The sequence below is a fragment of the Cicer arietinum genome, chromosome 7, assembly GCF_000331145.2.
Source record: "Cicer arietinum cultivar CDC Frontier isolate Library 1 chromosome 7, Cicar.CDCFrontier_v2.0, whole genome shotgun sequence".
In the NCBI taxonomy this organism is placed as follows: Eukaryota; Viridiplantae; Streptophyta; class Magnoliopsida; order Fabales; family Fabaceae; genus Cicer; species Cicer arietinum.
Window position 1 is genome coordinate 52,865,966 of NC_021166.2, and position 72,089 is coordinate 52,938,054.

Genomic DNA, 72,089 nt, shown 5'->3' on the forward strand with positions numbered 1-72,089 from the left:
ATAACTAGTTTTGCAAAGGGAACTTTTACATACATGGATCCTGAATTCTTTGGTACAGGTGAAGTTACTTCAAAGTCAGATGTTTATTCATTTGGAATTGTATTGTTAAGGTTGTTAACTGGGAGATAAGCCTTAGGAATAAGGAATGAAGTGTTGTGTGCTTTAAATGATGGAGAGATGGAATATTTGTTGGATCCTTTGGGTGGAGATTGGCCTATTGTGAAAGGTGAAAAATTGATTTGGTTGGCTTTGAGGTGTTGTGATATGAATAGAAAAAAGAGGCCAGAGCTTTCTTTAGATGTTTGGAGAGTGTTGGAAACAATGAGGGATTCTTGGTAGTGTAAATTTCAAATATTTCTATGTAAAAATTTCAACCAAATTATAAATCATATATGAACAAATATTGTTCCCATGTTAATTAGTTAGAACACAGTATTTTACTAATAACTAGTAAAAAACAAATATACACTACGCGAAAAAACGCATATTACAGCGCTTTTTTTAAGCCATTTACAGCGCTTTTTCAAAAAAATAAGCGATGTGGAAACGAGCGCTGTAAATGATACAACAGCGCTTTTAAAAAAGCGCTATAAAACATGTAAACACAACGCGCGCTTGTTATGCACATTTTACAGCGCTTCTTCACACAAAGCGCTGTAATATGCACCCCATTATATGAGTTATGGGTGTGCATTTTACAGCGCTTTCTCAAAAAAGCGCTCTAAAATGCCCAACCATAATTTCATATATGGGTGGACATATTACAGCGCTTTCTCAAACAAGCGCTGTAATATGTCCAACGATAATTTCATATATGGGTGGGTATTTTACAGCGCTTTTTTGAGAAAGCGCTGTAAAATGCACACCCATAATTTCATATATGGGTGTGCATATTACAGCGCTTTCTCAAAAAAGCGCTGTAAAATGCCCACCCATAATTTCATATTATGGGTCTGCATTTTACAGCGCTTTTCTTGTACATTTTACAGCGCTTTCTCACGAAAGCGCTGTAAAAGGTGCACCATTAAAGCGCTTTAGAACAACATTTTACAGCGCTTTGTAAAAAAAGCGCTGTAAAATGTGTGTTTTTTTTTTTTTTAATTATTTGAAATGAAAAGCGCTTTTTACCTTTTTATGGCATTTTTTTTAAAAAGCGCTGTCTTCTATCTTTGTATCCAAAATTATTTTGATCCAAAATCACTTCACAATCAGTGCACACAACAACAAAACATATTCAAGTACCATAGGCAGTTCACACAATCAGTAGAACAGAAATCAGAACTCTGTAACTTTATTAACATATATGTAACTCTGTAATTTACAACCTAAGTAACTACATTCAGATACATATATACAACCTAATTTACAACCTAATTACCTACATTCAGATACGTATATATATATAACTTAATTTACAACCTAAACTACATTCAGATCCATATGCATGTTCATATATTGTGTCCTATGATCATTTACATATAATAACTAACAGAATATACATTATATGCACTAGCTACCATATAATATTCAGATCCCTTGCCCAGCAGCAAGCTATTTCCCAGAAAATCAAATAATTTTCATGTCAAGCACGTACTGACACCATTCTTCCTTTAATTCCATCAGATCTTCCTCAGAATATGATGGACTGGAATTGGCAAAGTACTGCAATATAAAAATTGAACATATTATATTAAGTTAGTATCAAATATATAGATAATTTATATATGAAAATCATATAATGCAAATACCGTACCGTTTCTGGGATAATAGTTTTATTCTTCTCAACAATCTCCTTCATGAATCTCAATATGTAGTACCCACAGTCAATGTTATTTGTTTGACGAGGGCACTTTATTGAGATCCATGTAATGTTATTAGACTTCTGCTTCGACACTTTAGCACCTCTTTGAGCTCGATAAACTTTTAAGGCACTATCGAATGAATAAATGTGATTATTAGAGCATGAATATTTAAATATATATATATGTAAGAAATAAATGAATATTACTTACGTGTCGAGCATAGTCTTTATTCCGGGGTGATTGGTGTAATCGCCGTGCACGGGATCCAAATAGTATATCACTTCAGAGACCGCATTGATTGCAAATAGCACCCAATGTGCCCTACAACAACAAAAAATTGGTTAAGCAATTTTGTTTATAGACAACTAATAAATTAAATTCTCATCAATTAAAAAAGATAAAATTACGTACCCTGAATTATATGGTGCCAAGAACAATTTATCACTTTCTTTATTTCTTAAAAACATATCTACAATGTAGTGTTTTACATTGTCTGGATCGAGTTTGAACATCGACATCTTATGCGGAGACAAGAATGAGTATTTATTTGACAGTTTCCTCGTGCACACGACCTTCTCGTACAAAAACCTTCAATGAAAATTTTAAACTAGATTAATTACCAATACATTTAATTAATTACAAATAAATGCAATTAAAAGTATTTTTTACCTTATGTACAAGCTGATTACAGTAACACTCAGCTCCTTATGTTCGAGAAGATCGTACATTTGCTCCTTTTCGAGGTATTCAATATACTCATCTCCAAAGATGTCTTGATTCATTTGTACAATGGGCGAATCGTTGCTGCTGCCCATGTTCCTTTTTATTTGGATGTCAAGACACGCCCCGTATTTACCAAGGCGTGGCTGACTTTTATTAGGAGCAGCAGCAGCAGCGACCGATTTTCCCCGATCCAGATTTTTTGTTGCTGCAAGTTTTGCAGCTTTATTACCCTCCAGCCTTTGTAGTTTGGCAGCCCTATTAACCTCCAATTTTTGAGGTCTGCTGCCTTTTTTTGGCTGTAGGGGTGGTTTATTTATTTGGACCTACAAAAATGAGGTAAAATGTTAGTTTATTGAATCTGAAAAAATAAAAAACCTTAGGCAATAAATGTGACAAACCTTTTCGGGAGATGTAACTGATTTGTCCTTGGGAATCTTTTTTTCGAGGGCAACAAGGTGTGTGGGCCATGCCACGTAACTGCCAATAGCGTCGCTTAAGAACTTCATATCTCCATCGTTGTCCGGTATGGGCAACGGTGCAGTTGGTTCGAAAGCAACCGTAGGCGATACTTTGACATGGCCCGCGGGGATCGGAATATTGTGCAATACTTCTCCCGAAGTATTGTGCAATATTCCTTTTCCCACCTTCCGTTGAGTCGGCGAGGACAAGTATAGGACACATGTAGTGACACCCTACATCAATAGTTAAAACATAAGTACAGTTAATATATAAGTTTGTTTAATACATAAGTAATTACATAAGCAAGTAAGTAGTAAGTAATTAATTACCTCGGGAATACTCTTCAAACCGACGTTGCAACTCCCGGTTTCACTCTCCATTTGTATTTCAGGTTGGAGCTGAACCGGAAGTTGCTTGTCTTTATTCGTATTCACCAAGAGTGCCACTTGCTCCGATAAGATTCTGAGCTTCTCTAATACTTCCTCGTTGGAAGGTTTTTGGCGCTTCTCTTGAGGAAAAAAGCTTTTGGGAGTTACGCCAAATCCTTTCCCCCTCACTCGACCGGAATACTCAGGGACATTAAACACTTTCCCAAGAATGTCCCTGCACGTATCCTTGTTGCCCTCTTGAGTTTCAGAACTTTGTTCAATAGTTTCCTAAAATACATGTAACATTAAAAAGATAAGTTCAATAGCATTTTTAAAATACAATATTAAAAAATATTAAAGTGATAATATACTTACACAAAGTTCTACAACTTTCTTGACATTTTCATTATCAACCACTCCTTCTTTGTTAACACGCGCTTCCTTCCATAAGATATGACGACCCAAGGGTTGATCGGCTTGGGTGTCTTTTCTCTATTCGTTAAAATCATAAACAAAATAATACAAATTAGTTACACACTATAGTTTATAATACAAATTACAAGTGATGTTTAATTACTTACAATTTTTTGTTCAAGGCGTGCATATCCCATACGTGATTTCTTGTATGGGTGTTTTGGGTTGCTTGCCCGTTCGCGATTTGCCTTACTAATATTCTATATAAAAAAAAAATAGCAATTGTGTAAAAATTTAAAATACGCTACGAATATGAATAATAAAACACAAATGCTAATAAATTAATCACTTACGACAAACGCCGGGTCAGAACGTTTGGAAACAAATGCACTCCATTCATCCTTTGATATATAATGTTGATATATCTTTGGAGGTTCAGCATTTGTGTTTCCTTCTCTATCTTTTAGATAGAAATTTGAGAGATGGGATCTAAATCCACGATGGATTTTCCCAGCAACTCTCAAAACATATGACTTTCGTTCCTCATCAAGAACAAAAGTGGTCTGCAATGAAAACAATTATAAGTAATGTATTTTACAGAAAAAAAATTATAAATGACAAAAGAGTAGATCAAAATATTTACTTGAATGTCATTCCAGATGATATCTTTGGCATCCTTCAACGCCTTATCTCTCCAGTTGTCTATTGTTATTGGGACATTTTGACGAACAACAGCCCCAATGTAGCTTACAAACATGGAGCTGTTGGGGTCAACTGGCTGACCACTCTCGTTCCAGCCAACCTAATAAACTCATATAGTAAGTACATGCCCTAAACCCTAAAAAAAGATAAAAAAACACACAGCAAACAGAGTATATATAGTATACCTCAAATTTAATGCCACTGCTCCGTGCTTTAATCACCCTTTGCATGATAGTTGCACCACGTTTGACTTCTTTTTCGTAAGTCTTAGAGGTGCCAACTTCTTCATTTTGAACTTCTAAATCTTTGTTTGTATCCATTTAACTACAACAAGTTCAACATGCACTTTAGTATAACATCAACAAGCTCAACATGGATCATGCATTATTATAAACAAACTCAACATGTATCAGTATATCTTAAAAAAGCTCAACATGCATTCTAATGATTACAAAAATTTAATAACATCAATACCTGAATAATGATGGTTCGAAGAAAGACGAAATGCAAAGAAAAGAGGGTTTGCAGAAAGTTCACAGAAATATGGTTCACAGAAATACGGTTTGAAGAAATACGTAATGAGGGTTACGTATTTCAATGAAAATATATTGTGTGAAATGGGAGAGATGATCTTGGATGGAAATAAGGTTCGAAATGAAGGAGATGATCGTGGAAATAAGGTTCGTAAAGGACGGGATGATAGGGTTTGCAAAAGAAGAGAAGAAATGAAGGTTGAGATGAAGGTTACGTAATGAAGAGGAAACTGAAGAGGTAACTGTTATATATACGTAACACTTTTACAGCGCTTTTTATAAGCCTTTTACAGCGCTTATTTTGTAAAGCGCTCTAAAAGGCTTCTTTAGTTAAATTTTTAAAAGGCTCTTTTACAGCGCTTTTTTCAAATAAGCGCTGTAAAAGACCTCCGTGTGTTATTATGTTATTTGAATGCCTTTTACAGCGCTTTTTTCAAATAAGCGCTGTAAAAGACCTCCGTGTGTTATTATGTTATTTGAATGCCTTTTACAGCGCTTTTTTCAAATAAGCGCTGTAAAAGACCTCCGTGTGTTATTATGTTATATGAATGCCTTTTACAGCGCTTTCACACATAAGCGCTCTAAAAGGCTTCTTTAGTTAAATTTTTAAAAGGCTCTTTTACAGCGCTTTTTTCAAATAAGCGCTGTAAAAGACCTCCGTGTGTTATTATGTTATATGAATGCCTTTTACAGCGCTTTCACACATAAGCGCTCTAAAAGGCTTCTTTAGTTAAATTTTTAAAAGGCTCTTTTACAGCGCTTTTTTCAAATAAGCGCTGTAAAAGACCTCCGTGTGTTATTATGTTATTTGAATGCCTTTTACAGCGCTTTTACACATAAGCGCTCTAAAATGTCTCTTTATGTTAATTTTAAGAGGCTCTTTTACAGCGCTTTTCCCAAATAAGCGCTGTAAAAGACCTCCGTGTGTTATTATGTTATATGAATGTTTTTTAAAGCCTTTTACAGCGCTTTTCCACATAAGCGCTCTAAAATGTCTCTTTATGTTAATTTTAAAAGGCTCTTTTACAGCGCTTTTTCCAAATAAGCGCTGTAAAAGGCCTTATTGTTTTTGTGTTTTGTTATGTTATGTTATTTTTTAAACAAGCTCAACATGCATGCAAAACCCACATAGTAGTAACTGGTCACCACAAAAATCCCTTCCTCTTCACCAAACTCTTCTCCTTTTATGCATCTTCTTCACAAACATCAAAGCTTACTCTTTCACAATTCAATCTCCACCTCAACACCCTTTTTATCTCTTTACATTCTCTTTCCTTCTTAAATCGAAACTTAATTGGTATTCAGGATCATTGCCATGTTGCGAAAAATGGGTTTGTGTCTGGTGTTTTTGGGGATTCCCATGATGCGTACAAGGTGTTTGAAGAAATGGGTTTGTGTCTGATGTTTTTTGGATTCCCATGATGCGTACAAGGTGTTTGAAGAAATGGGTTTGTGTCTGATGTTTTTTGGATTCCCATGATGCGTACAAGGTGTTTGAAGAAATTAGGTGTCTGATGAATATTATTTTTAAAGCTTTTTTACAGCGCTTTGTCAAATAAGCGCTGTAAAATGTCTTTTTTACTCACTTTCAAAAGAGTCGTTTACAGCGCTTTGTGTGAAAAGCGCTGTAAAAGGTATAAAACACTCATTATTTTATTTTTAAAAGGATCTTTTACAGCGCTTTTTAAGATAAGCGCTGTAAAATGTCTCTTTATTTTATTTTTGTGTTTGGTTTATTTGGGTTGGGATGACATTAAAAACATTTTTATCATTGTTTATTGGATTAAAAATATTGTTATCATTGTCTTTATCACAATACTTTAGGAGATGATGAATTATTAGAAATGAGTATTCTGAAGAATCTATATATATATATGCACTGAGCAAAAGAGAATCTCTCTATTCAGTTCAGTTCAGTTCATGTAAATTACTAATTTATATTCAGTTCAGTTCATGTAAATCAAGCTAAATATAAAACACTCATTGTTACATGAACTTGGTATAAAACACTCAAATCAAGCTAAATATAAGCAGAAAATAAATTAATCAGAAAATAAATTAATCAGAACTTAGTATAAAACACTCAATTCAGATTACATGCATATTTACAATAACACAGTTCAGATTACATGCATAGCTTATATAAAACAATTAAACATATATATACATTAAGATGCCCTTCTTCTTTTCCTGGTGACATTCACATTTGTTTGTCCATTTACAATACGAAACGATGGATTAATCCAAATTCCCTCATCATGATCATCTCTAAGATATAAACCATCATCAGTTGAATCAATTTCATGTGGTTGTTGTGATGTTGCAAATAAAAGATCATTACCAACATCTTCATCATTATTGTTATCATCACTTATTTTATTGGTCGATAGGACAACAGACCATTTATCATTAGAAGGATCAGTGACATAAAACACTTGTTGAGCTTGCGACGCTAAAATAAAAGGCTCGTCTTTGTATCCCACCCTATTAAAATCGACAAGCAAGAATCCTGACTCATCAATCCGAACGCCATTATTATTATCGACCCACTTGCAACCAAATATGGGAACACGAAACATTGTGTAGTCTAACTCCCATATGCGCTCGATAACCCCAAAATATGATAGATTTGCATATATTGGGTTTTTGTCTTTTGCACTTGAGACATGCATCGCTTCAGCTACGAGAGTGACTCCACTATTTTGCATAGTGGTCTGATCATCTTGTTCTTTGGTATAAAATGTGTAGCCGTTAATAACATAACCAGTGTAAGAAAAGACATGTAAGCTCGGACCATTTGCTAGCCACCTCAATCTATTTGAAATTGATCCGGGGTCTATATCAAATTTTGACATTATGTGATTTTTTAACCATGTTACAAAACTTCGATTGTGCTCTCGAGTTATCCAATTTTGATTCCTATTCATGTTCAAACGAGATAACTGATCAATGTGTATTGTAACATACGGTTGAACCTCATCATCATTGTGCAGAACATACAATTGTGCCTGCTCCCATTCTGTCCTTGATATAGTCAGTAGTCTCCTTCCAGTTATCCCTTCTCCTGATAGTCTTCCCGAATGACGAGACATGGGAAGCCCTATGGATTCAACATTGGACAGATATTCAGTACAAAATTCAGCAGCCTCTTCAACAATGTATCGTTCAGCAATACAACCTTCTGGTCGACTTCTACTTTTTACGTACCCTTTTAATATTTTCATATATCGTTCTATCGGATACATCCATCTCATATAAGCTGGCCCACAAAGTTGTGTCTCCTTAACCAGATGAACAGTAAGGTGAACCATTATATCAAAAAACGATGGTGGGAAATACATTTCAAGCTCACACAAAGTAACAACAATTTCCCTCTGCAATGTCGGTAATTTCTGAGGGTCGATCACTTTACTACAAATTTCCCTGAAGAAGAAACATAATCTAGTTAAGGCTAGTCGAACTTTTTCAGGTAAAATGGAACGTATACCTATTGGTAGCAAATGCTCCATTATAATATGACAATCATGGGTCTTCAAACCTTTTAACTTGAGGTCTTTCATACAAACCAAATTTTTAATGTTCGAAGAGTATCCTTCTGGAACTTTAACTTCGTGTAGAAATTTACATAAAACAATTTTTTCCTTTCTAGATAGAGTATGAGCGGCTGGAGGTAGATATGTGCGATTTCCTTTCTTTACTGGAGCCAGTTCATTTCTTATTCCCATATCGACCAAGTCCAATCTTGCATTGACGCCATCTTTAGACTTTCCTGGAACATTGAGTAACGTACCAATAACACTTTCAAATACATTTTTTTCAATATGCATCACATCGAGGAAATGTCTTACATACAATGACTTCCAATATGGCAATTCAAAGAAAATTGACTTTTTCTTCCACCCAGTTTTCACCAGCTCTCCCGCAAAAGGTTTGCCAAATTTATTGGTCAAACCTTGTACTTTTTCAAGTATTTGATATCCAGTCGGTGCTAAAGGAGCTTTACCTTCCTCTGATTTTCCATTGAATGCATTTCTCCACCCACGATACTGATGACTATAAGGTAAAAATCTACGATGTCCAAGAAACACATTCTTCTTACAATGTTTCAACCGCATCCAATTTGTACTCTCTTCACATATAGGACATGCACACTGACCTTTAATGCTATATCCTGATAAATTACCATATGCTGGAAAATCATTAATTATGCCGAACAACATAACCCTTAAATTGAAACATTCTTTCTTATACCCATCATAAACTTCCACACCTGTCTCCCACATACTTTTTAAATTTTCGATTAGAGGAGTCAAGTATACGTCGATATCATTCCCCGGTTGTTTGGGTCCAGAAATTAACAGAGACAACATCATAAACTTACGCTTCATACATAACCATGGAGGTAGGTTATATATTACCAAAATCACAGGCCACGTGCTATGTGAGATGCTTTGAAGACCATGTGGATTCATTCCATCAGTAGAAAGTGCAAGTCTTAGATTTCTTGACTCTATCCCGAATTCAGGATACTCGTGATCAATTTTTGCCCATTGTGGGGAATCTGCAGGGTGTCGAAACATTCCATCTCTAATTCTTTCATCTGCATGCCATGTCAAGTGTTTTGAATCTTCTTCACTGCGATACATGCGCCTAAATCTTGGTATTATAGGAAAATACCACACGACTTTTGCTGGAGTAGATTCTTTCTTCTTATATCGAGAGACATTGCATTTCGGACACGCCTTAAGTAGTTCATATTCGTTTCGAAATAAAATGCAATCGTTAGGACACGCATGAATCCTTTCGTAACTCATTCCAATAGAACACAAAATCCGTTTAGCCTCGTAGGTTCGACTGGGAAGTTCATTATCATCTGGCAACATATCTTTTATGAGTGTTAATAATTCCGTAAAGCTTTTATCAGACCATCCATTACTCGCTTTTAAGTTGTACAACTTTAATATCGCTGACAGTCTTGTGAATTTAGTACAACCATTATATAATTCTTTCTCTGCATCACTCAACAAACTTTCAAACATTTTAGGACAATCTCGAAGATCTTCTTCAACTGCTTTTGCAATCTCATCAACTCGGTCCGGCTCATATGTATCTGTATCGAAGTCAGTTGAAGCATATGTCGAACTATTCTCAAAATTAATGTTTCCTTTTTTTTTCTCACCATGTCTTATCCAACATGTGTAGCTTTGATCAATTCCATTACATACTAGATGTCCTTCTAATTCATCTTCTCTAACACGTTTTCCAAAACAACATTTTAAACAAGGACAAACTACTCTATTTGGATCTTTTGCATTCTTCACTGCAAACTCAACAAACTCCTTCACTCCAATTTCATACTCTTTTGACAATCGATTGGCTGAAATCCATTTCCTATCCATATTATACCACCTATATAAATGCAGTAACAAAAATAATAAGCTTTCAAAACATATCAACAAGTTTCAAAAAGAAACCAATATCAACTAACAATTTCAAAACAGAACAGATCATGTGGTATGAGTTTTTGACAATTTTTGACAATTTCAAAACATAACAGATCATGTGTAAAAAATACCTTAGACAACGTAGATGGCCGCACAGTACGTAGAGGATATTAGGGTTCCCAACGTATATAATTATTTGAAAGATGTAGAGGATATGAGGGTTTCCAACGTATATAATTATTTGAAAGATGTATTTTACAGCGCTTGTGAAAAACGCGCTGTAATAGGTAGTTAAATTCAATGAAAGCGCATGTGTTTTACAGCGCTTGTGAAAAAAGCGCTGTAATAGGTAGTTAAATTCAATGAAAGCGCATGTGTTTTACAGCGCTTGTGAAAAAAGCGCTGTAATAGGTAGTTAAATTCAATGAAAGCGCATGTGTTTTACAGCGCTTGTGAAAAAAGCGTTGTAATAGGTAGTTAAATTCAATGAAATCGCATGTGTTTTACAGCGCTTGTGAAAAAAGCGTTGTAATAGGTAGTTAAATTCAATGAAAGCGCATGTGTTTTACAGCGCTTGTGAAAAAAGCGTTGTAACTGATACGCGAAAGCGCTTCCTTTTACAGCGCTTTTTTGACAAGCGCTGTAAAAGCCTTATAACGTGATGCGCAAACGTTATATGACCTACTACAGCGCTTGTTTTACAGTGTTTTGAATCAAAAGCGCTTGTTTTACAGCGCTTTGAATCAAAAGCGCTGTAATAGGTTCCGTTATTTTTAAAATATAATTACAACAGCGATTGTGTTTAGCAAGCGCTGTAAAATGGGCGCTGTTAAATGTCATTTTTGGCGTAGTGATATATTTTACTAGTATTGAATATTTCAGCTATTATTTTTTAAATTATTTTTTAATAGTTAATTAGTTTGAATATGATCTTTCATTAATCAGTCAATTCAAGACCTCAAGAAACTATCTTCAATTTTTTTGAGTTTTAATTTCTTTTGATAATTTTTTTAATTAACATCAACGTTGGTTACCGACATTGAAACCACATAAATTTTTTGCCAATTAGGCTCAAATCGGTGGGGAATTATGAAATTATAAAGTACAAAATGTTGATGGTCAAATCACTTTAAAGAAAAGAATACCCTAAATTTAGATAAAAAGGCTACCTTAAAAAGAAGGGTACCCTCAAATCACACTAAATTTAGACCGGTCTAAATTTGTATAACTAAGAAAGTTAAACTTAATTACAAAAAGCTCACAAGATTTGAGGAAGTTGTGTTTTACTAACCAAACATAGGCAAAGTGGTAAGTAATATAGACGTGGTTAAGGGGTTAAAAAAATCACTATAAATTAATTGAAGGGTCATTCTTGATTTTCACGTGCCTTACATCCATGACAAACAATATATGTCTTTTCTGAACACAATATTCTTGATTACTCGTGATTAGGGATGAGAATAGATCAGATCGATTAATAAGAGTCTACAGCTTAACCTTATGTTAAGTTAGACTTTTTTCTTCTGAAATATATAAGACTAAGACTTTAAAAAAAGTCTATTTAGTTAAAAAAGACATGCTACATAATAAGTCTTTTAAGTCTATTAGGTCGTCCTATTTAAATAAATATAAATAATATTCTTTTACTATATTAATTATTATATTAAATTTTGATCTTTTTGTTATATATTTAATTTTTAGTAATTTACGCATATTAAACTCATTTAATTTTAGACATATTTAAATATATTATTATAAAATATAATTTAAGTATAATGTATATAAAGTCATATTATTCAAAATGTGATGTTAAATATCAAAATAAAACTTAATTTTATTGACATATTAACTCGTTAATCTATTTAAAGATATGTTTGATTAGTTATTCAAAAATATTAAAATGAAATAGAATTTTAAATAAGCTAACATATCATATCAAACTTCTATCAAAGTTAGACTCAATCATAAAAAATAAGTCTATGATAAGCTACAAGTCAAACTTATTCATTGAATTTTTTGACTGATCAGACTTAACAAAGTCTAGTTCGATCCAATCTATTCTCACCCCTACTCCTAACTATTAAAAAATTGTTATCCACGGACAATGCAACTAGCATACACTCCAAAACTAAATTTTATTTGCATTATTGCTAATTATTTGTGAGATGTTTGTAAAAAAATAAAAAAAATATTTGTGAGATGCTCAACCAAATCTAAAACATGCAATAGCACACACACCACAAAAACCAAATACTATTTCTCAGTATAGGTTTGTGTTTTATGTTTCAAGGAAAGTAAATCCATTCATCACTTATTCTTATCTTGCTCTTTTATTTCAAAGGTATGGAAATTGGTTTTTGCTTAGTTGGGTCATTTTAAATTACGATTATGATTCCGTTATAAATTTTTATATTATAAAAAAATAACAACAAATATAATTAATATTGTCAAAATTGCAATTACAACAATATTATATATACTTTAAAATCAATAATATTACGGTTACAATTACGATTATATGTAGTACTTTAAAACTGTGGTGAAAAATGCCGGCGGAAGTGATGTTACACACCATTTCCTAGCTGCATGCGGGGGAAAAGTATATGCTTGAATAAAAGGGTTTGGTTGGCTACAACATAGTGTACGTGGAATACTAGAAATGCTATTCTCTTTAAGGTTGAAGTTGGTGACTTTTCTAAGATACTAGACAGAGCTAAAACTCTATCTAGGTGTTGCGACATAGGCTATGCTCATTCAATTCGGCACTATAATCCTATGCTATGGCAGCAACATAGGTTATGCTCATTCAATGTGGGACTAATATTAATCCTGTATGTAGGATGGACATATGTTAGATTTAATAGGGGTATATGGTTCATCTTATTTTATTAAAAGCCTAGATTGGTTTGGTTTAGTTGTTTCAATAAAAATGTTATGTTTAATTTATTAAAAGTTTCGTTTGATTTGGATGTTATGATTGTACGAGTTCAACATAATTCATATTTTTTATTGATTTATTAATTTTTTTAAAAAAATTGTGTTTAAAATTCAACATTTAAAATGTCATTTTTATAAGTCTTAACACAAAGTAGATTTTTTAATAGGTTAATAGGTCAAGTTATATTTTTAAAAACGTCATATCAAGGTGTAAAATAAAATCTTTCATAAGTAATAAATAAGACTCAAACTTTAATTTTTTTAAGTAGGTTTAGTCTATTTGAGCAAAGTTCAGTTTGAACGGTTCTATTCCCACCTCTAATGGCATGCTTGTAATATGGACAATTGTTACCAAGTATTGAGATTGCCTATTAAATTAGAAGATTGAATTAACCAACTCATGTTCCAAAGGCATAGGATGGAATTGAATTATCATTAAATTTCTCATTGATAAAAGATTATCATCATGAAACAAGTTTTTACTGATATAAATTTAAAAATTACTATCATATATGTGACAAATTGTCATTTATAAGATTAAACTATTGTACATAAAGACAAGTTCTCGTTGATAAAAATTTTAAAGTAACTATTATATATGCAATATATTATTACTGATAACATTAAACTATCGTACACAAGACAACAAAATAATTTGCAGTGATCAACATTCCAAAATAACTATAATGCAGAGGATAGTTACCTTTTAGATCCATCGACATACTTTTTAGAATTAACTCTAAAATTGCTCAATTTACTTCCTTAATTTATGTATGTTAATTTGCAAATTGTTTATTTTTCGTCCAAAACTGATAACCATCATATATGAATGACATAACAGGGTTACCTATACGTGTCAAAGTCCCATTGGCGAAAAAAAACAAAAATAAGGAAATGAGTAGCCTCAACCACAAAAATAATAAAATATCACCATATTGCAAGTTTCCATCTTTGTCATTTTCTCATCTCTCTCTTCCTGTAACTCACTCACATCACATCCATTCACCTAAATTTTTCATAAAAAATTAAAAGCAAGTTAACAATATGTTATGTTTACGAGGAAGTGAAGTAAGTCAACAATACAACCAAATTCTTCATAAAAAAATTAAAAGCAAGTGAGCGTCCAAAAAATTTCGGTCTAAGGTATTTTCCTTTCAAATCTTGCATCTCTCTCATCTTTGCAATTTTTCATTTCATTTTCACAAAACATGCCAACAATAATATGGGTGAGAGGAAGATGCTTAACAAAAATATTATGTTTCTGAAAGTTGCAAAGAACAAAATATTTATCGAAATCCTAAATTTTGGAGAAGAGGTAAAATAGAGTTGGAGATAACACATGATTCTGCAAAGTTCTATATTTTGGGAAGAAAATTATTGAAATTGGAGAAGATGATGCAACAATTCTTTTACGATAAAAATACATTAGATGTCACGTCACTAATTATTAGGGTCATTTAGCATTTTGCTAACATAAAGGACCAACTTGCGTTAATAACATCAATTTTAAAGTTACCTAATCAAAAAATTGAATAAACTATTATTTTGATTTTCGAAAATGTAGAATATTATTATTTTAGTTTTTAACTTAGTTATAAATTTAAGTTAATCACTAAATAATTAAAATAATTATTAAAAAATACAATTTATTAATATAAAAATATATAAATTGTATAATTTAAAATAATATATGATAATTATGACGTTAGAAATGAAATTGACTGATATTTTATTTGTTAAAAGAATAATTTAAATTTTTATTGAGTAAAAGACTATAAAGATAGTGTCTTGTATTTTCAAAAATTAAAATGATAATTAAAAAAATAATTAAAAAGAAAAAAAAAATAATTAAGCCAATAAATTTGCTCACTGTAGTGACTAGTTAGTGGTGGTGGAATGAAAAGTGGTCCACATGGCTTCCTTCCCTTTATGAACAAAAATGCCAAAGCAAGTGGGCAAGTTTAAGAACCACCGTACGACACGACAGCATCATAATTAAGCCTTGATACCCTTGTTTTTTCCTGTCGATTATGCTCATTAATTCTATCTAATCTCTGGTCATTTTTTAATTAAAAAATACATTACATATTTTATTTGTCCAAAATTATACACCTATGATGATAGATTGATAGTGATACTGGTTAATTAGTGCAAATTTACTGTTCATTCACTAATAACAATAAACACCAAGATTTTAAGACTTCAACATATATAGCAACATATATACTAGTAGTTGTTCAAACAAGAGTGATGATATTTAGTCCAAAACAAATTTTCTTTTTTGAAATATAAGGATGATGATTTGTCGATGTATTAAAGGTTAGTTAAAGTATTATTCTCACACTTAGTGAAAAACATGGAAATATGAGTAAAAAAATTTTTTTTTTTTGAACTTTGTATTTTTTCTTTATTTATACTTCTTACCATTTATCAATTTCGTAAAAATAAAGATGTCTTTTTTGAAAAATAAAAATATAATTTTGCTTTTAAAAATTTATTCACAATTCATGTTTTCTAAAGAAATAATTATGTGATCATGTTTAGGGATGTCTTTATGTGAAAATCTTTGTAAAAATTATTTTATTTGAGGTTCTATAAATGGGGAAATTTTCTCAAGAGGGACTTAATTAGCTGATGAAAAAATCTTTTAAAGTGTATTTTGAGATGGAATAAGGATTAATATCATATCTTTCACTAAGGTGTAGAAATAGAACGGGTTTCACTTACTTTAAAAATGTTAAATGTAACTTTGACTTGTTTTACGTCATAGACTCATTTTTAAAGGATTAATATGACTTTTTTTGAAAGTCTAAAACAACATGAAAATTTGTTTAAAAGTTTAATATGTTTTCGTACGTGTAATGACAAACTAATATGACAATAATATTATTTTATTTTGAGATCTAACAAAACATTTGAGATTATACATAATATAAGATTAAAGTTCAATTTGATTATTATTAGTGGATAGTTGGTATGCTAGTTATCAATTGTTGAGTTTATAGTGAATATCAGATGAATTAGCTGATAGCAAATAAGTTAATTGGAGTTTTTTTTATAAAATTAGCGGTTTAGTATTTGGTAAAATGACATAAAAGAACATTATTAATTAATAAATAAATTTATATCAATTAATGTTTAAAAATTTAAAATTTAGTGATATGATTTTTTTATAATTTAAAAATTATTAATCTGGTTTTTATTTATTTAATATTATTAGACTATTTTTATTTATTAAAATTTTATTTTAAAACATATTCAACAATGTATGTCAATCCGGTAATAGTGAAAGTTAACAACAAACATACAATAATAACATTTTAATTAAAATAAAAAATTACAATAAAATATAATAACTAAAAAAAATTAAGAATCTTTAGCTACAATGATCGAACATGGTGCATATTTCCAACATAGTGCTACAATTATAATAAATAAATTATAAAAGATAAAAATACTATAAATTAGTGGAAAATAATAAGTTATAATAATAAAAGTAAAATTGATAAAAGATGATAAGTTATAAGTTTAAAAACTATTTGAAGTAAACTTATAAAAATGCTATAAATCAGTGAAAACAAACTAGAAATTTATAACGAAATAGTTGTTATAAAATAGTAATTTTTTTTTTTTTGTCATGAACTTATTATAAGCTAGTTTAATGACATTTCTGAAAAGACTCTACATCTTTAGTTGTTTTTAGTCTAACATTTTTTGTTTAATACACTTTTAAAAATTATTGGTTTTATCTATTTAAAATAAATTTAGTTCAACTTGAAAATATGAGGTATGTTAGACCATAGATCCAAATTTAACACAAAAAAGAAACAAATGACGTGGCCGTCTTAAATCTCAAATATTATTTTTAGACTTCAAACTAATATTATTAATTTTTTTAATAAAACATATTTTAGTCTTCATAGTATAAACTTCACACTCTAATTTGGTATTGATTAATTCAATAAAAAAGTTACTCAATGATGTGAGTCTATTTAATATTTATTTATATGTTGTTTAACATTGTATTTTTTGGAAAAAATTATTTAATATTGCAAAAATAATTTAGTTTAAAATGCATCCAATACTAAATTGTTAATTTTTAAAGGCCTCATTTTAGGTTTTACTTTAGACATCTAGTTTTATTGGATTTATTTTGCATAAACTCTTGGTGTGACCTATTGGTCCCCTATTGTCACGTGATGAGGTCACTTTTCCAAAAATATTATAATAATACCCTTAGTGCATATATTTTATTGTAATACTACGCCCATTTTATGTATTATTAGTTTTCCTATCTTTTTTACTTTTTAAACTAATAAAATTCAAAAGAAAATTACGGTGGCTTTAAAAAAATTATATATCAAGTTTTGTGTTTATTGGCTGATTTGTCATGTATATTAAATAATACATTTCAAATAATATATGTAAAAAAAAATAGTTTGAGAAATTACTTATGATGTGTATGTATCAAAGTGTTATTATTAAGCTAATTAATTGCTCTACTAATGTAGATTAAAAAATTATTTAATTGATGTGTATTGTATTAAAATATCATTAGGTCTTGTCTCGAATTCGAAATCTTATAATTGTTTGAGTTAATCTCTATATTAATAACGACCACTACTCTGAAATCATATTTGGTGGCATGCTTTAATTATTGCTAACTAATTGTAACTATAATACTCTTTAAAAAAAAAAAGAGTACAATGACATTTCATGATTAAACTTATGTCTCAACTATGTTGGTAGCATCGGTCAATCAAATATCATTTGCAACACTCTAAAATTATTATTAAGCATAAAAAGGAAATAAATAAGATGATTGGGAGTACTATACCAAAACTCACTAATACAATCGAAAAAAATACAAACCATTGTCTTGTTAAAAATTTTATAGAAAAAAAAAAAGTGCAATAAATAATTAAAAACATCAACAAAATTTATATTCACATAAATTAATTTTGTTTCTATTTAAAACATCTGAAATATAAGGAGGAAAATGAATCTCACTAACGACTGTTAAAAATGTGAAATTTCAAATTAGCAATCATGTTAGTTTATTGATTATTTTCTCTAAAAATATGATATAATAAATCTCGTCATTTTAATCATCTCAAGAAAATTAAACCATCTATTTCTATGATATCAAAGAACAATATATGATTCTTGAAAGCCAAATTTGTCAATTGAGAATTAGATTCAATCTATAGAGAATGTCACCCACTCTTTTAGGTTATTTGAATAGCATTCATAACTCGAATAAACTTAATATGCAATGCAATTGACTCGAGTAATCTCGACATACAACGAGTTGTAATCTACAAATTAATGGCAAAAGAACCTAGAATAACAGTACAATTGTCCTCTAATATACCCCAGTTCCAAGCAGCAAAGTAGAACAATAAAAAATAAATTTATCAGTATTACATTTAATCTAATAAATTTTGAAAAGAAATCAAATCATTTCCTTAATAATAGAAATCTTAGGAAGATAAATATTAGACTTGAGAATTTCAAATTTTCTAAAAAAAATTAATTTGTAATATATAAAGATATAATTGGAAAGAAAAAAAATATATATCTTGAGTTTCTAAAAACCTAAAATCTTGAGTTTCTATTCATATTTTTCGGTTACTATTATAAAGAAAAAGTTACTTTCATGTGTATTAAAAATATAAGACAATATATTAATTTAGACGTCTTATTTTTAATACAAACATAATTTCTTTTAATTATTTGTGAATCTATGGTCGATTGGTCGTATATCCATCTCTTTTACATAAAAAAAAAAAAAAAGTAATTTCCATTCATCCAATCTATGATGTAAGATAATAAATAAATAAACTAATAAGAATTACTATGATGCAAGACAACACAAAAGAACACGTGGCGGTTTCATCCTTAAATTTAGGAGTTATAATATAAAGATAGAAATACAAAAGTAGTCAAATAACATAAAATTTTCCGTACATTGTCATTAAAAAATAATAATTAGTAATTTGTCAAAGACTAAAAGCAAAGTAGGAATCACAAATTCACACTACAGACAAAACACGTGGCCGACACAATTAAGTGTGCATTATCAGCATTACATTACACCACTGTGTCCAAATTCTACATTTTTAAGCTCAATATACAAAATAAATTGAACTATTTAGGATATAGAATTGATCAACAAAGAAAAGTAGATTGATTACATTGAATATGAGAATAAATTTTCTCTATTCTCTCGATTTTTTTAGTAACTATATTTCAACCATTAAATATAAGAGAGATTAAATTATAAAAAATTAAATCTAATAATTAAGATGCAACAATTTAAAAAAACAGATATATTTCAATTGAGATAAACTATTTTTATTAAATATGGTTTCGATTTTCTTAGAGCACGTTCATGCAGTTTTTGGTGGTAATACTAATTATAGATATCAGATATAAATCCACGATTCATTTGTTTTAATAAAAAGATATTGATTTCGATAGTTTACCAAATAATAAATTTTAACTGTACGTTTCATTTTAGACAATCCAAATTAATTATTGTATCTATATAATAACTTCATAAAATCTAATCCTTATTAATATATTATACACTTTATATAATAAATTAATGATTATAAAGTCTTAATAATTTTAAACCAAATTAGGACTACCTATGAATTATGATGGACTCCTAAGAATATCTAACAAAAAAAACAGAACAAAATAATAACTTAGGAAACAAAATAATAATAATAATAATAATATTAATAATAATAATATTAATAATAATAATAAATAATAAATAATAAATTCTGCTAACCTTTTCCACTCTCTCTCTCTTCACCGCCACTCCCTTCTCCCTACTTCTGTACCTTCCTTATTTTCTCTCCAAACAAATAAAAAAAAATTATTTTTTTGCTTTCTTTGAAGAATCTGAGTTTTTAGCAATGGTTTCATTGGGAGCTATATATACTATAGCCTATGTGTTTCTGTTTACTATCTCTTTGGTTTTGGGTGGTGATATAGTTCACCATGATGATGTTGCCCCCACAAGACCTGGTTGTGAGAACAACTTTGTTCTGGTACCAAATTCTTTTTTCTTTCTTCATATCAATTGCATAACTAGTAGTTCAAGTAAAAATGTCTTTTTTTTTGTTGCTATTTTGATCTTGGCTTAGATTCTTGCTTGCTGACAAACTGTGAAAAAATTGAGGGGATGTGGAAAACATTTGAATTTTTTTTTTAGGAAAGAAAAATTGGAGAGTTGGGTTGGATTATTATTTTTTTATATTTTTTTTGGTATTTTATTTGTGCTTTTAGTTTTGTAGTAAGATGATTTGCATCTTATGTGATGTATGCTCAATTAAATTCTCTTTTGTTATTGAAAATGATATAGTTGCTTAAGAAAAAGGAGTTTGACTTTTATAACTTAAGTGACTGAATTTAAATTCTCTTTTTTTTTTTTTGCAATAAGGTGATCTTCTTTGGTTATGCAGTCCTACTAGTATGCTAAATCGGTAAAATATTTTTTATATGATGATGTTTTTTTTATTTCACTATCACTTTTCTTTCTCATTTGCCTATGATTGTTACTATCTCTGTACTTATTGTAAGCTCCTCATTTTAAGCTACTTTTGCAATTTGCACGCATATTAAGAAAAGAAAAATATTTAATGTATCTATTTTATGTGTATATATATTTTGAAAATACCCTTTTGTATATGAATGCGTTGAACTCTGATTTTCCATCTCTTCTTAAGACACTTATAGTATTATTAATTATGGATATATTTGAGAAGAAATTATGAATATATCTAGTAATTTAAAAATGAGAATTATATTTACCGATTTCGAAAGAGGACTCATATTTAGGGAGAGATGTAGAATCACTTAAACTTGCATCTTTGGCACTTGAGGTTTAAACTTGTGGAGTTGTTCTCTAGATAATACTAAATAACCATATTTTGTTTATATTTCATGTATTGACTCTGATAAGCAACCTTGTTTCAGTAAACAACTTAACTAAGCGTTTATCATATAAGTGGTTATCGATAACCTATTTCTATAACAAAAGATAAAGTCAAACTATTTTCATGTAAGCTATAAGCTATTATGGAGAGCTTATGAAAATATGCTGAAAACAACTTATTGACATGGTATAAGTTGTTTTCATAAACTCTTCCAAATAGTCTCACAAATGTTTATGCTAGTAGATAAGTTCAAATGAGGCAATTCAAACAGACCAATGTATTGGATTATGGTTTCTTGATTATGAAGTAAACTTCCATACAATATGGTCTGTTGTTGTTTCCTTAAATTGCATATAGCCAAATATACAAATCTATTGGTGTTTTTCCTTTACAGATTTGAATGAATTATTCTCTTGTGTTAGGTCAAAGTCCCGACTTGGATCGATGGTGTGGAAAATGATGAATATGTTGGTGTTGGTGCAAGATTCGGCCCTACATTGGAATCAAAAGAAAAACATGCCAATCATACTAGAGTTGTCATGGCTGATCCTCCTGATTGTTGTAGCAAGCCTAAGAATAAGGTATCTGAGTTCATTTTTAAACTATAGATAGAACTAACCGAATGCAACTAACTTTATCTGATCGTGAAGCAAATAATTGTCAAGATCGAAAGGTTTATTGTTTAAAAGTATTTATTTGCTTCCTTTTTCACTATTGTTAGCTTACCAGTGAGATCATTTTGGTGCATCGAGGAAAATGTAGTTTCACAACCAAGGCAAATATAGCTGATGAAGCCGGTGCTTCAGCCATCATCATTATAAACTATCGTACAGGTGTTTTATGCACTTTTGTTCTGTTCTGTTATTTTTTAATGCTTTTTTATATCTCATATTCTATTTTGTTTCTCATTTGTCAATTAGTGATCTTGAGGATCATTATTTGTTTTAAGCAACTATTGTATGTTGTTACTGTACAGAACTTTTCAAGATGGTTTGTGAGGAAAATGAAACTGATGTTGATATTGGAATACCTGCTGTTATGCTTCCACAAGATGCTGGATTAAATTTGGAAAGACATATAAAAAATAACTCCATAGGTATGTTACCATTTTCTCTGAAGTGTCTGTTATGTGTGTAATTAGTTGTGGCTTTTCTTTAGCATAGGACAATTTAGGCCTGTTTGTTATGGATTAAAAAAGTTATTTTGACTTTCAATAAACAGAAGCTATGTTGTATTTGTTTATCATTACGAAAATCATTTTTTGTAAAACTCTCATTTTGTGAACATACTGTAACTAACGGACGATCAACTCCTTAAAGTATTTTTTTCAAAAAAAGTGATTTTCTGTAAAAAAGTTGTAACAAATGGACTCTTAATTATTGAAATTACTACTTTATGTTTTGATACATGACTTGTTCTTTGTCTTACATGATATCCTTTGTTCTAATGCATGTGCAATTCTTGCTCTTAAGTGTCCATACAGTTATACTCTCCGCTGCGTCCGTTAGTTGATGTTGCAGAAGTGTTTTTGTGGCTTATGGCTGTCGGTACGATTTTATGTGCTTCGTATTGGTCTGCTTGGACTGCCAGAGAAGCTGCTATTGAGCAAGAAAAGCTTCTAAAGGTTACTACCTAGTTTCTTTTCATGCCAATTTTGTTAACTCTCTTTTGGATAAAAGGAGAAATACTAAAAGATAGAGTGAAGAAAGAATGAATACAATAATTGGGAGGATAAGATATTTTCTTTAGCCAAATAGAGACAAACAAATAAAAATGTTGAAAAGACACTCCGGATGACGGATTGACGTATTTGAGTTTATCTACTGGCATTAGCACCTGCGAGACTGTTTGAGAGAGCATATAAAAACAACTTATAACATATTCGTTAGTTGTTTTCAACTTATTTCCATACACTCTCCATAATATCGTATGAAAACAGTTTGATTTTAGTTTATCTTTTGTTATAGAAATAGTTTCATATATAAGCACTTTATGATAATCCAAAGAGGGCAAAAAGTCATTAAAATGACAAGGCTTTTATGTCTTTTGCTGCATGTTGAGGTTTTTTAGAAGCAAGAGTTTATTCTCTTTTATTGTCTGCAAGTTTTTTCTTTATGTAGAGAAATATTTCTGCTCATATTTAAAAAATCATTAAATCGATTACTGATATACGGATAACTTTTATGCTTGCAGGATGCTCCAGATGAATATGTTGCAGAAAGTGTTGGTTCTCGAGGTTATGTGGAAATCAGTACTACAGCAGCAATATTATTTGTTGTGCTTGCTTCTTGTTTCTTGGTTATGCTGTACAAATTAATGTCATATTGGTTTGTTGAAGTTCTGGTGGTTCTATTTTGCATTGGTGGGATAGAGGTGAGTTATTCTTGTTTTACGTTTTGTTCATGTTGATTAGAGTTTGTTCCTCCCTCTAATCTAAATTATAATATATTCAATAAGTTCTCTTTAATTGCTTGACATTATTTTTGTTACATTGGTTAGCTCATAAATATCTTTTCACTCGTGATTATTCAGTAAGCTTTGCATTCTTAATTACTTGAATGAAGTCATTAGGAGTTTAATTGCTTGACATTATTTTTGTTGCATGGTTAGCGCATAAATATCTTTTCACTCGTGATTATTTAGTAAGCTTTGCATTCTTAATTACTTGAATGAAGTCATTAGGAGTGCAGCATGATTTTGTTGTCATTCAGAAGCTGAATCTTTATATTTTCATATGATTTCAGGGCCTGCAAACTTGTTTGGTGGCTTTATTATCATGGTAAATCTTCCATCCTTGAAATTTGTTGTTCTAGTCTTGTAGATTACATGGTTTGTTCTATAATATTCCTTTGCATCCATATGGAATTAACACAAAACTTCTTATAGTTTCAGATGGTTTCGACAACCTGCACAGACATTTGTGAAAATACCCTTCTTTGGAGCTGTTCCATATCTGACACTTGCTGTTACTCCCTTCTGCATAGTGTTTGCAGTGGTTTGGGCGGTTAAACGCCATGCATCATGTGCGTGGATCGGTCAAGACATTCTTGTAAGAATAGTTTTATCAATGTCACTTTATCTTTTGGTTAGAAAACCTCATAGACTGTTAATACTTCTCTCTTATATAGTACTATAAAAGTTCATTAGTGAAGGGAAACCTTTTAAACTTCCAATGATTTAGGATGTGGGTAAGTAGTTAATAACATATTTACATCTCTTTCTACCTCCTATTGCTCAGGGTATTGCATTGATAATTACAGTTCTTCAGATTGTCCGCATACCAAATCTCAAGGTATGATTCCAAAGTCATCCGTAGAACAATATCTCCTCATTTACTTGTTTGTGATACTTCAGGATTTAAGCACGGGAAATTTATAAACAGTTAGACCTACAAAATGTTGAGGAGATAACTTTGCCGAATACTAATAGATTTTTACTATGAAAGACACTTATATGTACTTGTTTCTCTGTATCAGGTTGGGACTGTTCTTCTCAGTTGTTCTTTCCTATATGACATCTTATGGGTGTTCGTCTCGAAATGGTGGTTCCATGAGAGTGTGATGATAGTGGTGAGTGTTCTCAACAAAGCTCTCATTTCTCCTGTTCTCTACAATGCTTGTTTTGACCTCATAAACATGATGATGTCTTCCCTTTATTCTTTTCCTAAAGAAGCAAAGACTTTTATTAAAATGGAAATACAAACAGTGTTGTTAAATAGAGGCTATGGCACCGTCATGGTGAAATGGCGTGGAGGATTCTTTTACAACTGCCATAGGCAAACTGTGAAGGGATGTTCGCCATGGCGGTGCCATAGGCTGCAATGGTGTGTTCATATGGTGGGCGTTTGGCCTTCATCCATTCCGTCATCTGCCATCAACAACACTAATTACAAGTGGTATTCTAACCCGAATATATGGTTTTGGCCTCAAAAGCATGATGCTTCCTTCCCCTTAAAATTAGTGTTACATTTTCTCTTCACAGGTAGCTCGAGGTGATAAAAGTGGAGAAGATGGTATCCCCATGCTTCTCAAGATACCGCGAATGTTTGATCCTTGGGGCGGTTACAGCATCATCGGTTTTGGGGACATAATCTTACCTGGACTGCTAGTAGCATTTTCACTAAGGTTGGCCATCTATTGATCATACAATATATCACCCTCCTATCCACCTTCCTTGTGTTACTAATGTTTTTTGTGATAGAGAGGATATTTGTTAAGTGCTTATCATATATAAGAGCTTATATATAAGTTTTTACTACAATCGAAGAGGAAACAAGCTTAAACACGACATAAGCTCTGTAAAAGCTGTTTTTATGAGCTATTTGGCGAGCTTATGAAAATAAGTTGAAAGTAACTCGTGGGCATGTATTAAGCTATTTTAATAAGCTCTTCCAAGCAATATGTTAATGGGAAAAGTAAACTCAAATAAGATAGTTGTGTTGTCCACATAAGATTTCCATGTAAAAATGTTTTAGGTACATGAAGAAAATAGTTGTGTTGTATCATGTTAACAGTTTACAAACTTAATTATTCTATTGACATATCTTTACAGGTATGATTGGTTGGCGAAGAAGAACCTTCGGTCCGGATACTTCGTGTGGGCAATGACTGCTTATGGTTTAGGTATGATATGTCTGAGTTTGATCTGGGGATAGCTTTCATGACAAAATGTGAAAGTCTTTGCGCCTATCAACTTTTAGATGAAATACCTCGAATATTTAATACTAGGCCATTCCGTAAATTATTCTATCTACCAGCTTATTATATCTATTAAAATTCATTATAATGCATTTATCTAATATGCTTACACTTTACAGTTTGGCATTAATAAAGAAGCAATACTGAACTCTTAAATTTAACAACATTAAGAACTTCACTACAAATCTATTTTTTTCCTTATATTTTTATTTTCACTTACGGATATGTCTATTTGCTTTCTCTTAAGTGTTATTCCTTGAAATTGAATCTGCAGGTCTCCTCATCACATATGTGGCTTTGAACTTGATGGATGGACATGGCCAGCCAGCTTTGCTTTATATAGTCCCATTTACACTTGGTAAGTATAACCATCATGATTCATACTTGTTTAGAGACATATGCATAAACTGTGTTTCAACTGCATCACATAAGTGTTATTATATAGACTGAAAACAAATCACTGTACAATCTACTGCATTATTTACAATGCAATATTTTAGAGATATGTTATTTATATATATATACATACATAATATATATTATTTACGTTCAATATCAACAATACTCATATAAATTTGAAAGTCTAAACACCTATGGTTGCATAATAGTTTCCAATTTTTAGACTTTACACTTCCCCTTTCATACATGCTAAAAAACACTCTAGCGTATTATTTGATTGTGTAATATTGGCTGATGAAACATGCAAAGCTTAAACCGTTAATATCAGTTCACATGTTGTGGTCCTAAGCCTGTTAAAGAGTTGTTTTGGACAGATAACAGCCAACATTAAATTTTGTCAGATCATTATGCAAGATGGACCGATATAATGTTGTGCTAATTATAGGTCCTTGCTCATTTACTACAAAATAACACGCTGCAACCTGCATGCCCCGAGGGTTGAATGAGCTAGAGTTAATATTTTCGTAGATGGTTTTACTGAATTTAGTTTCCAATAGCTGGCGATAATGTAGAAACGGTCCATGTGAACCTAAAAAAACTGTATTTTGGTCCATGCAGCTGACATCTCTTGGATAAAACTTGATTCTTGTTGTGCTATCATCCCAAGTGACCATGACATTGGACATTTAATTATTGCCAGTTTCTGAAACATTGTATAAATTGCAGGCACCTTTTTGTCGTTGGGAAAGAAGAGAGGCGACCTCAAGATTTTATGGACAAGAGGAGAACCAGAAAGGCCTTGTCCTCATAATCAAGAAGTTAACCAATCAAATTAACCACCATTGATCTCCAACAAACTTGTATCTTAGCTATTAGTATATAAGATAGTGATGTAGAAACTCTTAGGAGATTGTTAACATATGTAACATTATTGTAACTAAATTCCAGCCAAATGATTTCATAACATGGACTTAAAAATCAGCAGCTGAGAGTTGAAACAGATACCACCCTTTTGTGTGTTGTAACATTATTTTTTCTGATATAGCAGATTGGAGAGGTGAGAATCCATATTCTGGTTGATGTCTTTGCAGATTCCACGAGTCTTCTCAGAAACCAAGTCTGGCAAAGCAAATGTCAAGAAGCAAAATGATCTCACTGAAGACGCCATTCAAAAAAGGTTTGGATTTGGTTCAGTAACTGTGTGACTAAGTTATTGATCTCAACCTTTCGATCACAAATCAACAATCAAGATTGTTTAAAGCAAATTTTATTATTGTGTAACCTGAACCGTCTGATCTCAAATTAATGGTTGAGATCGCTGTTTACCGTGTGAAACTGTAAGGAAGTTCATCTGCAGACAATTTGGATCCATTCAGAAGAGGGAAGACTAATAAAATGCGGAAAGACTAATAAAAGGCTGGCTTACACTGAGAGGCTGTTGTTTACTATTGAGTCACAATAACTCGTATTGTATTATTATTATGAGTATTTAATTCCATTCGTGTTGTTGTGGTTGTGTAACATAGATTTCAATTTGAATCTAGTTAAATTATAATTTTTACAAGCTTTTTGTCTTATGTGTTTTGAATTAATAGTATAGATATGATGTGTGGATCAGGATATAGTATCCAGCTATGCGGTTGGTGTTTTTTTTATCGTTTAATTAAAATCAAACGATCTACATTTAAGTTCAGATTATTAAAATAATAAATCTGCTTTAAATTTAGATGTATAATTGGTTATATCACGTGTACTTGTTATTATGTAAAAGCATACTTTTCTTTATTTTCTCCAAAAATTTCATTTTCAGCTTAGAAGCTGATGAGCATTGTCACCTGACTTGTAACTTAGATATTTTTTATAAGAATTAAACAGAATTTAAAGATTAAAATGATATTAACCCAATAGACCTGATTTGAACCAACTAATTCTTGACTGGGTTGGATTGATTCCAATTACACATCATAAAGGACAGAACAATACTTTTTTCGCGCTCACTACTAAAAAACCTCATGTTTTCAAAAGTGTACTTTCGAAAGCAAAAAATTGTTTGAAAGTATTCTTTTGAATGACACGCAATTAATGATTTGTTTTTTAGATGTATACGTCTGAATTAATGTAGAGTGGAGAAAGGATATAAGAATCCGACCCAACAAAATTGAAAGCTTTTGATTGATTAAGGTAAAAGATTAAACAAAATCTTATCCAATGAGGTCCCCAGTGGTCTTGCCAAAAAAAAAAATGCAATTTCATACAAATAGATGCCAAATAAAAGGGAAGTTACAGTAAAACAAAATTCATGCCGAATCTTAAATCCATGATCACATATTCACACAATAACAACTCCAACGATTACATTAAAACTCCTAATTATTGTGCAAATAAATGCAAATGCAGAAAAGAAATGATAAGTAAAAATCCATATACATGATAGAAGCACATAAAAATGAACTACAAAAAACAAAACAATAGAAACTTGCCAAGGACACTTGTTAATGAATAACAAAATTAAATATTTCACAATATCCAAAAAGAAAACTTGAGGAGCTTTATTTTTCTTGTAATATACTTTATTTTGAATCCTTAACAAGCGTCCTAAGGTTAATAATTCCTTAAAACAAAACAAATAAAAAAAGAAAAAGAACTGACATACAACACTTCTCTTGTGCTTGCCAGCATCTCAAAATTTTCAAGCCAATGGCCATCTGAGGATTCATTTCCATTCTGAAAGTCCAGTCCTGAACATGAAAAAGAGATGTTTAATAAGCTGTTGTTAGAATATAACATGATGGGTGGTAAAATACTGATGGAAGAAGCATACAAGCATGTCGACTTAGAAAACCATCCCCGTTGGTGGTAAAAAGCATTGTCTTCCTTTCTTGCGCTGACTTCAAAAAGTCTTGCATTCTCTCCGGCCAGTCAGAATTTAATCTGCGGGCAAAATCTTCCACTTCCCTGCATCACAAAGTAACACAAATTTTTAGCATGAATCATCTTAGAAGCACTTAGTGTAACCAACCTGCAACACGAACTTGTCTTTATATCAAAGAGAAATCTTTTATTACCTAAATGAACCGGTGAAAAACAAGATGCAAGGTAAATAGATAATGTCATGAACATTGACACTAGGGCTTTAGCTCAAGATTGCAGAAGTCATGTGTTCAACTTCTTGAAAACCAGAAGAAAAATAAGATAAGGATAGAGTTTTTTCATTCTGATGCCTTGTCCTTTGCATATGTAAGGCCCTATTTAGATAAACAACTTAGGTGCTTATGCAAAAGCTATCTCTATAACAAAAGATACAATAAACTCATTATTTTCATATAAGCTATAAGTTGTTTTCGGAAGCTATCCTGGAGAGCTTATGAAAAGACTTTCTCAAACAGCCGCACGAGTGGTTTTTTTTTTTTTTGTAGCTAAAAATTTATTAAAAAAAAAGGAAAACAACCGAGGGACATAAACCTAACTCACGAGTGGTGTATGTAGAGGGAAAATAAGATTTTTTCACTAATGGGGAAAAAAATCGTACCAGCGAATACAATTATGCTAAAGACGATAACCAGCTACGATAAAAATACAAAATAGATTAAAAAATCAATACATTGTAAAGCACTGAATCAGAAAACAGCCCCACCTGTCGATTTTTGCTTTTAATGCCGGATCAATCTCATCGTCTATATCACCATCATCAAACTCATCCATAGGACTATCGTCTGTATGGTGTAAATTTGAGGACTCACAGGGTCTATCAGCTTCTGAACTTTGGTGTCTAATGTTAAGACCGTTTACCTCCTGCTACGAGAGGGAAAAAGACAATATACAATCAATATTTCAGTGATAGACCATAACTATGTTCATTCATCATTGACATGGTGACCAATGATTTACAGAGTATAAATGAAACAACAGAACAGAATATTTACTACAACCTTATCAAGTGGAACAGATGTTTCCTGCAAAGAAGAATTCTTTTGTTGGTCTTTTTTCCTTCGGTTCTTCTTTTTATTCTTGGAAGTTTTAATCTCCTTTGGATCTGTGACAAAATTCTTCACCTCCAGTTAGGAAGTCAAAAGGGAAGCTGGAGAAAAATGTGACCCTATAGCTTTCAAACAATTCTGACACCAAAGAATCTCAATATTTTCAAAATGCAATTAGTAATGCTATGAACATCCGAAAAATCATACCAAATTTCTTATCCCAAATGATGTGACCATAAAAAATCATATTTATAAATAATTAAGTGTAATTGAGTTTGTGAATAATTTTCTTTATTTACTTTTCTAATTTCTAATTATAATGATCTTAAAAACATTTACTTATTATAATAGCTCACAAATACGTAACAACAATTTATTGATCTTAACCTTCCGGTTTTGGCCCTAATAGAAACATGAAGTAGACAAAGATGAGAGCTGAAATGCTCAAAATACCTCCATCATTTCCATTAATAAAAGACAAAAGGTCATCAACTGAACGCTCATCTACATGCTCTTCTTCAACTTCAACATTCTGAAACATGAAAGGGATCAACTTCAAAACTTATCTATAATTTAGAGCATGTAAAATGATGCAAGCTTACATGTGTTGTCAATGGTTCAAGTGGTGCATCTATGAGTAGCAAAAGTATTGTAAAATGACAAACAATTACCCATCTTTGCTTATTTTAAATCACTGAGCTTGAAATTTTTAAGGGGCAATCAGGTCTTTTCATTTAGCTAGTTGCCGAAAAATATCAATTAGATCAGAAAATCTTATCTCATTTTGTCTAATATAATGCACAGAGGCTGCAAAGTTGACCGTTTCAGCTCCATGAACTTGACATGGAGAGAGCTTTGGGCTGTCCTTTTTTAGATGTTATTGTCCAGCTGATTTGTCCAACTCAATTTCACAATAAAAATCTCCACGAGTTTTTTGTATCTCAGTTCCGGATATAAAAGCTCAGGCCCTCATATCTCAGTTTCCAACATAGTATGTCCTACATAAACATTTTGAAGCCATTGTTGTGATGGTTCAACACGGTGACACCATGCCATCTGCCATAAAACTATGGAGGTTGATGCCATACACCATTGACAACACTGATCTTCAAAATTCTCATTGACAATAATTGAAACAGAGATACTACCTCCGTCCCTATATATAAAGACCCCTTTGACTAAATCACGGAAATTAAGAAAGTTGATTATAGCATTAAATTTGTTGGTAATGTGAATTATTTTTGTTCGAGAATCAAGGGAAATCAGATTTGATTCTCTTTTATTTTATATTATTTTGTTTATTTTTATTTTATGATTTTGTCATTATTACTTTCTTTTCCTATATAAACAACTTAGGACTGTAGTAATAAGACATGAAAGTATTTTGTCTTTTACTTTATTGATGGTATCTAGAGCTTTTGGTTAGGGTTATGTAAAGCCTTCCACAGTCTAGTGGGGTTCAGGGGTCCAAACATAAAGGGGCTTTAATTTTTATACGACCCGTTTTTATGTCTACCTAATGGCACACAATACCCCATGGAAGGCGGTCATAATGGCCTATGGGTAGCGACGGCGACAGCAGCAGCGATGGTTTTGGTGAAAAACCAGTAGTCAACAATATCGGCAGTGTTGGTTCAGGCAGCGGCGACCTTGGTGGTGGTGGCCCAGGCGGTCCAGGCAGTGGCGGTTGGAATGGTTTCTCCAACAATGGTTTTTCCAATTTTTTTGGCCATAACGGAACTTCTAATGCCCTAAAGATTGAGTCTCAAAATCCTTCTTGCTCTATAGTTCAGAGAGGTAATTTTTCAAATGCTGCTCTACTCAGTGTCAATCCCAATCATACTTGGATTATCGATTCTAGTGCTACTGATCACATGACTGGAGAGTCAAGTTTGTTTTCTTCTTATAGTCCTTGTGCAGATAAGCACAAAATTAAAATTGTAGATGACTCTTTCAGCCATTGCAGGGAAAAATTATGTTATTCTATCACCTTTGTTAACATTAAAAAATGTCTTACATGTAATCTGTTATCCATTACTAAATTAACAAAGGATATAACTTGTCAAGCTAACTTCTTTCATTCTCATTGCACTTTTAAGGATTTGAACACGAGAAAAATGATTGGCAACGCTAAGGAGAGCGGAGGACTATCATGACAATGGACTCGACTTCAAAGACGAACCTCAAATAAGTACCTTTTTTAATCTACTTTTGTTTCTTCTAATAATGATAATATTATGTTATGACATTTACGGTTAGGACATCCTAGTTTTTCGTATTTGAAACATTTGTTTCCTAAATTATTTTCTAAGAAGGATTCGTCTTTATTTCATTGTGAAACTTGCGAATTTACTAAACATCATCGTTATTCTTTTTCTACACAACCATATAAACAATCAAAACTATTTGTAGTTATTCACAATGATGTTTGGGGTCTTAATAGAATAAATGTTTTTTCTAATAAAAAATGATTGATAACTTTTATCGATGATCATACTAGAATTTGTAGAATTTATTTATTAAAAGAAAAATCAAAAGTTGGACAGGTTGTGAAAAATTTCTTTAAAATGGTGAAAACTCAATACCAAACAAATATTTAAGTCTTTAGATGTGACAATAGTAAAGAATATTTTAATATGCTTTTGTTAGATTTTGTTTTTGAAAATGAAGTTGCTCATCAAAGTTCTAGTGTTAATACACCTCAACAAAATAGAATTGCAAAGCGAAAGAATAAAATCTTCTTGAGATTGCTAGAGCTTTACTCTTTGCAAAAAAGGTTCCAAAATATTGGTGGTGTGAAGCTGTTTTAACTGCATCATATTTAATTAATTGTATGTCATCTAAAGTTTTAGATTTTTAGACCATTTCTAATTTTTTTTCGAAATTGTTTTCCTTTGACTTGTGTCTGCTGATTTGCCACTACTTTTGTTCATGAACATAAACAACTTGACAAACTTGAGCCATGAGCAATAAAATGTGTTTTTACTAATTACTCTCCAACTTAGAAGGGGTTTAAGTGTTTTGAACCAAAATCAAAAAGAATTTTTGTAACCATGTATGTTAATTTTGTTGAAAATCAACCATTTTTTACTGTCATTCATCTTCAAGGGAAAAATTTTAAGGAAGATTCATCTTTTTGATTTTGAAAACATCATTGTTTTAGGTGATATAGTGTTCTCACAAAATTATGAGACTTATATTGATGCACCAAAAGAAAATGCCCAAGAATTCATATTGGAACTCAATCCATTTATGAATGAGGATTCTGACAGATTCGGAGACGACAACTTCAAGTAAAAATCACAATGAACAAATTCTTGATCTCAATAATAATGAAGGACCACCTGAAATGCCACAACATAATGACTCATATAAAAAGATACAAAACAGGTGTACTACCATTGACCCTTACTTGGAAGAGAAATGTCTTTGAAACAAGAAACCATAAACAACGATATGAAGGACCCATTCTCCGACCCTTCCAAGATTTTGAACCAATAGATAATCTACCACATCATCCTAACACAGGTAAGTCTTCTTTTGTTCTTAAGAGTTTTTTGAGTATCTTAATATAGACTTTCCTATTGTAATTAGCCTGTTAGATCATGCACTAAACATCATTTTTCTAATTGTGTCATACTCAAAATTGTCTTCTTCATTTGTTGCGTTTACCTCTTAGTTGTTTGTTGGAGAAATGCCAAAAAATGTAAAAGAGCCTCTAAAAATTCAAAAATGGAAGGAAACTGTTCTTGAGGAGATGAGAGATCTTGAGAAGGATCAAAGTTGGAGAGTCCTGATTTTACCTATAGGAATATTGTCAAATGTAAATGGGTATTTCCTGTGAAATATAATTCTAATAACACAGTTGAAAGATACACGACACGCTTGGTTGTTAAAGGGTTTACTTAAACATATGACATTGATTACTCATAGACTTTTGCTGCTGTTGCCAAATTAAACACTATTAGAGTTCTCTTGTCCTTGACGGTAAATTTAGATTGGCCTCTTAACCAACTTGATGTAAAAAATACTTTTCTAAATGGTGATTTGGGGGAGGAAGTATACATGGATAGTCCTCCTAGCTTTGAAGACAAGTTTGGTTCAAATGTGTGCAAACTACAAATATCCCTTTATGGTCTCAAACAATCCCCAATGGCTTGGTTTGAAAAATTCATTCGGTCAGTTAAAAGGGGGCAATTAGACCATACTTTGTTCATCAAAGTTCTTTAATGTTGGTAAGATTGCAATTCTAATTGTATATGCAGATGATATTATTCTCACAGGAGATGACATTGTTGAGATGGAAAGATTGAAGAAAATTTTGGCAAAAGAATTAAAATCAAAGATTTAGGTGCGCTTGAATATTTTCTTGGTATAGAAGTTGCTCGCTCAAAGAAGGGAATCGTTTCTCAAAGAAAATACATCCTAGATCTTTTGGAGGAAACTGGGATGAGTGAGTGTAGACCAGCAGATACTCCTATGAAATTAAATGCTAAACTTTGGGAGAAAGGCAGTGTTCCTATTGATATTAGAAGATACTAGAGGTTGGTTGGCAAACTTATTTATCTAACCCACACTAGACGTGACATCGCTTTATCTGTGAGTGCTGTAAGCCAATTCATGCACTCTCTCTATGAAGAACATTTGGAGGCCGTTTATCGGTTAAGGTACTTGAAATCTAATCCTGGAAAGGGTTTGTACTTCAAGGAAACCAATGACATAGAAACCTCTTTATTTACAGTTGTTGATTGAGCAGGATCAGTTACTGATAGAAAATAAACTATTGGATATTGTGCCTATATTTAGGGAAATTTGGTCACTTGGAAAAGTAAGAAACAAGGTGTTGTTGCTCGAAGCAGTGCAGAAGCCAAATTTATAGCAATGGCTCAAGGAATCTGTGAACTTTTGTGGATTGGTAAACTCTTGGAAGAACTGAAAATGAAAATTGACTCATCCTTAAAATTGTTGTGTAGTAGCAAAACAACAATAAGTATAGCTCACAACCCTGTGCAACATGATAGAACCAAACACATATGAGATTGACTGCCACTTCATAAAAGAAAAAATTGATGTTGGAAATATATCCTGCTATTTGTGATTTCTAATTAGGAAATTGTTGATATCTTGACAAAAAGTTTGCCAAGATCCAATTTTGAGCAACTTATAGCCAAATTGGGCATGACACATATCTACGCACCAACTTGAGGAGGGTGTTGAAGAATTAAGGGAAATCAGATTTGATTCTTTTTTACTTTATATTATTCTATTTATTTTTCTTTTATGATTCTATCATTTTTACTATTGTAATTTCTTTTCCTATATAAACAGCTTAGGATGGAGGTAGAATCTTCAAGGACAGTTGAAAAATTGAAAGCAATCTTATAAAAAGGGACAAAGAAAAATCTCAAAAGAGTCCTATATTTAAGGATGGAGGTAGTATATATTTAAGTAATGAGGATTATACTTGACAGAACAATATATAAAATGAGCTGAAAAAAATCCAGTAGCACCTTTATCCTTTCACGTTCTTTAAGTTCTTTCCTCTTCTTGGCATACAAGCGGTTCAAAAGCCTGATCCTTGGGTCGTCAGTTATGTTTCGCAAAGGCTCCAATTTCTCTTCCTGTAACATAAGAATGTGTAAGAAACGAAAATTGAAAATCCAAGAAAACATAATCGGCATGCAGAGTTCTCACAAGCACCAGACACCTCTGTAAGATCATCAGGCAAATGAAATATGTCACGTATCTCCTCCGGTGATTTTCCTTCAATTATTCGAGCTAGTGCACGACTAGTAAGATCAACCAATGGCTTTAACTGAAGGCTGTCTGCAGCAGACGTCAACTCACAGAGCTTCCCTGTGTCTATCCTAACAAATTTCTCATCATAAGACTTCCGTTCCTATATAAACAAATAATCACCAAGTCAAATAATCTGTGAAATATTCATTGTTCAGACTTGGGTCATCTTGATTACATCAAGAAAATTAAATGAAGGTAACCACTATCCTTAATTCGCGTGTAGTCAGTTACTTTTGCTTATAAATGATTCCGGAGGGAGTAACCCACAACATAAGAGCTTTGACAAAGACGAACCTTGTTTGAGCGGCCTGGTACTTGATGAAATCGACAATAATCAAGAATTAAGCTCAACATTGCAGGACTGACTTGTTGAGGAAGACATATTGCACAATTCTTGGAAGATCCCGTTCCTTTTTGTATTATTTCTTGACATATAAATGGGCAAAACATCGCAATCTCTTGTTCCACTTGTTGGATTGAATCACCGGATGTTTGAAGCCACACATAAGGCTTCATCATCTAAAAATACAAACAAATACCAATGTAGCATCAATTTCATTGCCCAAAAATAACCAAAGCAAGGTATTCAGTGATACGTAAGTTTAAAAGATTAAAAATTTACAGTCAAGAATCCAGACAAAACAAGTACACAACCATATACAGCACAGTCAGATAAAATGGAAACCAAAATCTATTAAAGAGACTTAACCAAGTAAACTCAGGGATTCAAACTTCGAAGATAATATACTGTAATGACTTGTATGAACCACAAGGCAAGATGGCTTAGCATGTATAATATTTTTATATTTTTAAAGTTGAAAATGTGTGCACGTGCAAGAGGGGGGTTTGCCGCTAAAACTCCATGTTATTTAATTTACGGATCATGCATGGATAACTGTGAATTTTGAATCCATGATTCCTCCCTACAATCACCGCCCTTAAATAGATTAAGGTGAAAACTAGACCAGAGTCATTTCAGCACTAAATCAATTCCTTTAAAACAAAACACAGCAACAATCTGTATTCACATAGTAATAGTAATATCTAATAAACACAAGTTTCAAATGTCAACAACAAACACGTAAGACATAGAATACAAACTTATTCATCCACAGTTTCAAAATCTATGTGATTTTTGAAAGGGGGATTGGAATTCAATTTTGTAGGAGAAAAAAAATGACACTGAACCTCTAAACATGCACAAATGCATTCTGATTCATGGCAAAACGAAACTATTGAAATTATTGTATATATAGAGTAAATCCAATTATGTATCAAATATTACTGGAAACGAATCATATGAAATGGAATAATTTCTTTTTAGTTAAAAGATAAAGGAATAAGTTATCATACCTCAGGTTTAATAATTGCCATGTCAGTTTCTGACATCAGAGAACAATTTGACTAGCAAAATATGCAGATATCGGAAGTTTCTTTATGAGACAAGGAATATAGCCTCGGTTCAAAATCTAAACTTCCAGACAACCACTTATAATGTCCACCCGTCAAAGGACTTCTGCGATCAGGATTATGTTACTCAAGCAACATTACTCAAATACACAATGTCCCTGAGAGAATTCAGTGTCACATGAAACTGTGTCATAATATATCATACGGCAAGTAAATATGTATGAACTTGCCATATATAAGAATGAAGAATTATTTGGTACCTGGCTAAGAAGTCAATAAGCACAATGAATGCAATAGAGAAATGAAGAGCATGCTAATATATACTGCTGCTCTTAAATTATGGCCACAACAAAGTGGTACAATAAGGCAACATGCCAACATTGCATAATTATTCCTAAGTAAATCCTACATTGTTGTTTGATAGGCATTGGGATTTGGGACAGAACTCGTCATGTTTCCTCCACAATTCTAACTTTTCCACCATACACTGCCATATTATATCAGGTGGTTTCTTTCTTTGTGTGTTTTATTTTCTGATGGCAAAAAATTGATTTAAAATAGTTTGATTGTGTGAAATTGATTTTAGTTAAAACTTAAAAATGAGTTGAATATAAAATGAAATATGTTTAGATATATTCATGTAAAAGTGAGATGAACAATAAATTTCATGCTATAAATCACGATTGGAGAAGGAAAAAAAACTATAAATCACAACTTCAAATCCATCTGCAGAAGCAATTCGACTTGAGAAAAGAACACTCAAGCATGTCAAAATCAATTTTGTACTTCTACAATCACTTTTGCCTCTCACAAAAGTGAAACCAAACGTGCAGTAAAAATGGTATAGTTTCTTACTCCCTCTGGAATGAAATATAAGCAAAAAATAGTAGTTGAAAATTTGATGTATCTGATTAAAAATTAAGACTAGATACATCAACTTTTCAGTTACCCTTTTTGCTTATATTTCATCCAAGAGTAGTATCTCTCTTACATTTACCTAAATTATTTATTTACAATTTAATAAACCATACCAAGCATATAGCCACACACAATTGCTAAACCTACAAATTAATATTGCTCTAATTTGAGGTGAAGAATCTCCCATAATGCAACTCGCTACCATAATACTGGTAATAACAGCCATATCTTTTTATCAAAATAATTCTGAAAAACCAACCAAATATTAAATCAAAAACTGTATATCTTCAATTCTTCATAATCAGAACTTTGACTCTTTGAACAGCATTAACTAACATACTAGCAACTAGCAAGGTTCAATGCAGCATCTCAAATAAGGTTTTCAATTTGTTCAGAAAAAACCCTATCAAAATTGTTAAAATTAAATTCCTATTACTTCTTGCTTTAACAATCAAGCAAATACATCATATTAACAATACAAAACTTATTTTCCCCTGTCAATAATCTTACTTCACTTCTACTCACAAGTATCAAATTACATTTATTTAAAAATCATCCCAAAAACAAAAAGTTAACCATCAAAATATACAAATCAACTTGTATTTTAATCACAATTCCAAAATCAAATTAAAAAAAAAAAATAAAAATAAAACATTACAAAACTAAAAATCAAGTCTTTAAATCATTCTATTAAAATCAGAAAATAAACATTTCAAATCAGATTTTTTTTTTCTTTCAAGTGGATAATAATAATAATTAAACTGTATGATTTCTTAGCCTCGTAATTATCAGACAGATTACCATCTAGCTAAACAAAACAAAATACAGAAAATTTAAAAAGAGGGAAAAAAATAGGAAACAAAAAAATAATCCCATTTTGAAAAGAAAAAATACCCACAATTCTTCAACACGAACATAGGTAAATTAAATTAAAGAGAGAGAGAGAGAGAGTAACAAAACATAACATTAGAAATGAAGAATTAAAATCAAATGCAAGAATAAATCGGAGTGTGTTGATGTACACGTGTACCTTGAAGTGAAGAGAAATGGATTTGTAGAGTGAGAAAACTGAGGAGAGAGAAAATGAGAGTTGGCAATTTTTTGTGACCGAAGAAAAAAAAAATATCATTGTATTGGTTTGTATTGTATAGCTGCAATCATTTTCAATGACAACAATTGTGAAGGGGATGATGAAATGAGGTGCGTTAAACGACGCCGTATAGAATGAACCCAATTAGGTTGTTTGGTTAGGCCCGAAAGATTGGGTAAGCCTTTGGGTTGAGATGGGCTATTGTCTGAAATTAACAACGAGGTATAAATAATTTGAACATGCGAATGGTTTTTAAATTATTACTCTATATAAATAGTAAAAATATAATAAATAATTTTTAACTAATCACTTTAGCTCCTCAGTTGCTTTAAAGATAAGAAACGATGGTTCGTAGATTAATTTGATGGACTGAAAATGGTTTAAAAATTATTTAATATATTTTTATATCTATAATGAAGGAATTAAATTGATTAAAGAATGATTATTTATAGACTACATTGATAGTTTATTTGTAAAAGAAAATATTTCATGATACTTGAAAATCATTTTGGATTGTACAAACAATTTTGTTATTCACGTATCTTTGGTTTTGCTACTCACACCTCGTAAATTTTTTATAAAATTAAAATTCAAAATACCTTTTCACTGTTTGTCTCAATTTTTAAATTCTATTTTATTTATCTTTCTATCTTCATCTTCATCACTCACCTCATAATATTTCACACTTACATCACAAACTCATAACTCACATCTCATAATTCATAATTTATACTCATTTATAACTTACACTTCATAAGTCTCCTCTTTATATTGTGATTAAAGTCACTAATTATGTACATTTATTGTATTACGTTTGAGTTCGTATTCTTTTTCTTCAAAATCTGACAATTTTACGTGATATTACGTTGTAAATAATACATTGTACACAAAATTAAATCATATATCTTTATGTGAATTGTGTTCACGTACACCTACATGAATTGAATTCACATATGCCCTAAAATTTAAGGATTTATAAGCGTTACGTGAATACAATTCATGTAAATGTATCTAAACTTAGTTCACGTACATGAAATTTTTTATAGTGATCAGATGCAATACATACACGTAGATGGTTTGAGTTCACGTAGTTTGCGTAAATTCAATTCACGTAAGATACATTAACTCAAATCACGTAAACAATATTTTTGAATTTTTAATATGTTCTTATTGGATGCTGATAAATGGACCAATGGGAAAATAATAATGACGAAATGTATGATGGTTTGAAACCTGATTTTGATTCAGTGAATGATGGTGTTGAACTCGAAATTGACAACGTAATGAATGATGGTGTTTAACCTCGTATGGTAGATTTGACTAATGTGTTTACCACTAACATGATGTTTAATACACAAGATGATATATTGATATGGGCCAGAAATGTTAGAAGGAAAAAAGAAATTTTCGTTGTCATCTTTAAATCTAAAACCGCCACAACACGATCAGGAATAAAGACAAAATTAATTATTGATTGTGAAAGAAGCGACGAATATAGACTTTGGAAAAATCATAAACTTGTGAGAAGTATATAGCCTAAAAAATGTGAATGTCCATTTAGATTGAGAGGAACATCATCAAGTGGTGGTGATGGGTGATATTTGCATGTAGCATGTAGTCTCCATAACCACGAGTTGGCTAAAAAATTGACTAGTGGTGCTTTCTTGACCTGATTGTCTCATGAAGAGAAAAATGTACATGGTGATATGACGAAGAACATTGTGAAACCAAGAAACATATTAATAACATTAAAGGATCATAACGTTGAAAGTTTAACGACAATCAAATAGGTTTGCAATGCATGTTAAGCATATCGTTCATCATTAGAGGTAACAAAATTGAAGTGCAACATCTAATGACATTGATGGAACACGATAAATATGTGTATCGATATAGAAAGTTAGATGGTTCAGACGAGTAGATGGACATATTTTGGGTCCATCCAGATGTTATCACTATTGTAAATAATTTACACATAGTATTGATTGTGGATAACACATATAAGACTTGAAAGTATCAAATGTCACTACTTGAGATTATTGGTGTTACTTCTACTGAAATGATATTTTGTGTGAGATTTGCATATCTACAATTTGAGCATGTTGACAACTTCGTGTAGGCACTACAAATGTTGAAAGAACATATTACATCTGGTAAAGTTCAAGTCTTCGTTACTGATAAAGACATTGCTTTGATGAACGTAATTCAATATTTTTTTCCAAAAGTAGTTAGTTTATAGTGTTTGTTTCATGTATGCAAGAAAGTCAAAGTCAAGTGCAAGATGATTGGGTTTCCAAAAAATAAGCAGGTGCGCGTAATAGATGCATGGGAGAGTCTTCTTTATAGTTTTAATGAGGCTTAGTATTACATGAAGTTGACTATGTTTGAACGAATGTGTAATGATTGTTCTAGTTTTTATGATTATATACACGAATAGTGGTTAATTCTTCATAAAGAAATATTTGTTGTGGTGTTCACAAATAGAGTTATGCATTTTGAGAACACAACAACGCAAAAAGTTGAGTTTGTGCATTAAAGTTTGAAAATGATATTACAAGACTTTATGGGGAATATATGTAGTGTTTGGGAAACTATTTATAGCATAATTGTATTACAATACAATGAGATAATAATATCATTTAAAAAGAACATCATTCAAAATGTAATAGATTGTACGGTCATTTGTGTGGTATTGTATCTAAAAATGAATTAAATGACATTGTGGTTGAGTATGATCTTGTGAAGTATATGGATATTGATAAGTCTGAGTGTCATTTCACTATTATGACAACACATGGTCTACCTTGTGCATGTGACATAGATAGGTATAATATGACCTCATGTCCCATTATGTTAGATGTTATTTATGTTTAGTGGAGTAAAATAAATTTTCATGACGATGAATTGGGTAAACCTTCAAAGTAATTGTGAAACATGAAATAGATGTCATACAGAAAATGTTTGACGAGTTTGATTTACCTGGGAAAATTCCACTTAAGAGTAAATTGCGCGAGATCACTTATCCATTTACAATGTTGATGTGTCCACTTGTTGATAAAGTTAAAGCAAATGGTATATGTTGTAACTGTGGATAATTGGAAGATACTTGAAAAAATGAGACATGTGATTGCTTCAAAGTTTAACCCGATTTTTGTTTCATTGTCATTTAACCAATCGCAAACATTTTTTCCACTTAAAAGTCCACCGCCAACATCTATATCAGATCATCTTATGATTGTTATTATATTTGTGAAGATTTGTCACTTTGTGCATGTACTAACTATGTAATTTAATTTGATTTTATCAACCTCTTTTTATTGTTTAATAACTTAATGGTTTTAAATTTTTTACTTGAAGTTAGATTTCCCTATACCACTTGAACCTAATTTGTGAAAAAAAATATTGCAGTGAAAAGTACGACAATGGGAGATTGCATACAATTGGTGCATGTAACATTGGTTGCAAATATTTCCAGGCATTAGAAGTGAACCTATTGTAAACTAAATGATTGATATTTCTTAATTATTGACATTTAAGATTATACAATCAATAATATTCAAAACAGTGACATTCAACATTCCTAAAATATTGCTTAAACATATCCAAAAAAATTTACTAACACATCCATAATAATTAATGTCTAAGCCCATATATGGTTTATACAATATGGTACTACATTTGTCAAATCTCTACCACCACCCCTCTAAGTACGCAACATCACAATTAACTCGTTGACAAGTTCGATACCATCAGATCATTCCAATTAACGAGCAATAAGCTCGGCACTGCATTAAAAAAATACAGTAATTACTTTAGATAAGACAATAGATGACTAATTAAATATGTCATAAATTTTAATACACTTAGTGTTAACAATAGATAGAACAAGATCAGAAGGTTCTACAACTAAAGGACTTGTATGAAATGGTTCTCCCCAAATGATGCAGTGATGAGAAATATTGTGAAACCACTCCATGTAATTGTCCACGTATTCTGTAGGATCATGGACAACCACTCCAGCATCAACTACACGCACAACATATTGCATAAACATTATACATATTTCCTTCAGAGGGGTCATCTGACCTACTATCTCTAATGGTAAACGAGAAATGATTTGGACATGACCGTCTTAGTGTAATACCATGGCTGATAGATATGCATACATCATTGGACCCCACCGCATCCACTCTCGAAACAAAGAAGTATCTTGAAATGGTAGTGTCGCTATATGTTTTTCATACAGTGTCCATCATATCTGATTAACACCGATCTCATTAAGAGCTTTCTTAAATGGAATAACCAAACTATTATCTCTCTTTGGCCTCCATCAAAGTGATATGTGATTGTCCTCAATATATCTAGGAGAAGGTATAGAATAATCTACACAGAAAGTCGGGAAATGCCCGTAAATCCAAATATGCACATATTAATAACATATAATTAGTTTATAATTAATAATATAATTTATCAACATAATAAACAACAATTGAGTTTACTTGTAAATCGTTTTGGTGTGATGCATATTGACTTCACATAGATTGTCATATATGTAAGCAATAGCAGCAACACCTTATGTGTATTCCCTATAAGAGTCGAAGTCTTTGAAGCACTTTGGGTAGGCAACGCTAATTGTGAATGTATTATTGTCGCTGAAAAGGGTGCTGCCAATCAAAAATAGTAGAAACGTTATCGCATCCATCTCTCGTAGTTGGTCACGACAACACTGATTGTATACTTCAAGTAGTCAACTATATCGAACTCTGGTTGTTTGCATGACATTAAATTCAACATGAACAAAAACCTCAGTAACTCCAAGCAGTTCAACTAATACTTTTGCACCCTCATCTTTGTTAAATATATTGACAGTAAAGAATGCACCAATGATGAGTATATGCAGAAAAGAGGAAATATCATCAAGTGTAATCATCATTTCCCCAATCAAGAGATGAAAGTTGTTGGTGTCTCGATGTCATCTCTCTACGAAACCAGATATGATCCTTTTGTCAATCATTTCGTAACAGCATTTTAGCAAGTGATATAACTATGAATTCTTAACCAATTTCTCCACCTGGTCATGTTCAACGACAACTTGTTTCAATTTTTTTCGTTGCTAAATATCCGTAGCTCCCCATGATCCTGAAATAAATGAAGAAAAAAAATATATGTTAAAACGCATTATGACAACAACTTTTAAAAATTTAATATGATCGAGAAAATTACTACTTCATCCCAAAGTCAAATGGTCACATGGTCACCAAATATCCTAAGGACATATGTGTCAAAAGGACCACCAAGATATCCATCAACTCGTGGAGGTTGATCCATCTGTTCTGATTGGACCTATTGTTGTGTTTGCTTTTTCTGTTAGGTTTGCTCCTCATGTTGTGCATGTTGCTCTTGTTGTGCTTGTTGTTACTGTTTTAATCGTCATTGTTCCCGTTGTGCCCGCCTTTCCTGTTGTACTTCCTGCTAATCCTCAAGACGATGAGCTTGTGCAGAAGTGGCCAGTCAAACGCGACAACCCTCATTATTATCAGTATCATTAATTATTACTCGACCAACTCTATTAGTAAACATATTGTGCATCATTGCTACATAAACATAATCATAATCAAAATCAAAATCAAACACAATCAAATAGTAAGCTTACACATACTTAGTTCATGTATCCTATGCAAACTCAGCTTGTGTAGGGTTACATGTTTTAATATCACGTAACTTTAATTTACATGTACTTAAACTCAATTTACGTAAACATACGTCAATTAAAATAATGTAAATCCCTAACCCATATCGTTTTTTCTAAAAACTCAAAATCATCAATGTTGTTCCATCCCTGTAACAATATTCATAAAATCAGTTATATTATCACCAAAACTTATTCAAACAACAATTCCTATATAGAAATCGTAACATATGGTCTACTAAATCAAGAAGAATACAAAGATATGAATGCAAATCTGATGAAGCTAAAGGGAGAAGATGAAAATGGATGAAGATGGGGGTGTGAGAAAGAAAAAAAAGGTAGAAGATGAATATGATTGAAGTTGTTGAAAATCTTGATGTTTGATGAAGCTAAAAGGAGAAGATGAAAATAGATGAAGATGTGAGTGTGGGGTGTGAGAAAAAAAAAGGTAGAAGATGAATATGATGATGAAGGGGTTCGATAGGGATGTTTATTTTTGTTTTAATGGTAAGGAAATTTTATTTTTTATTAAGGACAGAGGTGTAACTAACAATTTAGATGGTGTATGTAGCAAAATTGTTGTACAAATTATAGGAAAGTATTAAATTTGATGATTTTACTACTTGAATACTTTCAAACAAATGTTGGGTAAGGAAAGTAGCCTCCTAACTTGGAAAAAGGAAACGAAAAGACAAAGAAATTTACTTATGACATAGTAACTAGCATGTGTGTTGAGAATTATATTTTTACACGACATAGATAATTTATGTTTAAAAAATTAAAGAATTATAAAAAGACTGTTAATAAAAAAATTATTAAAATTGAAACATAAAATATCTAAAAGTTAATATATTTTTAACATTTAACAATGTAAATTAATTGATAATAATTTTTAATAACATACCTATAGTATAATACTATGTCATAGTATAATACTATATACTCAATAAAATAGAAAGTATATATATTAAAGAATCTATTTTTTTTTTTAAATAGTGTACAAGAAAATAGGATAAATTATATTTTTTGTTTCTTAAATTATTTTTAGATTTTATTTTGATTTCTTAAGTTATGTTCGTTTCATTTTGATTCTTTAAATTACAAACGTTAAACATTTTGGTCCTTTAAGATACTTGTGTTTTGTTTTAGTCCCTTAAGTTATAAATATTAAATATTTTGGTTCTTTAAATTATAAAAATTAAATATTTTGGTCCCTTTAAGTTATAATGTTAGACATTATTAGAAAGGAACAAAATGTGTAATGTCTGTAATTTAAATGACTAAAATGTTTCATATTTGTGACTTAAAGGACTAAAATGGAATAAAAATAACTTCAGGTACCATAGTGTTTAACCTTTATAAATCAAGGGACTAAAATAAAACAAACAAAATTTAAAGGGTCAAACTAAATTCTAAAAATAATTTAAGGGAACAAAAGTATAATTTAGCCAAAAAATATTATAAAAAATTGGATGTAATATAGACACATTTTTGAGTTGATATATGTAGATTTAAATATTTGTAATTTTGTTTAAGATAATAAGTCATTGATTTATATGATTTTAAATGAGGTAAAATAATATAAAAAGATAATAAAAGAATAACATGACACTACAAACTTAACTTTTGTAGTGAGAAAATGAGATATTGACTTGCATGAGTTTAAATGATTTGGTGATGTGAAAAGACCATAAGAGAATAATATGACAATATGGACTTTCGTATTAGGAGATCACAATCACCAATTAACTGATTTAATATGTGAAGCGATAATATATACTTTTGTATTATGAAATCATAGTAATTAATTAATTGATTTTAAAATATGTAATGTGACAAGGTAGATTTTTGTATTGGGATATACATTAGTTGCAGTTACTCAAAGCACAGGGACACTACACTTGTATCAATTAGATCATCTATTATATCTAAATTTTAAATAGTTTTTGACTTTTCAAAACGTTAATTAGTTTGGTTTCTCCATCACCTTATGTGAGTTAGGAGAGTGTATTGTGATTATATATCACATTAATTATGATGTCGTTAAACACATCATTGTCTATGTAGGCTCCACGTCACATATGATTCATAAGACAAAATAATTTAAAGACTGGACTGAAATATCACTGATTAAATTGAAACACATTTACGTTGCTCATTTGTTGTATTCTTTTTCCCAATTTTTTAAAAATAAAATATGATATTGTAGCATGTAATATATTAACTAATTAATGGAATTGTCTAATATAAGCTAAAGATAAACCTCACTATATTTTAGCAAATTTAATAAAAAATTATATTTATTTTTTCTATTTTAGTTATTATAAAGTTAATTCGTTTTGTCAGAAAGAGTAAAGGTCCATCTTCAAATCATTTTTTGAGAAGTCTATATTATACATATCTTAATCAGTTGAGTTTATTTTTGGATATAGAAATAAACTTAACTAAGGAGTATTAAGTTAAGAATAATGTTAATAAAACACATTCTTTAACACTCTTTACACTCTTTTTTATAAGTGAAAATTTATATGAATTTTAATAAATTTAAATGGGACACATATTTTGATGGAGTTTATTCGAATTTCAATCAATAAAAAAATATATTACAATAGATGAATTAAAAAGTATTTGCGAGTACTTCTCATGAAATTAATTAAGACAATAAACAAATTAGCTTTAGAATGAAATTTGCAATAAAGACTTATAGTTAGGGACCTAGGTAGTATTATTATTTTTTAAATATTAGTGTCGCTTGCCGGTAAAACTAATGACTAATGTCTAATGACCCTTGATGAGTTCTTGGAGGCTTAACTACTCCAACCAACTATTTTCAATTACATGTACTATTCACGATACTAGGGCTTGATATAGCAGCATTAGACCTTTTAATTTGTAGAATATTTTAATAATTCATCTAAGGAGTGCTCTAACTTGTAAAAGTGTATTGAATGGTGCAACCACTATAACTATACTCCACCATACCATATTATTTTAGTTAATTGATGGGTGTTGACTACGACAAAAAAGAAAATTGCGACGGGTCTCACAATTTACCTCATGACATTATTTTATTTACGTTTTATTTCATTTTAACAAGAAAAAAAAAGTTCAAACGAAGACTTTGAAGGATCGTTGATTCGGTAGTATAAGAGATAAATTTTTCTAAATAAAAACGAAATTATAATTTCTCTCACTTGAGAACAAAAGTCAACATCAGTCAATATGTATAGTTGTCAAGTACAAGAAGAGAAAAATATAAATATAATCAAAAGATCAACTCATCAATAAGCAAAAACTTATTACCTCAATTCCTAAATATAGGATAATTTTGATTTTTTTTTTCTTTTTTTTATATGACATCTTTTAACTTTGAAATTTATTAAATATTTTTTTATTAACTTACTCTTAATTATGTTACATATTTTTCTATAATTTACAATAAATATTACAATAAAGTCATAACTTATTTCTCTTTCTTCAAAGATAAATTTTTAAATAATTCAATTTGACAATAAATTTAATATTACAATCAACTTTTTTAATTCTCATGATTTGGTCAACGAAGTTGATAAGTTAGAATTTATTTATCTTTATAGTTTGGTTTGATAGGTTAATATGATATTTTTAATCTAGTTTTAGTTCTATTTCACTGCCTTTTTGTTTTGTTTTAATTGCTAAGATAAGTGAAGATTTTTGGTGCAAAGAGCCCTGAAGTCAAGCAGTGCAGTCATAGTTCATTCCGATCAAGAAGATGAAAGAAAAAAATGAAGTCCCAACAAGAATTTCGGTTTGACCGTAATGGTCATTACCACTCTAACGGATGAACTAGGAAAGTGAACATTTTCCACTCCAATGCAACATAATTACGACCTAGCTCTAATGGTCAATATTACCTAATTTGTTTAACTTTTGTTGTTGGACCCTTTTTATTTGTAAAATTCCGATAGCTTCCTGTAATTAAGGCCCATAAAGGCACCTACGATTATAAAAAAGGAACGAAAAATATTTGGTTTGACACACATTCCTACTCATAAACTCTCGTTACTCTTGCTTTTATTCATGCAATTCTCTTAGCAAATTTGTAGTTTCAATAATATTCAGTTTTTCTATTTTATTTTGTTCTTTTACAATTTCCATGTTTTTATGTTTAAGATTTGATTCAACTATAGTCATGTGTGAGTAGTTCTCCCTTGTCTTGGGATTGTAGGATTTTTAATTATGGATCTCTAACAATTTATATTTCTTTATTTTTGCCATGGGTATTGATCTTTTAATCCATTCTTAGTAAGAAACATGTTCGTACTTGGATATCAAAATGAAGTATTAAAAAGTGAATTTCATATCTCACTCATAAGGTTGAACAAGATAATCATATTATGAAAATAGACTGGGGTTCTCTTGAAATAAAGAAAGATATCTTATTTTAATTGATTTTGTTAATACACTAATCATGAAAATAAGTTGGTTATTATTCTAAAAGACACATTTACTCTTTGAAATAAGATATTAGTTATAATTATTTATCTGGTTTTTTAAAATTTAACACCCATTACTTAAAAAAGATTAGCTTTTGTATCTATCATTGTGAAAAACTACAATCTCAAAACTTTATTTTTATTGTTAAATTTAATAAATAAATAAATCATTCTATAAACAATTTCCATTTTAGCTAATCATCATAGTAAAGAGAGATTGATACTCATAACAAAGTCTTTGTAGAAACAATAATTTTTGTTATGCGATAATATTATACATTTTCAGAGACTTATCAGGAGTCTTATATATATAGAAGCATAGATAGTTATAATAAGCTACTTGGAGTTTAATATAACATAATGATGAAGTTAATTATAGTTTAACAATCCTTCATAAACACGAACAGATGTTCAATATTCCTAGTAAGCTAATTATAGTTTAACAGCCCTCCATAAACATGAATTGATGTTTGATATCCCTGGTTTGGCCTCGATGCTGGTAAAGAGACCAAGGTGTTAAAGGCTTGGTAAAAATATATGCTTATTGATCCTTTGTATGATCAGGGCTGCAACATGAGCGTCCATGTCAATATGTTTTGTACGTTTGTAAAAAACTAAATTTGTGACAATGTTGTATGGCATATTTATTGTTACAAAATATGGTTATGGGGGCCCTGCACCATTTTAGATGAGTTGGTGGAGGGACGGGTCAAATCAAAACATGTTTATTGGGTTGGATGAGAAAATGTAATTTTGTTAACATAATTCAAACTCTTTAATATAAATTAATTTGTTTTATAATAAATTTGGACAAGCTTGAAAATAAATAAAAAAATTATAACATATTTTGTTAAAATGAAATTAAAAGATTTTCAAATACTATCTGAAATCTAGAAATTTAAAATTCTCTCTCATTATAATGTTGGGTTTTGGGCTCCCTTCCTATGTGGAGAAAGACCCAATATGTGCAAGCTCATGTGTCTCACTTAACCAAGTGGAGAAAGGTCAGATTAGTGGGAGAGAGAGAGCTGAATTCAGAGAGTGATGCAAAGAGAAAATTGAGAGAGGAATAGCAAAACCCATTTTCGCATAAAACAGAGCATTTGCACTAGATTCGCGATTTCTCCTTCGTTCACCGTCGGATCGGGCTGAAATTTGGACAGCAGGTTCGTGACTCACGGTACTTCAATCTGACCGGTTGGATCATCGATCAGAGGTCTAAGGTGGGAGACATTGAGCTCGGACAGTAGCAGTTTTTCCTAGTTTTTTCTGCTGAACTTTGTTCTCAATTTCATGCTTGTTTTCTCATTGTTTTGGCTGATTGTTGTGCTGGTTACCTTGCTGTTTTTGGCTGGTTACTGAGCACGAATTTGTGCCATATTTGAAACTCTCTTGTACCCATATTTTGATCATAGTAGAGCTCTATTACTGGCTTGGTCCCGTGGTTGTTTACTTCTCACATTTAGAAGGTTTTTCAAGGTTAAAAATTATTGTGTCCTTCGTGGTAGTGATTTTAGTTGCTGTGATTATTTGTTGTTGCTCCTCACAGATTCTTGCAAGTTTGGGAAATTGATTATCCGCTGCATATTGCTCTGTTAGAGTTGTTATTGTTATTTGTTGTTGAATTTCCCATCAGAGTGGCATCAGAGCTCTTTGGTTAAGGGGTTGTTTGACTTGTTTGAATGATGGATGCAAATACAAATAGAATGATTTGTTTGAATGGTACTAATTATCACTTATGGAAGGGAAAAATGAAGGATATGTTATTTGTGAAGAATTTGCATCTTCCTGTGTTTGCTAGTGAGAAGCCAGAATCCAAGACTGATGAGGATTGGAGTTTTGAACATCAGCAGGTTTGTGGTTTTATTCGGCAATATGTAGAAGACAGTGTTTATAATCACATTGCTAATGAGGAACATGTAAGATCCTTGTGGAAGAAGATTGAATCTTTGTATGCTTCTAAATCAGGGAATAATAAGTTGTATTTGTTGAACTCCTTGATGAATTTGAGGTACAAGGAGGGGACTTCTATTTCATATCACTTAAATGATTTTCAAGGGCTCCTAGATCAATTGTCAGGTATGAGTATCAAATTTGATGATGAAATGTTGGGACTATGGCTACTGAATACTCTACCAGATTCTTGGGAAACTTTTCGGGTTTCAATTACAAACTCAGCTTCTGATGGTGTTGTCTCTTTGCAAAGTGTAAAGGGAAGTGTTCTTAATGAGGAGATGAGAAGGAAGGCACAAGGTACTTCATCTCATTCCGAGGTACTTGTCACTGAGAACAGGGGCCGAAGTCAAAGAAAGGAACCGAAAGGGAATAGACAGAATAACAGAAGTGCGAGTAGAGAGAACAACAGAAGTAAGTCCAAGTCCAGATACAAGAATGTGGAGTGCAATTATTGTCACAAAATGGGGCACATACAGAGAAACTGTTTCATATGGAAAAGGGAGAGCAAACACAATAACAGTAAGCAGAGAGATAAGAATCATGATGATGATGACTGTGTTACTACTGCTACTTGTGATGATCTGATTATTCTCCGTGACTATGACTCAATCAATCTTGTATCAGATGAGAGCATGTGGATTATTGATAGTGGTGCTACATTGCATGTTACACCAAGGAAAGAGTTCTTCACATCTTACACTTCTGGTGACTTTGGAGTGTTGAAGATGGGTAATGATGGTGTGTCCAAGGTAGTTGGTATTGGTGATGTTTGTTTGCAGACCAATATGGGAGTGCAGTTGTTGCTTAGAGGATTCAAACATGCTCCAGATGTTCGCTTTAATTTGATCTCTGTGCAGATGCTTGATGATGGTGGTTATGATAATCACTTTGGTTCAGGAAAATGGAAACTCACCAGAGGTAACTTAGTTGTGGCCAGAGGGGAGAAAATTAATAAACTGTATTGGACTAAAGCATTGGTTGCTAAAGACAGTGTGAATGCCATGGATATGGAGGCTTCTTTGTGGCACCACAGGCTTAGTCATATCAGTGAAAAGGGGCTGAATTGTTTAGCTAAAAAGGATGTACTTCCGGGATTAAAGAGTGCAGAGTTGGAGAAATGTTCTCATTGCATGGCTGGTAAGCAGACTAGAGTATCCTTCAAGAAACATCCTTCCTCAAGGAAGTCAGAGTTGCTTGAATTGGTGCATTCTGATGTTTGTGGCCCGTTGAAGGTAAAGTCAATTAGTGGTGCACTTTACTTTGTTACTTTTATTGATGATTGTTCCAGAAAGCTTTGGGTCTATGCTTTGAAGACAAAAGACCAAGTTCTGGAGAAATTCAAAGAGTTCCATGTTATGGTGGAGAGACAGTCAGGCAAGAAGTTGAAATGCATTCGTACTGACAATGGTGGTGAGTATTGTGGACCATTTGATGTTTATTGCAAGCAGCACGGTATCAGACATGAAAAGACTCCTCCTAAAACTCCTCAGCTGAATGGTTTAGCAGAGAGAATGAACATGACATTGATTGGAAGAGTTAGGTGTATCCTTTCTAAAGCAAATTTGCCTAAGCAATTCTGGGGTGAAGCATTGTACACGGCAGTGCATGTTATTAATCTGACTCCTGCAGTTGCTTTGAATGCTGAGGTGCCAGACAAGATTTGGTTTGGCAAGAATGTCAGGTATGATCATTTGCGTGTCTTCGGTTGCAAAGCATATGTGCATGTTCCAAAGGATGAGAGATCCAAGTTGGATGGGAAGACAAGACAGTGCATCTTTATCGGTTATGGTCAGGATGAATTTGGCTACAAGCTGTTTGATCCAGTTGAGAAGAAAGCTGTTAGAAGCCGTGATGTGAAGTTCATGGAAGACCAAACCATTGAAGACATTGATAAGATGGAGAAGACTACACCTGAGATTGATAATGGTTTGTCTGATGTTGATCCAGTTCGGATGCCTACACATGATCTGGATACTGCTGAAAATAATGTTCAGAATGATGAGCAACATGGTGATGTTGGTGATCAGCAGCTTGGAGATGATTTTGATGTTCCTAATGATGATGCTGAAGAAGAACATGAGATGTCACAAGATGAGGATCTTGGTGATGCTCCTGAACCACCTCAAGCTCAAGTTTGGAGGTCTACTAGGCAGAGGAAACCATCCACCAGGTATCCTTCTGATGACTATGTTACCTTGACTGATGGAGGCGAACCTGAATGTTATGATGAAGCCATGGAGAGTGATGAAAAGAAGAAGTGGTTGGATGTTATGCAAGATGAAATGTGTAAGTCATGAGCTTCCCTGATCATGTTTTTGATTTAATTCCCAAACATACAATACATATGAAGTATTTGATTGATCTAATGATTTCAATTGAGAAACATTTCAGGCAAACAAGCAAACACTATACACTTGGAACAAAAGCTTGGAACTCAAGGAATCAACCAAAATTGGAGGATGTGCTTGAGAAAGATGCAAATATGTATAGTGTGATTAGGTGTCATAGTAGTTGTTTTAGTAGACTAGTCACTATGATTGCATACTTAAGTTTTTGCTAAAGAAAGTAAATCAAACAACTAATAAATCAATTGATGAATCAATTGGGCAATCGATTGTCTGACTCAAAACAAGAGTTTTTACTATGTAAATCGATTGGGAAATCGATTACTTAAAGGTTTTCAGTGAAACCTGAGTTCTGGGCTAAATCCAATCAATTGGACAATCGATTGGGACATCAATTGAACAATCGATTATGTGAGTCACAGAACCAACCACTTACTAAATCAATCGATTGACAAATCGATTGTGAAAAAGTTTTTATCAGGAATAAGTTATGTGATCTCAATCAAATCGATTGGGACATCAATTGAATTAGATTTCTTAAACTACAAGTTTTGTGGCAATCGATTAGGTAACCGATTGAAGTTAATCATTTATCAGAAACACTTTGAATAAATCGATTGGCACATTGATTTTGACCAAATAGCTGAGGTTATGTAACAAGCACAATCGATTGGCAAATCGATTGAAGTAAATGTCTGAGTCACTGTGATCAGCACAATCGATTGGCAAATCGATTGAAGCAAATGTCTGAGTCACTGTGACCAGCACAATCGATTGACGAATCGATTGAAGCTAAATGTTTAAGTTACAGGAAGGATTCAGCTCATTGCCAAATTGATTAGGACTATGAATATACGTCGACTGAGCAATCGATTGTTTTGATCTCGTTGTTTGAACAAAACACCTATAATCGATTACTCAATCGATTCTGATATATTCTTAGTATCAGTTTCTGATTTATGTATTAAAAGAATCGATTGGCAAATCGATTCATGCTTATATGTTCAAGATTCAAGAAAAACAAGAATGCGATAATCGATTGGGCAATCGATTAAGCAAGTTTTAAACCATTATAAAATCGATTGAGCAATTGATTTTCCTAATGTTTTTCTGAATATATATAAGCTGATTCAATCACATTTTGAAAAGAAGTTTTTCACATATTCAAACAACTGTTACACATTTTCTAACAAACAATACACTACACTTGAAACAATTATTTTCATCACACAAAATACTCATTTGACAAATTCTTTTGTGTGAAATTCATATTGTGATTGAGTCATCATCTTTTGTCCGATTTTATTCTTTTCTTCAAAAACAATCTGTGAGGAATGTTCTGGAAATCCAGTAGTGTAAACTGGTGACTATCTTTGTTGGTGTGAGATCATCAAGAAGAAGTCTCATCTTGATCTTGTGAGAGTTTGGCGAGTAACTTCAAGGATAAGGTGGTTTTGTAATAGAAGTGAGTGAGTTGGATAGATAGGCCTTGTGTGAGCTGGACAATCTGTAAAATGTACTCAAGTCAATTCTATTGGAAAGGCTGAAATCTGGTTTGGATTTCAGGACTGGATGTAGGCTATCAAACTGATAGCCGAACTAGTATAAATCTTGGTGCACATTTTTCTTATCCTTTCTCTTTATTTTGATATTGCTTGAATGCTTATTCTGGAATGTTTGTATCAGTGAATTTCTGTCTTGATTAATATTCTGAATAAGCATTGTATCTGTTCTCATATATTGATAATACTTGCAACTGTGAATCTGTGTTCCTGAATATATTCCGCTACTGATCTTTGATAATCTGTTTAATAATCTAGTAAAAATAGTAGAGACTTTTCTCATACATTTTTAACAAATAGATGCCATAATTTCCAACAAAATGAAGTCTTTGCATGATAATCACACTTTTGATTTGGTGAAACTACCTAAGGGAAAGAAGGCTTTGGAAAACAGGTAGATCTTCAGAGTGAAGCAAGAAAGCAATTCTGCATCTCCAAGATATAAAGCCAGATTGGTTGTGAAAGGTTTCAGACAGAGAAAGGGTGTTGATTTCAATGAGATTTTTTCTCCTGTGGTGAAGATGTCATCCATTAGAACTGTGTTGAGTTTGGTTGCTACTCTTGATTTGGAGGTAGAGCAAATGGATGTAAAAAATGTTTTCCTTCATGGTGATTTGGAGGAAGAGATTTACATGAAGCAACCTGATGGTTTTCTTGTTAAAGGCAAGGAAGACTATGTGTGTAGGCTCAGAAAGAGTCTATATGGTTTGAAGCAGGCCCCGCATCAGTGGTACAAGAAGTTTGAGTCAGTTATGTGTGAGCAAGGATACAAGAAGACTACTTCTGATCACTGTGTCTTTGTTAAAAAGTTTGCTGATGATGATTTCACTATCTTGTTATTGTATGTTGATGACATGCTTATTGTTGGGAAAAATATTTCCATGATTGACAGGTTGAAGAAGCAATCGGGCGAGTCATTTGCCATAAAAGACATGGGAGCTGCTAAGCAGATTCTTGGTATAAGAATCATGCGTGACAGGAACATGAAGAAACTTTGGCTGTCACAAGAACACTATGTTGAAAAAGTGTTACAGAGGTTCCAGATGGAAAATGCTAAGGCTGTAAGTACTCCTTTTACTACTCATTTTAAATTGAGTACTAGTCAGAGTCCTCCCAATGAAGCTGAAAAATCAGATATGCAATGAGTTCCTTATGCATCTGCTGTGGGTAGTTTAATGTATGCAATGGTGTGTACAAGGCCTGATATTGCACATGTTGTTGGTACAGTTAGTAGATTTTGATGGGAAATTCAACAACAAATAACAATAACAACTCTAACAGAGCAATATGCAGCAGATAATCAATTTCTCAAACTTGCAAGAATCTGTGAGGAGCAACAACTAATAATCCCACCTTAGACCTCTGATCGACGATCCAACCGATTAGATTGAAGTACCATGAGTCACGAACCTGCTGTCCAAAATTCAGCCCGATCCGACGGTGAACGAAGGAGAAATCGCGAATCTAGTGCAGCTGCTCTGTTTTATGCGAAAATGGGTTTTGCTCTTCCTCTCTCACTTTTCTCTTTGCCTCACTCTCTGAATTCAGCTCTCTCTCTCCCACTAATCTGACCTCTCTCCACTTGGTTAAGTGAGACACATGGGCTTGCACATATTGGGCCTTTCTCCACATAGGAAGGCAGCCCAAAATCCAACATATCTCCCCCTCACAACTATGTGGAGGTGACCGCCAAACCGGCAATCTCACAACAAGTTTCAAACTTGCTTCTCGGTAATGCCTTGGTCATCATATCACCACCATTATCATCTGTATGAACCTTGGCCAATTCCAACAACCCAGCATCCAAAGCATCACGTATCCAATGATACCTAACATCAATGTGCTTGGACCTAGAATGAAAGGTTGAATTCTTACCAAGATGGATTGCACCTTGACTATCACAAAATAGCAAGTACTTATCTTGAACAAAACTAAGCTCCTACAAGAATTTCTTCAACCATAACAATTCCTTGTAAGGATTGCCATGCCACAGCTCCCCCTGCCAACTTATCAGAATCAGTATATCCCACAAGAGTAGGCTTATCACCTCCAAAACAAAGCCTCAAACTGGTAGTACCACGAAGATACCTCAAAATCCATTTCACAGCATTCCAATGCTCTCTACCTGGGCTAAACAAACCTTAAGGCATTAGGTTTATGGGTCATTCTCCTTATATATCCAATATAGCCTCCATTCCTTGTCAATGTGGGACTAACCACTCATAATTGAATTCCAACACTCCCCCTCAATTATGAGTTCCCACCACTAGACTTGATCCACTTGATCCAAGTCCTTTATTGACCACCTTGACCACTAGACTTGATCCACTTGATCACCGAGTCCTTTTTGGTCCACCACTAGACTTGATCCACTTGATCCAAGTCCTTTTTGCTCCCTCATCAAGCCAAACCGGGCTCTAATACCAGTTGTTGGGGAGTCCGAGGGAGCCCAACATTCGAAATGGGCCAAACAAGGATTCATAAGAGACTTAAACACCACATCTCAACCCAAAACCTTAAGGCATTAGGTTTATGGGTCATTCTCCTTATATATCCAATATAGCCTCCATTCCTGGTCAATGTGGGACTAACCACTCATAATTGAATTCCAACATATAAAACATGAATCTTAAAATTATCCTTGTACATTTCTTTTTAAATTTTCAAATTTGTTTCCATAAGTTTCAAAATTTGTACTTTAATCTCTATAACTTTTCAAATTGGTTTCCATAAGTTCTAAAATTTTGCATATTCATCTCTATAATTTTTTAAACCTTGCAAATTAGTCTATCAATTTTGTCTCAAATATTTTAATTTTTATTTTGAACGACATTATTTTTTATATTTAGATTTTTTACTACAAAAATTTAAATTTGCAAAAATGACTCAACTTTAAATACTATCTCTGTCCTTTTTTATAAGTATATTTTACTTTTCTTTTTCACACATTAAGAAAAATAAAAAATAAAAAATTAATGTTTCTATTTAATGTGTTGATATTTCTAAAGTACTGTAACATCCCAAATTTCATAATCAACTATTTTATTAATTAAATAGGATTTTAAAGAAATTAATTTGGTGTTTAAATTATTTTAGAATATATATTAATTAATTTTATAATTAGTTGTCCTTATATGTGTGAGTTTCTTATGGTTTGATAATCGTATATATATTTGATTTAATGAGTAATATAAATTATAAATATTATGTTTAGTTATTTAATTTATTTTCAAAAAAAATTATAATGGTATTTTAGCAAAAATATTTTAGAGGACAAGATTTTGAGTGGGTTTACATGTAGATTTGCATTAGATATTTGTAATGATATTTTCGTGTGCGTTAAACTATATAATAAATGTGTGCATAGTTATATTTTAATTATTTAAGACTATTTCCTATTTTAATTGTTTGTTTTATAAATGATTGTCTTAAGATAATAGTAATATTGTGATTAATTTCTTAATTCTATATATGTTCTATGATATGATGGTTTTATACTATTTGTTGGGATTTAGTAATAAATATAAATTATTTATGTTAAATTTAATTATTTTATCAGTTTAACTATTCTATAAAGATGGTAGTATTTTATGTGATTATTTTGTAAAATAGTATAGTAATAATTGTAATTAATATTGTGAATATGAGAGTTTTTGTTATTAATTAATTTTAAAATAGCAATTACTTAAATTACTTTTTATAAAAATATTAGTTTTGAAATATTGGTAAAACAATAATATTGAAATTGTGTTAAAAAAATTAGTTTTGGTAATTGTTGGTTTTATTCAATAATAATAATAATAATAATAATAATAATAATAATAATAATAATAATAATAATAATAATAATAATAATAATAATAATAATAATAATAATAATAATAATAATCAAGGTAAGGGTTTTATTATTATTAAAATTCTATTTAATTAATAAAACAGTTGATTATGAAATTTGGGATGTTACAATTCTACCAAACTTAAAGAAATTTCGTCCTCGAAATTTGTAACGACGAATAAGTAAATTATTATCTAAATTACCACAATCAATATTGATACTTAGTCTCTATAGATTATGAAATTTGGGATGTTACACATAACATATATACTTAGTTGATAATTACTTACTAAATTTAATTGGGGTGAAATGAAACTTATTTCGAGTGCTTTGTTAGTTTCTACTAGATGCTTATTACTACTAACTTTATCAACTAATGTAAGTCGAACAAGAAAAATAATTATCACACGTATTTTAATATTGAATAATATTGATACTTTCTAATTATTTTTAAATAATAAATTTAGAGGATGTTATAAATATCCTTTATACAATACGTAGTCAATTTATCTTTTCGTATTTCAAGATAAAGTGGTAGAATTAATATGGGGTATGTTTAGGAAAATAACAACGAATGTATCTAGTATATTGAATAGTAACATATATTTAGGAACAAATTTTGTACTCAATGAGTGCTTATAATTAAGGACAAGGATAGTAAGCAATTATTCTATGAGTAAATACTCAATTTCGTCTTTGAATTTGTTAACTTGTATCAACTTAGTCCATCACTTCGTCAAAATTCTAAAATAGTCCCCAACTTTTTTCATTGTTAATCAAGTTAGTCCTTCCATAAATATCAGTTAACTAATCATGTTAAAGATCGGTGAGTTAACTCCCATATAAGAAAATCTCTGGGACCAATTTGATACGTTGAAACGTTGTCGCGTTTCCTCAACAATATTGGGGACTAAATTGACATATTTTAAATTAGTTATACATTAAGTCACCAAAAGATAGTCTTTAAAAACAAAATCACATAGTCTTCGTCTTCCTCACACCTTTAAAAGAAACATTTTGCATTCTCTCAAACTCATTCTTGCAAACAGCGTCGTCCCCAAACCACAATGTTGTCGCTTCATTTTGGTGTTCGTCTTTTTAAAAGGTGCATTTACAATTCAAACCACCTTCCTTGTAAATCGACATTGTTACTTCAATTGGCATCAGAGATCGGTCTCTAAAGTTGAACACCTAACAAGTGTTAGAGAAAAAGATTCAGGAAGAAGTAATGTCAGAAGCCAACATGTGCTTAAAGGAAAACTTAGAAAATAATGAGGTAACCATCTATGAACTCTGTCCTATACAAATGGAAAAAGATTTTGAGTAGCTTACTTAATGATTCATAACTGTTTGTTGTAATTCTTTAAAAGATCAAGTTTTCAAAGAAAAAAGGGAAAAAGATAAAACTCGGGTTATGATTGATGAACTAAAAAACATCATTCAAAATATGAAGGAATCTCAGCTTAAGAAAATTGATGAAACTGAAAACCAAGAATGTTCTACGTTTCAAAAAGAGAACATTCTTCTGAAAACAGAAAATGAAATTCTCAAAAATGACTCAGGAAACTTTATCAAATCCACTGAAACATTTCAAAAAATCATGGGATCTCAAGTAGGAATTTTTGATAAAATTGGTATTGGTTTTGATAAAACTCAAAAAATAAAAATGTATGAAACCTTCTTTGTTCCTGAAAGAAAAGATAACAAATGTAAAATCAAATGTTCATATTGCAGTAAAATTGACAATTTGGAATTTGAATGTTATTTTAAGAAAAGAGATGAAAAAAATCAAGAACAAAAGGATCTTTAAAAAAGAAGAACGTTCTGGAACAAAAACAGAACCTTCTCCAAAAAGTTTGAAAAATGGAGAACATTTTGGAATTGCTGCAAAATCAATTTCAAATCCGTTTAAAACTCAGATTTTGAGACCTTCTCGAAGATCAACAAAAAAGTGTTCTTATTATTCCAAAAATGGTCAATTCGAATCAACTTGCTATTTTAAAAAGAAATCGAGTTTTAAAAAATATTCTAAAAGAAGATATACTAACCATCAAAGACCCAAACAAATATGGGTACCAAAATCATTACTAATTTGTGATGTAGGAACACCGTCCAATAATCAAGAGAGAACTTTGATACATGGACAAAGCATGCTCAATACACATGAATGGAAAAGTATGGTGCCTCATCTCATTACAATAATCAAGTCTAATGTTTTCTATTAAGATGATATGGTTGAAAAAACATCAACAACTTCTAAATGACTTTGAACCATTTAGTTTTCAGCACTCCTACACATATCTCATTATTGACCTTTCCTCCAAAAACATCTCATGATCAAATTATTGGAATAACTAAATTGGAAGGATATGGTGCCAAAGTTGCTGCTACTGGAGTCTTGAGGAAAGTCAGCCATCAGATCAAAGGCACAGTTACAAGTTTGAATGGTGGTCCTTTAGAAGAAGCACATATTCAAATTGTCCTCTAGTCTAATTCAAGTGCTTCTTTGGATCTTATCAAGATATATTTTGATCATGATTACTATTTAATTAATTCATGGAACTCAAATCATTTTCTACAAATTCTCCTTTTCATGTCCTTAAAATCATTTTTTATGTGAACAAATCTCTTTGATTGTTTTTGATAAATACAAACTTTTTTAGCATAAAAATGTTTTGTAAAGAGAGAATTTATACTTGACATGATATCACATTCATTTTGCTTCCCTTGCGCTCATTATCATGGTCAAATTAAAATATTGTCTGTAGTGAAAGAAGACAAAAGAGCAAAGAGACATCTTTCTTGTGTTTTGGAATTTTGAAGGATATCAATTTCAAAATATTCAGGGGGAGTTTCTGGAAAATGTTATTTTTCTTAAAACTGGAATCTACTCATTGTTTTCTATATGTAGTATACATTTCCTTTGTATTCCCCAATCTTTTTGTGTTGACAAAAGGGGAGAATTATTTTAGATTTTATGTTTAGATTTTATGTTGGTTAAAAAATCTGAAGCATATTATGAGGGGGAGTTTTTAAGCTCTATTTGATTAAAATTAGAATCAGAATTAAAATCTACATTAACTGTTTGTCATCATCAAAAAGCGGGAGATTGTTGAGATAAAATCTCAATTTAGTGTTTTGACGAAAACAAACAAAACGTTAATTAACAATGTTAATTATGATTCTAAGTGTTTTGGCATTTAATATGAGTGTTTAAGTGTATTAATCAAATATAGGATCCAAGTAAAACAAGAATAAATCAACATGAAAAGCAAAATCTGAACAAACAAGAAAGGAGAAAATCCTTAGTGAAATCTGGAAAACGGAGAATGTTCTCCAGTTTCAGAATGATCATCACAGCTCCAAAACCAATCAATCTCCACTAGTTAAAAGAAGTTTTAGCCTTTGGATTTTACATCTATATCATCAGCACTTGGCAAGGAACAAACTGATATGATTATATTCAAAGAAACTAATCGGATCAGAAAGAGAGAAGATCACGAATTAGCAAGATCAGACAGATCTGAACATTCTTGACAGCATTCTGATCAATCTGGACAGCACTGCAACACCAACCTCCAAACTGATAAAATATTCTCCAGCTTGTTATACTTGATCTTCTGCAGCAAACATCTTTCTCCAGAATGACCAGACCACTCTCTAGATTGATTATCAATCTCTGTTTCTGCAGAATTTCAGCATTGATCTCCTTACTTCTGCAGAAGTTTATAATCATTCACCAAACTGTTTTGGACAGAATCAAGGCTCCATATCAAGCTGTAACATCAACAATTACATATAAAGATTCAAGGATCATTAAACACAAGATAAATCTGATCAAGAACAAAGAAATCAGCCCAGTCAACAAAGTTCAAATTATGTTCAAAGGCTGGAATATTTTTATTCAAATATATTGGTTTTGGTCAAATCTGACAGAGCACTACCAACGGCTCTTTTGACCAATATTAAATGCTCTAAAAAGCCTATGAAAGGAAGGTCAAGCTCAAGGAAGAATCAGAGCTTCAAGTACTAAGAAAATTCATTACTCATTTCAATCATACTTGAATTTCTCTCACACACATACATTGAATCAATTTTGATTTTTTGCATTCGATCCCTAGAATCATTCTCGTGTATTTTTCCGTCAAAGAATCAGAACTCAAACAAGTGTTGAGCCTTCTTAGATTCTAACAAAACAATCTCATCATTATTGTAAAACTCAAACTATAAGAGTTTAATATAGTTTGGGTAGATTGTAAGAAATCCTATCAAGGTTGATAGGTGACTTGATTGAACTCCTTTCTGGGTGGAAAGGTTTTAACTTTGTAGCAAATCAAGGTTGATCTGAACTAGGTGCTGTAAAACCAAGAAGGTTCTTTGTTTTAAACACTTAATGGAAAATCTCACGGTTATGAGGATTGGGCGTAACCCGAGTTCGGTGAACCAGAATATATCGTTGTGTGGTATCTCTTCCCTTATCTATTTACTTTCAGTTTGATTGATTATCAAGCTAAGTACATAAACTGAATTACTGATTTTAACTAACCAAGAATGTTCTCCGTTTTCTGGTTAAAACCAAGAACGTTCTCCGTTTTCTGTTTTCACAACCAAGATCAATCTTGAGTTGTTTTCTTAAGTTTTTAACAAGAATTTTTAAAAGGTGCATTTACAATTCAAACCCCTTTCCTTGTAAATCGACATTGTTACTTCAAAACAAATGGTTGAAAAAGAACAAGTGGTTGAAGATGTGGCTGGGGAGGAACAAGTTAATGAAGAGGAAAGGAACAAGTGGTTGGGGATGAAGAATTGACTGATTTTTTTAATGAAGTTTCTTATTCCGCAGCTGATGAAAGTGTTGAAGATAGTAACTATATGCTTCCTCATTGTGTTAGTACTAAGGAGACTGTTGAAATACCAAAAATAATGGTGCAATGGAAGAAGAAGGTTAGACTCCAAACAATGGAAAGAAAACAAGTAAAGGGAAGAGGAAGGTTGAGACTCTAAGTAAGGATTCAAGTGATCATGTATCAATACGTGGTGACGGATTTCATGAAAAGGTAGTCAATTTTCATGTTGGACATGAAGAAAGTAGTCAACATCAACAATAAGTCAGTTATGATGTTTACAAAACTAAAGAGTTGATGAACCAAATAACACTCATTAAGAAGATGTTGACAACATCAATTTCCCTCAATTTAATGAAGATGTTAAGTTTGGTAATGTCAAATTGGAGTTGAGAATGAAGTTTAATAACTTGGCAACATTCAAGGAAGCAGTGAAGGAGTACACTATCAATTTAGGAAGGCCTTTAAAATGGGTGAAAATGATGTTGATAGAGCCATGACATATGTGTTGAACATAAATGTGAATGGAAAAATCATTGCAGTGAAAACAAGGTTAGGAGAAGTTTCCAAATTAAGACATTCAACATTGAACACAATTGCAGTAGAAAATTCAAGAACAATTAAGCTAATAGAAAATGAGTGGTGCAAAAACTACAAGATATAATTTGCATCCAACCTACTATTACAACAACGGAAGTTTTTGATTTTACGAAATGCAATTTTATGTGATCATTGATAGGTCAACGATTTTTAGAGCAATGAATGAGGCTAGAGAGATAGTGGAGGGTAGTGAAATAGAGCAGTATAGTCGGATGCATGATTATGCATTTGAGTTGTGAAGGAGTAATTCAGTGTCATGCATTAAGATTAGTACACTACCACAACAAGAATTCATACCACGGTTACATAGATTTTTTTGTTTGTTTAGATGCATGTAAGAGGGGATTTAAGTCTGATTGTAGACCTTTTCATAGGGTTAGATGGATGTTTTTTAAAGGATTACTTTGGAGGGAAATTATTGTTAGTTGTGGTAACAAATGCAAATAATGGGTTTTTGTATTGGCCTATGCAATTTTAGATGTTAAAAACAATGACAATTGAAAGTGGTTTTTGACATTGTTGCACGAGGAAATTGGTAACAATGTGCAACACGGTTGGAACTTCATGTCAAACATGCAAAAGGTAATGTTTACGTGAATCAACTTGATATTTATTTAAGTTATTGTATATTAAAAGTTAGGGACTAATTTGAGAATAAATTAATAATGTTGGTGATAAGGACCTCAAGAGGCCTATATTGGGCTTACATCATATTTTTCTAAAATAAACTAAATGTAAGGAATCAAAGTATCTTCAGTTACACATGATATCAATTATATCTAAATTAAAACTACATAATATCAATTATTATCTAAATTAAAACTATTACAATTTCAAATTAAAGCAAACTAATAATTATTAAAAATCAAAGTACACTAAATAAAGTTCATCCTAATAAATAAAGCAAACTAAGTATGTTATTGATATGATATATGGAATTATGTATATTAATGATATGGTATTAATAGGTATATCATCAATATGTTATTAGTTGGTTTGTTAATGATTTGGTATTAAGTAGGTTAATGATATGATATTAAGTTGTTTTCTATTGAATATGTTATAGGTTTGTGGTATAATCAAGTATCTGGTATTATGTCAGTGGTATAATCTAGTATGTGGTAATAGGTTAGACTAATTTGGTATATGTTACTAATCTCGTGATATTTTTGATATTAAGTGATTAATGATATGGACTTAGTTGATATTTCATAGCAATTTGATATTCCGACAGGGAAAATGATATGATATTAGAGTGTATGTTGTACCAACTCCAAAAGCAACCTCAATTAGGCCTCCCACTCAAAAATTAACTCTAGTGGAAACTCCAATTTCAAAAACAACTCTTGTTGGGAACTCCAACGAGAACTTCAACTATAACTCCAATGATACTTTCAACTCCAACAACTACACTAATGAAACCTCTACTTCTACCACCACTCATTATTCCAAATTCACAACTTAAAAAACAGGAGAACAACAATTCATGACATTCATTTCTACACCAGGATTTTGTCCACCATAACCTTAGGTAGATGTTTTAGGATGTTAAATCATTTGTGTTATAGATGTATTTTGGATATGTTTTGAGTATGCTAATTCATAACAATGTTTTAGTTTATGTGCACATTATAAGTGCAATTTTTTTGTATGATTTTCTATTTCGAAACAATGTATCAGTTTGGATCATTTTTTGTCCAATTTGGACAAATTAGTGTCATTTAATGTTTCTATGTTGTTTGAATATCATTTTAATTTTTAATCAATTTGCCATTTTATTTAAGTGATGCTTACCAACATTTCATTTTTCAATTTTTGTAAGAGTCAATTTGTAATCAGCATGAAGAAGGTATGCAACAACCATATTGATAATTTGTAGTTCATCTATTTTTAGTTTTTGTAAGAGCCAATTTGATTAAAATTCAACACAAAAATAGATAAAAATTAAAACATTACATTCATGTTCATAATAATAACATTCATAACCATTAACAACTAACTTAAACAACTACATTAATAATCATTACATACACAACATATGCAATGAGTCTTCCAATCAATAATGCAATGAATAACATCACCAAAAACCACATTACAATAAGATAATATTTTTGTTGCTTTTATTCTAATATCGTTGCATCAATCTTGTTCAAAATGTTCACCAAAGTTTCTCTTAGTCAAGTTTGTTCTGCCATTACAACTTCAACCTTGCCTATAAGCTTCAATATAAGCTCATTATGTTCTTCTATAAACTTTGATTGTTGTCTCTATGCTATTATCAATCGATCAATCATGGATATAAGTTCACCTTCATTTTTCAATATTTCATTTGTATTTCTAGAAACATCAACACCTTTAGGTATGTCAGAAAATTCATCATACTATAGAAGATAAGAACAACAACCATATTTCTAAAACATAATAACCCAAATCATCAATGGAGAAAGAAACTATAATAGATGATAGAAAACAAAACAATGGAATAATCAAAACAAAGTAATTTATGTTTTTTTTAGTATCCCCCACCCCAAATAGAACAAAATAAATAAATTAAAAAAAAAATACATTTGAACATTACCTTCCAAATAGGACAACTAAAGAATGACCGATTCGATTTGCATATGTTCTTAAAATTCTCATCACAAATTTCCTCCCACATAAACAAAAAGGAATTGAGTTGTTTTTCTCAATACATAATTCATCAAACCCTAAATTACCAATATAGCTTTTCTCTTTCACATATGGAGTAAATTGAGAGCCACAACCCATCCTACTCATATAGTTTTCACAAATATGGTATAATTTATTGAAAATGAACAAAGGTGGAAGAAAACAATAGAGGAAGGAAAAAAAATTGGGGAAGAAGACTTCTTAACAATGTGTTGTATAAAATACAATTTATTGCAATTTAGTCTCCAACATTGTTGAAGAAACGTGGCAACATGTCAACTTAAAAACGTATCAAATCAGTCATCAAGATTCATTTATGTGTGAATTAACGTAATAGCTCATCGGTCTTTAACAATGTTAGTTAACTAGTATTGACGAATGAACTAACTTGATTAACGGTGAAAAAGATTAAGAACTATTTTAGAATTTTGACAAAGTGAGAAACTAGATTGATACAATTTAACAAAATCAAGAATGAAATTGGATATTTACTTGTTATTCTATCTAAATAAATAAATTTATAAATTAAAAGATTTTATTATTTTGATATTTTTTGAAATCTTAAATTAATTCATTTAAACAACCATATACAGCACTAACAAGTTCCCTAAAACAAGATGTTTAGGAATCAAATATAAAAATATTTTTTTAGTTTGATTATTTTAAATTTTGAAGTTTGTCTTATAAATGATTTATTCAAACCCAAAACTTCTACTCCTTCTGTTCCATAGGTAAAAAAAGACTCTCAAAATGAATGGCAATTTTAATTTTTAATATAGTATTAATTATCCTTTTTTTAATTGTACTATATTATAAATAATTAATATTATATGCACCACTATTTTATTTGCTATCTTACATTTTGTATTAATGATAATATTAGATGTATCAATAGTTGATAAAAATAATCTAATGAAAATAGTATGATCCTTTTTTAATATATATCAAATGATTGAATGACTTATTTTTTTTATTGGTTTTTGGTCGGTTAAATAACTCATTTTTTGTACGATGAAGTGAGTATTTGAATTTTTTAATATATATTCTTAAAGCAGACGTTAACAAGGCCATAAGATTATTTATATTATTATTATTTTCGTTCTTAAATATAATATTCTTCTATGAATTTTATGTGTTCCTTTTTATAAGATCTAGATCCTATTTAAATTTTCAACCATATTAATTATTTATTTACTAACATATCTCTAATTAACTCACTTTTTTTTTCTCTGCAATTAATAATAAATACTATAATATAAATATTAATTAATCAGCTCTTCAAAAGTAAACTTGTAAAATAAATATCAAATTTAATACAACTAACTATTCTCTTAATTATCGTAATTTTCTTGAAGAGTCTTATATATAGGGACACATATAGTAACTTACGTTATATTTGGTAAATTTAACTGATAATTGATAGTTGATAATTGATAGTTGATAAATATTAAGCTAATTGAAGTGTTTGGTAAAATTAATGATTCAATTAGCTTAACAATATAAAATAAAATGAGATTTTTATTTAAAAATAAATATTATCAATTAATACTTAAAATATATTAAAAGTGGTAATTTAAAATTTATCAATAAAATATATTATTTATTTATTTATCTATTTTATTTATTTTTAAATTAAAATAAATACATTACTTACTTTAGTATTCAAGTTATTTTTAAATAATTTAAAGTTATAATAACTAAATTATTTATTAATTTAATATCTTTTTCTTTATTTTAAATTATAATAAATAATTTTATTTTAAATTATTTTCTTTAAATTGAATAGTACTTAGTAAAAATATTTTTAAATTTTAAATTAAAATTATTTATTTTAAATTATAAATTATAATAAATACTAGTAGATTATAAAAGGTAAAAAAACCATTTTAGTTACAATAATAAAAGTAAAATTGAAAAAAAAACTATAAACTATAAATTCATAAGCTTAATTTTAAATTAATTTATAAAAATATTATAAACTATAAATTCATAAATAAATGTTACCAAAAAATTTTATAAGCATAAACTATAAATTATTATTTTTTCTTGCCAAACATATCCTTAAAAGATTCACCAAACTAATTACTCTCATCTAGTTACAGAGGTGAGGAGAACTTCAACATGATATTAATACTATTTTATGTAATAATTAAAAAAATGAATTTCTTAAATGGAAAAAAACTTAGAATTGCACCCTCATATTAAGTTGATAGGCTTGACAGAAACATACTCATTTAAAATAAAATATAAATAAAATAATAACGAAAAATTGATATATAATTAAAAATTAAGACTAAAACATCAATTTTTGATTAGTTTTTTTTATATTTTATTCCCTTACGTCATAAATGGGACCCAGTTAAGAAAGGACCCACTTGCATTATTTTCTGTTGAAAACCAACCAACCAAAAATGGGACGCAATTAAGAATGTGTGGTAACCAAACATCATTAAACCGAAGTAGTAGGAGTATTAAGTATACTCGCTTTAGCTTATGGGAAACAGCGAATTGTAGCTCAACTCCTCAACCATATTTAAGTTGAAAAAATACTACGTTTATTCTACCGTTGACTTAATGCAGCGTGAACGGTGAAACCGTGAAAGGATAGATTTGCCGTGAATAGTAACGGTGAAAAAGTAACGCTAACTGTTTATGAAACCTTATCCAAAATAGGCTAATTAATTCCTCTGCCACCCATCTACCATGCATGTGTCTACTTGCGTACTAGTATCACAAAAATGGGATACAACTCCCCTAGTAAGAAATTGGGTTTAGGGTTTAACCTCCTACTCATAAAAAGAAATTGTCCCATTTGTACTTTTTCCAATGTGTCAAAATAATTTTCATTCAATCAATATTTATTATTTATTTTAATAATGCTACCGATAATGTTGTCTGAAAATTTTAAATTTTATTTAAATTTTAAAAATTGAATTTTAATTAAAAAATACTAAAAAAAATACTTTATATATTTCAATTATAAATAACATCAATGACATAAAAAATAATAAAAAACTTATAAATAATATCAATAATATTAAAAATTTGATTTCTTTTTTTATAAAATATATAAAACATTTTTACGTTCTTAAAATTTGTTTTTGTTTCTAAATTCCATTTTTGTTTTTTGGATCTATAATATATGTGAACTTTTATCTTTTAGTAGTAATTTGTGGAACTCTTATAGTTCTCGTAATGATAATAGTTCATGCGATCTCTTAACTTAAGTTCGAGTAACACTTCAAATATTTTTTTATCGATTTAGTCTTTTATTTAATTTTAAGTAACAATTTGATCTTTTATATCTTAAAATATCAACAATGTTATCATTTCTCTACAAAAACTTAAAAAATTCATCAAAATCTTCAAACAAAACCCATAAATTTCAATACCAATTTCAAGAAAATTCATATATTCATCAAATGCATAGCTCAAATATTCAAAAAAAACTCGTATTTTCATCTCTAACAACATCAAATTCATCAAATAAATAATAAAAATATGAGTTTATTTGAATATTTGAGTTATGAATTTGATAAAATTTGCATTATATTGAAGATAATAATTAATTTTATGGGTTTTGTTTGAAAATTTTAATTTATTTTTGTAATGACAACATTGTTGACATTTTAAAATATAAATGATCAAATTGTTACTTAACATCAAATAAAAGACTAAATTGAAAGAAAAAAAGATAAATGACTGAAGTGTTACCTGAAATTAAATCAAGAGATCACGAGAACAACTATGTGTTCTCATAATAAAAAAAATTGGACTCTATGCAGTTAGTTGGTCTGTCTGTATAGGCCCATGGACGGCCACACATAATTTTATACTTATATTTAAGAAAATTACAATTTTTAAGGTGCATTTATTATTTAAATTATTTTTATACTCTTATTTAACTGTGTCTTTTTATTATTTATTAGTGGGCATATAATGTCTCACAGTTTTCAATAAATATATATTTATAAAAATAGTCAAAAAGTTAAAATAATTAATAAATACGTTGATTTTTATCTTTTTTTTTCTCTCTCTTATAATGAGTACATTGATTTTGATTTTTTTCTCTCTTATAAATAAGACAATATATTTTTATTTATTGTATTACATTCCATTAACAATTAATAAAAATGTTTTTGTAAATGATATACTTTACCATTAAAATCAACTCAAATAATCATTTCCTTAATAATTACACACATCTCAAATAATGTGAGATTTCTTTGCACCCTTTAAGAAAATAAATTGATCTCATTTAAATAATACAACAAAAAATATTATATTCTCCAAATTATCTCTAAAGAGAAGTTGTTTCATCAGAATAAAAGAGTTTTAGAAAAAAAAATGTTAAATAAGGTCTTTAAAATTTTAATGTTTTTATTTTTATTTATTGTTTATAAGTCAACTCATGTTCAGTCTTCTAATTTTTGAATGATTTTTTGCATGACAAAACTTAGGTGCATTTCCTTAGGTGATTTTTGTATGG

The 72,089-nt window shown here is 30.8% G+C and overlaps 2 protein-coding genes and 1 pseudogene across 8 annotated transcripts; 2 read left to right on the plus strand and 1 right to left on the minus strand.

Annotated features, from left to right (window-relative positions):
- LOC101506690 (U-box domain-containing protein 33-like) overlaps positions 1–418 on the plus strand; it is a 4,958-nt pseudogene extending 4,540 nt beyond the window's left edge.
- A 19,770-nt stretch (positions 419–20,188) lies between these two features.
- LOC101506249 (signal peptide peptidase-like 4) lies at positions 20,189–28,007 on the plus strand. Its single transcript, XM_004510725.4, has 14 exons — positions 20,189–20,446; positions 21,757–21,915; positions 22,056–22,167; positions 22,311–22,430; positions 22,807–22,958; positions 23,528–23,707; positions 24,079–24,113; positions 24,221–24,383; positions 24,573–24,626; positions 24,811–24,903; positions 25,316–25,458; positions 25,886–25,956; positions 26,306–26,389; positions 27,157–28,007. The coding sequence occupies exons 1-14, from the start codon at positions 20,312–20,314 to the stop codon at positions 27,264–27,266; spliced, it is 1,611 nt and encodes a 536-aa protein (XP_004510782.1). The 5' UTR covers positions 20,189–20,311; the 3' UTR covers positions 27,267–28,007.
- A 709-nt stretch (positions 28,008–28,716) lies between these two features.
- LOC101505074 (SKP1-like protein 21) lies at positions 28,717–39,722 on the minus strand. 7 transcript variants are annotated; one of them, XM_012718730.3, is made up of 11 exons: positions 39,565–39,714; positions 38,682–38,780; positions 37,560–37,774; positions 36,501–36,725; positions 36,115–36,306; positions 35,918–36,028; positions 30,861–30,939; positions 30,357–30,463; positions 30,065–30,225; positions 29,252–29,385; positions 28,717–29,168 (listed from the first exon to the last, which is right to left on the minus strand). In XM_012718730.3, coding segments are annotated over exons 3-11 (1,047 nt in total). In that variant the 5' UTR covers positions 37,596–37,774; positions 38,682–38,780; positions 39,565–39,714; the 3' UTR covers positions 28,717–29,166. The 7 variants fall into 7 exon arrangements, with proteins under 7 accessions (XP_012574184.1, XP_073219936.1, XP_004510778.1 ...); XM_073363835.1 differs by lacking the exon at positions 38,682–38,780 and having other exon boundaries at positions 30,360–30,463; positions 39,565–39,722; XM_004510721.4 differs by lacking the exon at positions 38,682–38,780 and having other exon boundaries at positions 39,565–39,721.
- Between the last annotated feature and the right edge of the window lie 32,367 nt (positions 39,723–72,089).

What these genes read in the sequence shown, in the direction of transcription:
- LOC101505074 (XM_004510721.4), bottom strand. Translation starts at nt 37,595, where the DNA reads ATGTCAGAAACTGACATGGCAATTATTAAACCTGAG. An exon ending in AAGAACGTGAAAGGATAAAG is followed by an intron (nt 30,940 to 35,917) that starts GTGCTACTGGAT and finishes TTCATGTTTCAG; the next exon opens with AATGTTGAAGTTGAAGAAGA. An exon ending in TATTAATGGAAATGATGGAG is followed by an intron (nt 30,464 to 30,860) that starts GTATTTTGAGCA and finishes ATTTTGTCACAG; the next exon opens with ATCCAAAGGAGATTAAAACT.
- LOC101506249 (XM_004510725.4), top strand. Translation starts at nt 20,312, where the DNA reads ATGGTTTCATTGGGAGCTATATATACTATAGCCTATGTGTTTCTGTTT. An exon ending in GTGAGAACAACTTTGTTCTG is followed by an intron (nt 20,447 to 21,756) that starts GTACCAAATTCT and finishes CTCTTGTGTTAG; the next exon opens with GTCAAAGTCCCGACTTGGAT. An exon ending in TCCGCATACCAAATCTCAAG is followed by an intron (nt 24,627 to 24,810) that starts GTATGATTCCAA and finishes TCTCTGTATCAG; the next exon opens with GTTGGGACTGTTCTTCTCAG.